Source organism: Miscanthus floridulus, chromosome 5 (genome assembly GCF_019320115.1).
Source record: "Miscanthus floridulus cultivar M001 chromosome 5, ASM1932011v1, whole genome shotgun sequence".
NCBI classification, from domain to species: Eukaryota; Viridiplantae; Streptophyta; class Magnoliopsida; order Poales; family Poaceae; genus Miscanthus; species Miscanthus floridulus.
Window position 1 is genome coordinate 100,744,485 of NC_089584.1, and position 60,766 is coordinate 100,805,250.

General features: G+C 45.0%; 2 protein-coding genes and 2 pseudogenes across 3 annotated transcripts; 2 read left to right on the plus strand and 2 right to left on the minus strand.

Moving 5' to 3' along the window:
* The first annotated feature begins 10,444 nt into the window (after positions 1-10,444).
* LOC136452777 (transcription factor MYB86-like) lies at positions 10,445-12,594 on the plus strand. Of its 2 annotated transcripts, none has more exons than XM_066453372.1 (4): positions 10,445-10,844; positions 11,026-11,155; positions 11,352-11,467; positions 11,766-12,594. In XM_066453372.1, the coding sequence occupies exons 1-4, from the start codon at positions 10,712-10,714 to the stop codon at positions 12,329-12,331; spliced, it is 945 nt and encodes a 314-aa protein (XP_066309469.1). In that variant the 5' UTR covers positions 10,445-10,711; the 3' UTR covers positions 12,332-12,594. The 2 variants fall into 2 exon arrangements, with proteins under 2 accessions (XP_066309469.1, XP_066309470.1); XM_066453373.1 differs by having other exon boundaries at positions 11,772-12,594.
* Positions 12,595-19,654: 7,060 nt separating this feature from the next.
* Positions 19,655-23,124, plus strand: LOC136452778 (uncharacterized). Its single transcript, XM_066453374.1, has 10 exons — positions 19,655-20,119; positions 20,306-20,400; positions 20,503-20,570; positions 20,677-20,720; positions 20,798-20,875; positions 20,979-21,132; positions 21,825-21,977; positions 22,063-22,173; positions 22,334-22,399; positions 22,481-23,124. The coding sequence occupies exons 1-10, from the start codon at positions 19,806-19,808 to the stop codon at positions 22,652-22,654; spliced, it is 1,257 nt and encodes a 418-aa protein (XP_066309471.1). The 5' UTR covers positions 19,655-19,805; the 3' UTR covers positions 22,655-23,124.
* A 341-nt stretch (positions 23,125-23,465) lies between these two features.
* LOC136455011 (receptor-like serine/threonine-protein kinase ALE2) lies at positions 23,466-57,640 on the minus strand (annotated as a pseudogene).
* A 299-nt stretch (positions 57,641-57,939) lies between these two features.
* LOC136455012 (protein ALP1-like) lies at positions 57,940-59,247 on the minus strand (annotated as a pseudogene).
* Positions 59,248-60,766: the final 1,519 nt, after the last annotated feature.

The following is a 60,766-nucleotide window of genomic DNA, read 5'->3' on the forward strand; positions in this document are numbered from 1 at the left end:
CACCCGGCCATGCTGACATGCACATAACAAACAGCTACGTTATGTTCATGTGCCCATGCGTATGTACACTTTTACTATTTTGTATTGGGCGTATATAGTAGCTATCAGCATTCATTTCGTAGCTTCGCTTACAAGTGCAGCAAAAACTCCGCGCCCTACGTTCGCCGGTACGGTACTTTCTCTGCACATGGAGCGGTTTCTACGTACTGCCGTTTCTGAGGACCGGACGTTTGTTTGTCACTCGATGCAGGAGCACTATGAGTACGTACCGGATATGCATGTATACCTAGCTAGCTGCTCTAGCCTCGATCGCCTACGTGGCTCGTATCAAACTTCATGTCTCACACGTACGTACAGTTATCGTCTCTCCCTCCTTTTGCATGCTAGCTTCCAACGCAAGTCACACGATAACAAAGCAGACTATTAGAGAGTCTATAAGTAACCACCAAATAAGAAGCATGCACAGTACCTTCTTGTGTGTGTGTGTGTGTGTGTGTGAGAGAGAGAGAGAGAGTGAGAGTGAGCAGCAGCGGAGTGTACATTCATGTACACACACGAGACACGGATGACATGCAAGAAGGATCGGTGCATGGGATGGGAGGCTTGCCCTTGAAACAATCGATCGATGGGCAGTTGGGGAATCACATCGCTTCGTCTTTGCCATTTAGCGCGTGTTTAGTTGCACCCCAACTTTCAAAAAAGTGCTACGGTACCTGTCACATCGAATGTTTACGGCCCGTGCATGGAGCATTAAATATAGACGAAAAAAACCAATTGCACAGTTTGGTGGGAAATTGCGAGACGAACGTTTTGAGCCTAATTAGTCCATGTTTGAACACTATTTGCCAAATAAAAACGAAAATACTACAGTAGCCCCAAATTCCAACTTCCTGCAACTAAACACAGCCTTAGTACGCACGGACGCGCGTTAGAGGAGAAAAGCAGAGAGGAGGAACAGCGCCAAGTAGAGAGTAGAGACTAGAGAGAGACGCAATGCATGATGAGGTGCTGCCGCTACCTCTGCCTGCGTGGCCACAGGCCACACACAGCTAGCGCTTATATTCGATGTACACAGGAGGAAAATCATCGCTAGCCAATGCAACTCGTGAATCGCCGGTGCCATGATCGATCGATGGCGTTTCGCGCTAAGCTCACTACACCACGAGCGAGGCTCCGTGGAAAGAGCCGGTACAGCTTTCTGTTTTGTCGTTACGCCTTTTGTTTTGTTTCTCTCTGGCACATATATTTTTGTAGGACATGGCACACGTGCACGTACGGGCCGGGCCAGCTGCAAGGACGTGTACTCGTACGTACGTACGCGGTACACAGGAGGATTGTTCTCCCGGCCCTTTTCGATGGCGGCATGCAGTGGAAGTGGAAGTGGAAGTGGAAGGAGCAGTGGTCGATGGTACGCGTACTTGCCATGACATGTCCGGATAGGAATGGGTTCGGACGTGTGGTGCACGCCTCGATGGGTTGATCTTGATCCGGGGAGATCAACGTACGGCAAATGCTACGTTCCGCGTGTTGTCGCGTTTCCTATACAGATACAGAGTCGATCTGCGTGGCCCACCATGCATGCATGCATGTGTGTGCGTCCGTCCGTTGTTGCAGGCCCGGCTATTACTCGGCCATATGGCCCGAGGCCCGTTGGCCCGGCCCACGGCCCGATGTTTCGGCCCGGCCTAGGCACGGCACGGCCCGGTGGTTGGCGGGCCCGGGCTGGCCCGGCCCGACCCTTGGCCCATGTCTGGGCCTCACTTTCGGCACGCCGGCCCGATATAACGGTCGGCACGAGGGGCCCGGCCATGGCCCGTTTGGCAACTGGCCAATATAAATCGCCCGATTCGCCCCTCTCCCAGTACCGGTCTCCCCCCGGCTCTCTCCATTGGTCCATCCCAAACCCTAATCCTCATTTCACTCCGTCGGCCGCCGCCTCGCTCGCTCGCCTAGCGCCAGAGCGGAGAAAGGGAGCGCCGCTGCCGCTCGCCTCCAACCATCACCGGGCGCCGGCGAGCTTCTCTCGGCTCGTTTGAGGTTGCTTCCTTGCCGGATCTACGACTGCGGCCATCGAAGGCGCATCGACGACTCCTCTCATTTGTCTGCACCGCGCATCCTTCCTGCTTCCTTCGTCTTCGTCTTCATCTCCGGTCACCGCTCGCCGGATCCGGTCCCGATTTGGCCATCTATAGCCTCTTCTCTCCCCTCTGACCATCTCTTCCCCGTCTCGCTCCCTCCACCATCCTTCTCTTCGTCAGATCTGTCCCCCAAAACCTAGTCTCTCCATCCTCTTCTCGTAGATCTATGGATCTCGGTCTTCAACGGCTACTTCGGTGCTCCGGTTGAGCAGGTAAGCCACACTCCTAACCCTAACCCTAACTTTGTGTAGCTTGTTCTAACTTCTATCGTTTTGCAGGCCGCAGGCTTCTTGCTAAGCTGCGGTAGCCGCCATTGAGGGACCGGAGTGCCCGCGATGGCCGATGGCGATGATCCCACCTCCACCAATTACGAGTTGAGGATGATGGGGCTTCGAGGTGATGACGAAGATGACTTGGAGGATGGGTGCGCGGAGCTGTTCGGCACTAAAGCCACTCCGATCGAGGTTGGCACAGACGAGCCGCCGCAGTTTGAGCACGGCGCTGCTCTTGGAGCTGCTCCTGAGCACGGCACTGCTCCTGGCGCTGCACCGTCCGGCTCTAGCGCCAGCAACAAACGCACCAGGTCTGAGGTATGGGAGGATTTTGAGGAGTTGTTTGAGCTCCACAATGGATCTCGAGTTAGAGTCAATGCTAAATGCAATTACTGCAAAAAAAACTTTGACTGCTCGTTCTAGTGCTAGTACTGGTCATTTGATTAGGCATATCAAATCATGCAAACCGAGAAAGCTTGGCAGTAATGCCATGTCTTAGTCCCTGCTTAGGTTTAATCCTGATGGTTCTGTCCATCACTGGGAATACAACCCTGAGGTTGCTAGAACACAGTTGTGCAGGTTGATTGCTAGAGAGAATCTTCCAGTTTGTTTTGGTGAATCTGCTGCTTTTGAGGAGTACATTAAACTTGCTCATAACCCTAGGTTTGTTCCTGTCTCTCGGCAAACCACCACCAGAGACTTTGTTAAGTACTTTAACGAACGTCATAGCAAACTCCTTGAATCTTTAAAGTATGTTAGTTCTGTTGCTTTGACATCTGATATATGGTCTGGTAATGCTAAAGAAGACTACTTAAGTATTGTTGCTCACTATGTTAACTCTGACCGGCAATTAGAGAAGAGGATTTTGGGTCTAAGGTTGATTGATGTGTCACACAATCATGAGAACATTGTTGAACGTGTGCTTACTTGTATTGATGAATATGGCTTAACTGATAAGGTTTTCTCCATTACATTATACAATGCTTCTGCAAACACTAAAGCAATCGAGATTCTTGCTCCTGCATTGTCTGGTAATGTTGGTGAAATGTTTTTGCATCAGCGTTGTGCTTGTCATATCATTAACTTAATTGTTAAAGCTGGGCTAGAAGTCTTCAAGCCCATGCCGCAGGCTTTTAGAACTGCAATTTTATTCATGAATTCCTCTAATCTGTGCATTGCATCATACAAAAATTTCTGCATTGCTAAAGGTGTCCGCCCTCGTAAGTTTGGCTTGGACATGGATGTTAGATGGAATGCAACCTATCTGATGCTAAAGCATCTGATAGGACACAGGGCCCCTTTTTCAGTGTGGATCACTGCAAACCATCCTTTGGTTGATGGCCAGCCGTTGTTAAAAGAGAATGACTGGAAAGCTGCTGAAAAACTTCTCCTATTCCTTGAACAGTTTTATGATTCTACTGTTGTGCTGTCTGATGTTTATTATCCAACATCTCCACTAATTATGCATCATGTTCTTGAGATTACTGGACATTTAAATACTACTTATGAAAGAGATAGGGACTTGAGAAATGTTGTTGCCCCTATGAAAGAGAAGTTTGAGGACTACTGGTCTACAATTCTAATGCTTTATTCCTTTGCTTTTATCTTGGATCCTAGAGCCAAGATAAGAGGATTCACTTATGTTCTCCAAATTATGTCTAACCTAACTGATGAGAACTATTCTGAATATTTAACCACTGTTAGGGCTAACCTATCTGATACTTTTGCTAAGTATGACAACAAGTTTGGTGCTGTGAGATTGCAAAGGGCCACAGTTCCAAGCCCTGCTTCAGGGAAGAGAAAGACTGCTTGGGGAAAAAATTTTGGTGGCACTCCAGGTGGTGGACTTGGTGCTGGTGCTAGCCTAGCTGGTGGACTTGGTACTAGTGCCAGTCTAGCTGCTGCTGGCCTTGGTGCTGGTGCTAGTCTACCTCCTAGACTTGGTACTGGTGCCAGTCTAGCTGCTGCTGGACTTGGTGCTGGTGCTAGTCTACCTCCTGGACTTGGTGGTGGTGCATCTTCATCCACTAGGAGGCCATCAGCATGTGCTTTGCTGCAGGCAGCATACTCTTGTGCTAACCTGAATGCTTCTGAGTTGGCTACATACCTTGATAGTGACACTGTCAACCAATATGACGACAACTTCAATATCCTCAACTGGTGGCATGAGCACAAACTGTCATATCCTGTTCTTTCCATCTTAGCCAGAGATGTTTTGATTGTGCCTGTTTCTACTATATCTTCAGAATCTGCATTTAGTCTAACTGGCAGGATCATCGAGGAACGGCGACGGCGTCTAACTTCAGACATGGTGGAGATGTTGTCGTTGGTGAAGGACTGGGAGCAAGCAGATACAAAGACTCAACATACCATGGAGAATGTGGAGCTAGTGGAGGCATTTGAGGACTTGTATCTTGACGATGAGAATGTGTAATGCTGTGGCCTATAGGCTTGTACTCTTTTTCTTTTCTTTCTGGATGACTGTAAGACTTAATGAACTTATGAACACTTATTAAAGATATGGGTTGTACTCTTTTCCTTTATGGGGTTTTCTCACGAGATGTGAGTTTTTACCCAGAAAGGTTTTTAATGAGGCAGTCATTGCACTAAGCAGCTAATATATTAGTTATTTATGTTTACATTCATGTTACTTGTGATCTGTGAAAGATGTTTACTTGTTGAAAGATAACTGAGAACTTGTTGAAAGATGTAACTGAGAACTTGTTGAAACCTGTTTTACTTGTAATCTGTGAAAAATTCTGAGCTGAACATGTTTTTCTGAGTCTGGGGGGTGTCGGGCCGTAGCCTGGCACGGGCACGCTGGGCCAGTCGGGCCATCGGGCCGACACGACACGGCACGAGACCTTTAGGGCCATGCTTGGGCCGTCAGTGCTGCCCGTGGGCCGGCATGGCACGGGCCGATGCATTTGGCGGGCCGTGCCGGCCCGATGACCTCTGGGTCGTGCCAGCACGGGCCCGGACCGGGCCGGGCCGGGCCGAGCGGCCCTAATGGCCATCTAGGCGCTCGGTACGGTGTGCTCCGGCCTGTCCCGTCCGGAAAACCACTCCCCTCCCCCGAGGCCCCGACCATGCATTTCCTCGATCTGCGTCAATCGTTTAATTTGGCTTGATCAGTCGTTGCGTTCAGCTAGCTAGCTTTCATCTTCGGTATGGATCGAGTGATCGAGTCAGTCAAGCGTGATGACACGCTGAGGGACGTGTGTGTCCTACAAAAGATTAATTAACAATCGTCATGAAGTTATACCACCAGATTTGCATATGTTTTTATATGTTGTGCTTGTGCAAACTCGCTCATACTTTGACTTTTGTTTCAGATACTAGCTAACTAAGGTACTAGATTTTTCGAACGAAACGGTGCATAGAAGAGCCACGCTGGGGGCCGATGCAAGAACTGGCTGCAAATAAACATGACATCATTAAGATCAACCACCACTACTGGAAACTCGAATTGTTTTGTGGATGTTTAATTTTTCTGTACGTTTTTTTCGGTACGCACAGAAAAATTACGATTTTTCTGTCGGTTTCAAAATACCCCGACAGAAAAATACGAAAACCCACAGAAAAATTATATGATTTTTCTGTGCGTGATAATAGGCACACGGAAAAAATCAGCACTCACAGAAAAATGCAACTTATTCTGTCGGTTCTTTAAAAACGCACAGAAAAAATATATACACGCACAGAAAAAATATTATTTTTCTGTCGGTTATTTTAAAACGCACAGAAAAAAACGTACACACGCACAGAAAAAAACCAAGAAGTCCTTAACCTAACCCGCCGCGGACTCGCCCGCTCGGCTCCTCACGCACGCACGCTCCCCTCCCCTCCCTAGCCCCCTACACTCCCCTACCCTCCTCCCGCACCCGCACCCGCCCATCCTCCGCCGGATCCCGCCCCTCCCCTCCCTCCCCTTCTTCCTCGGCGCAGCCAGTGCCGCCCCCTCCCTCTCCCCCCCATACCTTCTTCCCGAGATCCGGCGCGGCCGGCGTTCCCCGGCGCGGCCCCTCCCCTCCCGCTCCCCACTGGCGAGATCCGGCGGCCGGTGCCGCCCCCTCCCTCTCCCCCCCTCCCCTACCTTCTTCCCCGGCGCGGCCCCTCCCCTCCCGCTCCCCACTGACGAGATCCGGCGGCCGGTGCCACCCCCTCCCTTTGGTTTGGTGCGGGAGATCTTGTCGTCCTGGGGCTTGGGCTAGGGTTACCGCCCCCATTTCGCGCCTCTCCTTTCTCCTCTGGTTTGGTGCGCTCTCTCCTCTTCCTCCCCATCGAGCTCGCTTGACCTATACGGTCAACCTCCACCGACGGATTCGTGTTGGTCCTTCAGTGCTCCGACAGTATATCTCACCTGCCCCCATCTCCTACCCCTCTCTGTGCGGTGATTTCTGCTGAATTGTTTATGGATTTAGTTTGTCGTCCGCTGATATTAGGGTTCATGTTCTTAGATACTTAGATCTGGGCGACATTTTTGTTGATCTACATGTTTACATTTGCTTTCGTCTTGTTCGGCCCTCAGATCTGTGTGATGTGCACCTCTTAATTGTTGTACACATGTGTTGTCGTCTAGATTTTGCACATGATGATGCCTAGTCCGATTTACAAACTGAGCAAAGTGCCTTGGTCGATGATGTTTACTTAACCCTAGGCGCTGGAGGAGCACCCTATGGTGTGGCAGCCGCGTCTTGCTTAAGTCCATAGCTCTGATTCTAGTGAGGGTTCTTTATGCTGAAGCATCTAGAATTTATGACACTGATGTTCAATCTCTTGATATGACTGTGATGTTCAAACTCTTGATATCTATTTGGCCAATGATGCAACATAAAAAATAAACTCTGAGGTGGCTTCAATTTGTTTTTTGTGCATTCTGTATGATTCTTATGAATGTCATCAAACCATGGGACATGATCTTAGTTTTCTTCTATCTGTTTTTTTTTGCCTTGGCAGCCACCTATGATTGAGTATTTGGAAATTGTACCAACATATCATTAAGCTGAGGCCTCACTTACTTTGCCAATGACGATATCATATTAAGCATGCCAAGAACTGATGACCTTGAGTTTGTGTTGAGGTACTAGAACTTTGTTTCTTACTCTGTTTGTTTCTTATGCTCCAAGCTCAAGGTCAACCGAGGAGCAACTGATATCTGAGGCCAATGTGTTGAATACTACATCATTTGATCTACAGGAATTGCTCAATGGATGTTCTCAGCTAGAGGTAGGTTACAACTTACAAATGGAATTAGCGGCAGATTGGCACAGTCATTTGGTTTCTTTAGTACAGGTAAGCAGGCATCAATTGTTGTCCTCTAGGCTTGGTATAGTAGACTTGATATGTCTCTTTTCAAGACAAAAAATCTCCCCTAATACATGTTCCTGTTCATTAATGCTATCATATTCTTCTAAATGAGCAGGAATGGTGTCTCCTCCGCTTATTCCTGTAGCCGGCGACTCTAGGTATTCCTTTGTTATTTATTGCTCAAGTTGTGGCCCTTGCACGTTTCACTCCTTAAATTTCCTTATTACGCTTTTCTGACTCAAACCTCGCCTTTCTTGCAGGTGTAGCTCCGGCGTCCTATCCAGCATCATACTCTCAGGGATACACTACATTAGGCTCAGCTTCGATCGGTATTGACTTAGGTTTTCCTTCGCCTTCCTAGATTTTATGAGTTACCTAGTCCTAACCTAGAGAACTTAGTCCTAACACTTGCTTCTTTGTCGCTGCAGGAGTGTCGCCGACCATGCCTACCACTGCCACCTTCCGTCGCCATACTCCTCGCAGCAGCAGCAGGAGCAGCTACTGCCGCCACAGTAGTGAAGCTCATCATAGTGTCCTAGTCGTCCTCTCGTGATGGTTTAGAACTTTGATGTCGGTCATTTGAAGTTTGCTTGTCGCCCAGCCACATCGGGCGTGATACTTGTTTTGGTACTCTTGATACTTGATCGGTTGTGTGGTCACCCATCAAGGTCCCTTCGAGTACTGTATTTGTGTATTATTTGAATGAAACCTTGTTGTCATGCACAGAAATTACTGTATGAAAAATATATATTTTAATATGCTGTTGCTACTGTTTTAAAATAATTTTTTTTGTACGTTTAACTCTTTTTTCTGTGAGGCTGGCTACACAGAAATATTCTTTTTAATCTGGGCGAAATGAATTTTTCTGTGAGTTCACATGGACCGACAGAAAAAAAAAACATGTGTTTTTCTGTGCGTTTATTTCTTTTTTCTGTGTGGATTAACACACAGAAAAATTAGTTTTAATCTGGGCGAAAACAATTTTTCTGTGCGTGTGTGACCCACAGAAAAATTATTTCTGACGGTGAACTCACAGAAAAATTTTATTTTTCTGTCATTATATTTCTGTGGGTATTTTTCTGAGGATACACCGTCAGAAAAATATTTTTCTGACGGTATTCGTATTTTTCTGTGTGTTTTTGCACACACAGAAAAAAGCGAGATTCCAGTAGTGCACGCAGCAGCATTCTCGTCTTCCATATATATGTGTATATATATATAGCTCTGCGTTTATCCTTAATTATTTTCTACAAAACTTTGCTGAATACGTACGGAAGGCCACTCACTTACTCGACTTAATTGCTACACAGTCTTTTTAAGGAAGCTACCCGATTAGGTCCTCGGATACGTACGTCGGTACGTGCATATATGTATGACCTCTGCAGTTATTGTTTCTTGTTTTTGTCTCCGGCAATACTATAGCTAGTACGTCACCGGAAAACGTGGTCTCTTTTGTCAACAAAAGGGAACACGAGTGTGGAACGATTTTCATATGCCGTTTATGCTGAAATTTGGTTTATGCTAATATTTATGCTAAAATATTGTAAAAGGAAAAAATATTGTTCTATAGTTGAAAAGTAGCGTTGAATAAGCTCAAGCGAATAGGGCACTACGACATACTCATATATATGTAGGCACCAATATTCTACATACCTTATTCTCATAGTCATCTGTTCTTTGTGATGCAAATCACACATTGTGATCGAACGGCTGCGGTGGTGGACAGGGTGCTCCCGGTCCCGGCCCATAGAAAGTCCTCCTTCCTAGCTCGTTCGGGTTCATTCTTTTTGTAGGAATCGAGTAGATGGTATGCATGGTAAGTAAGAGCAATAAATGTGCTAAAGCATCTGCACTATCTAGGGCTCTCCACGGAATCCAATGCCATGTTTAGTTCACCCTAAATCCAAACTTTGGCATTATAAAAAAGAAGATTCTCCGTCACATCAAACTTGCGGCACATGCATGGAGTACTAAATGTTGACGAAATCAAAAACTAATTGCACAGTTTGGTTGTACTCTGCGAGACGAACGTTTTGAGCCTAATTAGTCAACGATTGAACAATTATTACCAAATAAAAACGAAATGATACCCTACAGTGCCGCTGGAAATCTGGCGACGCCAAATCCGTGGGCAACTAAACATGGCCCAAATACAGACGAGATAGATCAGAACACATACACATCGGTCACCATGCATTAGCTCTACGAATTGATAGTCTAAATGGTAGCTGCACTGCCATGTACTAGTACTAGTACTACTGGTGTGAAGAAAGTTGCATTGCAAGCAGCAGTTACGCGGCCGTGCTGGCAAATAAAGCAGTAGTAGTGAAATTTCTCGCACCCGCACACCGCGGCGCGCGCATGCATGCACATAGCAAGGCATCAGATGCGCGCGGCCTCTCTCTCTCTCACGCCCAGCACAGGAATACAGGATGGGCGGGTACGTTTCCTAAAACTAACCAGGCATCGGTGCTGAGCCGCGTCCCACAAGTCTTGTCCCAATAAACGCCGCGGCGCGAACTGAGATTAATTACCGGAGTGCCCTCCGGCCACCGGCCTCCCTCCTCCGTCCCTCCCTTACCCTTAGCCATGAAGCCCTCGGTTGAGCCACTCACATTTGAGGCAACCTAGAGCGTGTGCGTAACATGCCTGCTCACACGCCTAGGTTTATAGCTAGCTAGGCTTAGGGCTCCAACTGCATGCGCAGGTTTGGGCCGACTTTTCCTTCCCACGCTCTTACCCTGCCTGCCCCGGCCTGGTGGATGCATGCAGCCACTGCATGGATGCATTTGGCATGCTGCAGTACTGCTCGCCCCTTCCGGGCCCTCGTCTTCTTTATAACCATGCGCCACACTAAAAGCTCAAGCGGTTCTCGCACTCCAATTCGTTTTCGTTCCAGTGTGCAGTGCAGGGCGGTGAGAAGAGGTCGAGCTAGCTAGCTAGCCTTCAGTGCGAGCGAGGGCAGGGCCCGGACGGGTCAGGAGAGATACCATGGGGCACCACTCCTGCTGCAACAAGCAGAAGGTCCGGCGGGGCCTGTGGTCGCCGGAGGAGGACGAGAAGCTCATCAAGTACATCACCACGCACGGCCATGGCTGCTGGAGCTCAGTCCCGAGACAAGCAGGTAGTGTACATTACACACGCGCGTGTTCATGTATAGGATATGCTCATATGCATATGATACATTTGTGTGGTGGTTGTTTCACACGTACGGAGTACTCCGTAGCTAGCAGCGGAAGAAAAGCAGTTCACCGTGTGCCTCTCTTCTCACTTGATTCTGTGTAATTACGTGTGCTTTCATGCAGGGCTGCAGCGGTGCGGCAAGAGCTGCAGGCTGAGGTGGATCAACTACCTGAGGCCGGACCTGAAGAGGGGAAGCTTCTCGCAGCAGGAGGAGGCCCTCATCGTTGAGCTCCACAGGGTGCTTGGGAACAGGTAATCCTATCCTACAGGCTACACGCAGATCAGATACGCATACATGTGAACCTGCTGCTTACGCAGTTCCTTTATCCGTGCATGCAACTGCCCATATACGAGTAATGCACGCATTAACTTGCTTGGGACAAAGGAAAAGGGACGCAAATGGAAAATGTAGTAGATAGTTAAACGCATGTGTGCCACTGCACTGCAGGTGGGCCCAGATCGCCAAGCACCTGCCTGGTAGAACGGACAACGAGGTGAAGAACTTCTGGAACTCCACCATCAAGAAGAAGCTCATCTCCCAGGCTGTGGGCAGCCTCCACACCGGTAATAATAATAATAATAACACGTCCCTTCTTCACCCACACCGCAGGCAAATCCTGTGCGGTAGTACATTTTACAGTTCCGCCCACCCTCTTGCTTCGTCCCTTCGCTTTGTATGTGGACTGTGGTGTCAAATTCTTTGGCTTCTATTATTGTGTCAAAATACACGCCTTCCTCTTCGGACAGAACAAGTTAATCTGGGAAACCGACACCGATGTTTTTCTGAAGAAACACAGACTGACACAAATCGAGCATGTGGCGGATGGAGCACAATTCTAACATGGTTTCACTGCAATGCTAGCTGCAGACCTGTACTACAACATTCTGGATGGAGCAGGGCAGGGCCTCGCGGCCGCCGGATGCGCGCCGCTGAACGGGGCGGCGGACAGAGCGTCAGCTCAAGCAGCGGTGGGCGTCACGCAGTCTCCTCCTCCTCCCATGCTGCACAACAACCCCGCTGCGTGGGCGGATTTCGGCTCCCAGCCGCTCTTCCTCCCCGGCCACGACGGCGGCGGCGATCTCCAGTACGCCGCCGTCGACGGGGAGTTCGTCAAGCAGTGCGGCCGCGCGGCGGACGCCTACCCGTCGGAGGACGGCGGCGGCGGCGGCGCGAGTCAGTGCAAGCCGCCAGCTGCCGATCTCGTGCCACAACAGGAAGAAGGCGCCACGGCGCGGAGCCTGATCCCGGTGTTTCTTGAACCCAAGTGCGCCGCCGGCGATTTCATGCCCGAACCGGCTATGGCTCCAGTGATGGACTTCATGGAAGCCATCCTGGCGGGGTCGTCGTCGACGTCGGCTGCCAGCGCTTCATCTCTCAACAGCTTCTCGGCGAACGCCGGCATGCAGTCTCATTGTTGGATTCCCTGAATTCATCTTACCACCTTACTTCAATTCGATAGATGGATGATTCATCATCAAGCACCAAGTATTATATCAGATATAATTAAGTATAGAATTTATGAAATAATTAATATAGATTTAGGTTTCTCTCAGGGGTAGTAACAACATAAGTTACATGTAAATATGTTTACGTATATATAACGTTAATGTGTAGTGAAGGTAAGCATATATATAAGTGGGTGTCGATCACGTGCCAAGAAGGAATAGTACTTGAAACTCCTTTACAGCTATTTGTAGTGTGCAAGTTATTGAACATGGATGCGCGGCTAGAGATTCTTATATTATTCATGACAATGTACCTCTTTTTTACATGCATATGACCACACACTATATATATACATTCTTTTTAGAGAGCTGTTATATATTTCAGGTTCTTTAATTTTTCTAGGAACAATTTTATACGATCAACTTGTATAATTAAAAGGACAACTAACAAGAGACAATCCACAATTTTCTTCCATATATCTACATATATTAACTGAACAACAACAAAAAATCAGGCACCTAATATATAGGAGAAGTGTTATCTTTACTTGCCTAGTGGCATACTTCGGCTGAAATCTGAAAATTGTTGCAACTAGTTTGGATAGCGATGGCTAAATCGAAATTTACATCAGGCAATGAAATTTTTTTCGCAGCCATGCTGAGGCACGTTTTTCATTAAGCAGAAGTAGAGTTTAACAATACAAAGCTTGGACTATAATTGGTGATCATTACCTAGCCAAGACATCCCCTGTGATCCCTTGGTTGTGATTACAAATAAACTACTAGGCGATAACGTTAAGCTACTAGCACGACAGCAAACAACAAAGTAGGCCCTAAACCAAGCGAGCTAAAGGGCATTGTCCTCCAACCCAGTGAAATCTAGCTCCATAGCCACACGATCAGAAAATAGCGCTTGAAGGGCCTCATGCTTGGAGGCCCACAACGGAGCAACCAAGATGGCCTTAAACCTGTCAAAAGACTTTTGTGTCCAGTCTCTACGTGCGCATGCAAGAGGCCAAGAGTTAGAAAAAGCAGTTAGGACTAAATTTATCCGGGCATATCAAAAAAAGGGTGGATGCATTTTTTTTCTAGGAAATGGAAAACTAGAGGGTTTCTCTAACCCCTTCTTCCACGCAAGGTTTGCCAAGTCAAACTAATATCTCAACCTTTGTCGCCAAACTAGAGGGGCAATCGCATCTTTTCCACCGCCTACGTGCGTCTGTTTTAGGTAATACTAATAGCAAAGAGTCAACGAAACTTCTGCGTCTGTAGAAATTTCATCAATGGAGATGGGACAGCCGACAACATGTCTGTCCTTCACCCTGTTCGCTTGTTGGTTTCAGCCAGCCCAAACCAGCCAGCCAACAATATTTTTCTCTCACAACAAACCAGCACCAACCAGCCCAAACCAGCTCAGAAACCAACCAGCGAACGGGCCGCTCGAGAAAAGTGGGAGCCCACATGCACGCCACGAGTCTACGTGTCCAGCGACAGAGAGCAACAGGTCGATCACGAGATCAAATCACCCCTTGCACAGAAGCTCAGAGGCCGCCTCAAATCGTGAAGCTTGCACTGCTTGCGTTGCGAGCAGAAAGTATGCAGAAAACATAGCGCGTCATTGAGTTCGGCCTTCCTGTTTTCGTTACGCACGTCCGGGTCTCTCGCGTCACCATCACTGCACGAACGCAGCCGTTCGCCGTGGCGCGGCTACGGCGCTACGAGCCTCGTGTGCCCCCGTGACGCGCCCTGCGACCACACCCAGATAGGCGGACCGCGGACACCAGTGGGCAGGCCGCCACACCCGTGCGGCCGTGCGGCCGTGCCGTCCCGATTTCCCCAACAAACCTTTGTTCTCGGGACGGGACTGGCAAAGCCCGCCACGGCCCAGCCGCCGACGGGCTACCCGAACCAGATGCGATATGCACGCAAAGGGGGGAAAAGTTCAATTTACATCCTCAACTATCGTGGTCCTCCGATTTTTCCTCACTAATCTACCAAACCAGTTTTTTTTAATCTCCTCAACTTTTTAAAACCATTCGCTTTTGCACCTTAAGTGCTTTTGACGGTGGTTTTGCTGATGTGGTGTCACGTCAAATGAGGAAAATCGGACTAAATTGAATGTTGAAGGAGACAAATTGAACTAGAATTTTTTATAAAAAAATATCTAAAATTTTATTTTAAAAAATAGAAATTGTACCAATATATTTTTGCATGAAAATATAATGCAATTAAAAATCCTAAAATCTGGTTGAATGAATTTTTGAATTATTTATAAAAATATTTCTAGTCCAATTTACCTTCTTGAACTTTCAACTTCTGATTTACCTCTTCTAACGTGGCGCCACATCAGCAAAGCCGCCATCAAAATTGCCAAGGTACGTGCAAAAGTAAACGGTTTTCAAAAGTTGAGAAAAATAAAAAAAAAATAGTTGAGAAAAATTAAAAAATATATAATTTTTTTTAATTCAAGGTGCTCTTTATTACTCATTAGTGCCAGCCAAATCGCTGGTCACCATAGTCTCAATCTCATGAGGGAGATCAAGGATGAAAAGAAAACGACCACGATAGTTTTTAAATTGGACTTTTTTCCTTATCCAAATGACACGGCCGCCGCCCGGTGGTTGTGGTTTGGCCCCATGGGGCCGCGAGGGGGAGAGGCTGCTGGCAGCAAGAGGGCGACTCATTTTCTGAGCCGATTTTGCTTGGTTTTGATGTTATGGGTCCAAAAAACAGTTTTTCGGACATTGGGGCCTGGGCTATACTTGTTTGTTTTCATAATACGGCCAGGAGCACATGACAATTGACACACGTGACAGCAGCTTGCAGCTGAGAGCATGTGTGTGTTGGGGGCAACCGGGCCAACGAATGTCGGGAACATGGAGCGGTACAGAGCCATGCATATGCATTGAGAACGGGCGGGGCACGTACATACCACGTACCAAAGAAAACAGCGTGAAATTCATGCACAACGGCAGCACAGATCACGGCCGGGCCGACCGGTAAACAGTAGGCTCCGGTCGCATCGCTCGCACTACGGACACAAAATGATCGAAGAACAAGTGGTCAGTGGTGGCGCCGGCCGTGGTTCGTTCAGTGCAGCATGTGCACCTCGTCGGGGGTGAGCGGCTCCACCTCGCAGGCCGAAATGCCCTCGCTGGGCAGCTTGGGGAAGCCCTTGAGCGTGCAGGCCTCCTCGCAGCTCTTGGTGCAGGCGTTCTCCCGGCACTTGCCCGCGCACTGGCCCATGCTCGGGACCCGCGTCCGCATGCACAGCTTCATGCACTCGCAGATGCAGTTCTGCCCGGCCTCCGCGCGCGGCACCGCGGCCAGCGCCAGCGTCAGCGCCACCACGGCGAGCACCATCATCGCCGCCGCCGCCGCCGCCCTCGCCATGTCGGCCGCGCCCGCGCGCGTTTTTCCTCGGGCAATAATTTCCGACGACGTGCGTACGCAAACGCACGCGGCTCCCGGCCGGCCCCTGTAGGTCAGGTCTGGGCGTTGGCTTTCAAGGGTCGATGTGATGTGTGCATGCGAGATGTCTCGGATCCGTAGCCAGCTAGGTTCCACTGTTTAATTGGCTATAGTTGCACCGTTCGGCCTTGAAACCAGGCAACCCCGTTGGTTAATCACGGGATCACTAATAATAGCTTGTGTTTCTGGGGTAAAAATGATGAAATACCGTACGTACGGTGCGATCACTGTAGCAGCCTTCGTAATGCTCTTGCTAGAGCACAGTATTAATTCTCAGCTGTACGTACCATGCATGAGAGGAGTACAGACTGCAGTACGGACATAATAATAAGAGTTAAATGCATGTGCCCAACCTTTAAGCGTGTATACATTAACTTTGAAAATGCATTTCTAGACCTCCTAAATTTATTAAGTGGTACACCGTAGGCCCATGTCAGACATATGGACATTTTTACTGATGTGGCATTACTAGAGCGGCATGTATTTTTTATTTAACCCCTCAGTTTTATTTTTCTTTTAAAAAAGAGACGCCTTTCTCCTCTCTCACCTTCCATGTCCAGCGCCAGCTCCACGCACGTCGACGTGCACGTTCACAGCCCCCAGCCCGAGGTCGGCCATCAACCGCAGCGCCGCCTCGGGAACAACCTCTCGTCCAGGAAGTAGAGCACGCCAGCACCGTCGGCACCCTGTCGTGGTGAGCAGGGGGCGAGCTAGAGCGCATCGCCGCGGGCGTCACGCAGAGGCAGTATAGCGGAGCCGGATCTGCGTCGAGTCGCCGGCATATAGTTTTATTTATGGATCTGAGATCTGTCCGTATCTGAAAACGGCCGTATTTGAGATCTGTCCGTATCTGAAAACGGCCGTATTTGAGATCTGTCCGTATCCGAAAACGGGCGTCACGCAGAGGCAGTATCCGAAAACAATGGTACGCACAACGGCCGTGTATAGCGGGCGTCACGCTGCAGGCAAGGTTGAGGAATGGCAAGCCTTTCATGGGTTCCGGCTGACGGCGGCGGAGGTGTTGTCGGCCGTCCCGTCGTCGGCCCGTTAAGCTATTGCTGTTTGCGCCAGCTGCTCCTTCCCTACGGCGACACCAATCGCGGACGGAGAGGTACAGGTGCTTGCCTGCCGCCAGCATCTCCACCGTTTGCCGCGGCGTCAGGATCTCCGTCGTCAACGCCCACGTCGTCGCCATCCTCAGCTCGTCGGCCTCCACCAGCAGCCGCGACAGCGCGGCCTTGTAGCTGTCCAGCGCCGCGTCCACCTCGGCATCCGCGCCGGCGCAGGTTCCGCGAGCAGCGTCGAGCGGTGCCACCACAGCCGCTGCCGCCGTGGCAAGCTCGCCGCGCTGCCTCACGATGGGCAGGAGCGTGCGGTTGGCGATGTCCTCCTGCAGGGTGGCGAGCTGATCCGACAGGGCGCTCTCCGGTGCCCTGTCCTCCCGCAACAGCACGCGCCTGAGGGTGGCATAGTGCTGTTACGCGAGCATGCACCGCTCCACCACGGTCCGCAGCTCGGCCTTTGCTCGCTCGCAGTCACAGCGACGACGGCGGACGGCGCTCTACGCTTCCTCTGGTATGCCGTCTAGCGCAGGCAGCCAGTCGCCGCGCCGCGCTACGCCCACGCCCTCCCTCGACTCCGAGCGTGGGCGGCTAATGGACGACCTGGGGCTTGGGGCCGTGTACGTGCACGTTGACAACTCGACGTAGAGCTAGCGCTGGACCACATGGCGTTGGCCATGAGAGGTGGGAGAGGAGAAGGTAGTGTCTCTTATTTAGGAGAAAAATAAAACTAAGGGGTTAAATAAAAAAATACATGCCACTCTAGCATGCCACATCAGTAAAAAAAATATTCACATGGCTAGTATGAACCTGTAGTATATCACTTAACAAGTTTAAGGACCTAGAAATGTATTTTCAAAGCTCATATACCTGTATGACACACGTTTACAAAGTTCGAGGACCTCTGCTGCATTTAACTCTAATAATAATGCTGGCCAAGTCTCATTACTGAACGTGGCACCAGCAGGACGAGGGTGAAAAGAGAACACGAGGGCTGGACCATCCTGCAGGCTTCTGACACGATAGCTGCGAAAATAAAATGTACAGTAAGATGGTTCCAATGGAACGTTTGAATGTGGTAAAGTTTTGTCAAATTAATCTCATCCGATCAGCATGTAACTGTCATCAGCGCTAGTCTACGGCAGCTCGCTCTTTACGCGCGCGTTAACTCGACACCTTTTGATGCCATGTCAGCTTTTGAGCGCTAGTGATGTATGCTACAGTGCTACTACTGTACAAATCAACAGAACCGCGTGGGCGTGGATTAGGTCCGGGACCGGGCGTGCCCGGCCAAGGCCAAAAGCCGCCGACCGTGCATGCATGGTCCTGGTCTTGGTCCTACAGGCGTCGGCGGCGGGATCACATGGCGCTGCACTGGGCCGGCGCGACCACCGCCGTGCACATCGATCGGCTGGCCTCCGAATTCCAATTATAATTCCAATTATGCGATCCGCACGTACAACCGATCGGCACTACATACATGCGTTATGCGTGCGCCCCCACTCAGACCACTTACTGCTCCATTATTCTGCCATCGAGCGTACTAAACGATACCGTCCTCTTCGTGCCTGTCCTCGTCTCTCGCCTCATGGGCAATACTCCTATACTTGAATAAAAAAGGGTAACACTCCTATCCTATACTTTAATTAGTTTGACAAACGAATACACAAATCACAAATGTATTTTTTGGATGCTGCATCAACGTTGCCGTCCTGCCGACGAACTAACGTACGGTAGCCCCACTCGCGCGCAGAGTGTCGTAAATGCTGGAACGGGGACACTTTCTCTCCTTTTTTTTTAAAAAAAAAGTGGGACACTTCTTTTAACATATTTGTAAATGCAAGTTGAGTTTTGGTCTTAAGACTTTTGTGCATGCCCACAGCGCCATGTCCCTACCTACTATGTACATGTATATATTTTTAACTTTTTCCAAGCATTTTGAGCATTATGGATTTCACAGTTTGTAAAACACATTTTCGGTTTTGATATGACTTGTCCCAACCGTGATGTGCCGCAAGTTCTACCGCTCACTATGTTTCAAACTACAATTCACTAGGTCATACTATATTTCTCTCACAACAAATCAGCTTCAGCTTATCAACCGTAGAACAGTGTTTCTCTCTCACAACAAATCAGCTTCAACCGGCTTATCAGCCACAGAAAACATTAGCCGGTTATGTATACTAAGTCAAACTTTTCCAATCTAGATAAGTTTATAGAAATATTTACTACACGTTAATGAAACATACAAATATGTCTTGATACTATACTAATTTGAACTTGTAAATATTAATGTATTCTTCTATACACTTGGTTAAAGTCAAAGTAATCTAACTTAAAATAAATTGAAGTAAATTATAATTTGGATTGGAAAGAGTAGTATCATGGATGTGTGCTCCGTACTCTACATTGTTATTCGAACATAAGGTAGGACTCTTTCGTCAACCAAACCGACACATTGGCTGGTGGTAAAAAGTGTGTCCACATATAAAAAAGCGAAGACCCTGAGTCTACTGAACAGGCATCGGTCAAAGAAAGGCTCTCTCTCTCTAGTTTTAAAAAATTGCTCTCTAGCTAATCCCAAAGTTAACAAATCATTTGATGCATTCAGTGGTTTAGGTTTCAAGTTCCAAATGGACGATTTAATCATCAAATGACGACACAACCGCATTTGGCTCACCCTACACGTAAAGCGGGCCCGGCCTTGGAATCCATAAAGAACGCGCGCCCAGCCCATTTGGCTATTTCAGTCCATTTCCACCTCCCTCCCCAAGTCCCCATCCCCCTCCCCGTCACCACCGCCGCTTCCTTCCTTCCTTCGTCCGTACACCTCTCTCTCCCTCTTCCCCTCTTCGCCGCTCCTCCCGCACGCCATCCCCGGGACAAGGCGGCAGGCAAATAACCTCTCTCCGGCGACGAGGCCGATGGAGTCGACCTCCGGCGAGGACGCTCCGAAGCGCAACCCGCTCCCGGCCGCGCTCGTCTCCAACCTCCAGTCCGTGCTCGCCGCACGCCGCACGCCCGCGGCCGAGGTCAGCACCGCCGCCGCAGCCGGCGAGGCTGAGGCCTCGTCTCCGGAGGCGGAGGCTTCCGATGCCCCCGCGGGAGATGGTGCGCCGGCGAGGCCCATCGTGCTGCTGACCTGTGCCGGGGGGATCCGGTCGGCGGGTCTCGCAGCGCTCGTCGACGCCCTCGTTGCCGGCGGCCGCTGCGACGTCCACGTGTGTGTCCCCGAATCGTACGTGCTGCTATCCGAAAACCCAGGCGTCTTAATTTCCCCTTACATTGCTCTCATGATCACAAAATATTGTTTGCTTCCATTGGATTTGGGACGCCCTGTTTGCTGCCATTACATAGTGATTTTGTTGCCATTTGCCTGTGATTGTGTAGCTGAACTGATATGCGACCCTTTGTTTATTTGAAGGGACAAGCCAGCCTGCGGCCACTCAATTACCATCCGTGAAACCATCACCGCGACATCCGTGGATTTCACAGGTGCTAAAGCTTTTGAGATATCAGGTGAGGGCCGTTCATTTAATTGTGCGCAATTTGGGTCACGCATTCCTGAGCCCGGTGATCCCAATATTTTATCTTTGCTGACTTTGATCGTTGCAAACTTAGGCACGCCAGTTGACTGTGTCTCATTGGCCTTATCTGGGAGGCTGTTTCCATGGTCGTCTCCTGCTTTGGTACCGTGCTTGTTTATTCTTTCGGAATTGGATTTCCAAATGTTACTATCATGATGGTAATTTGATTTGTGGTTTTAAAAATAACAACTTAAATTTGTTTATACAGGTGATCAGCGGTATCAACACAGGACCAAATTGTGGATATGAGATGTATGCTCTTATTTCAGAAATGGTTTATTTACTGTCCATTTTCTATTTTATTATTGATTCATTTTAGAACTCTATAGGTTCCACTCTTCTGCCATTGCTGCTGCAAGGGAGGCCTTAGTGTATGGGGTGCCTTCAATTGCAATCTCATTGAATTGGTGAGATGCTCCTACCTGTATTGAGTTTATATTTCAAATTTTCTACATCATTAATGTGGCTGGTCCATGATAATAACAATACGTGATGGGTATATGTGACTAGGAAGAAGGATGAAACCAAAGACAGTGACTTCAAGGATGCAGCTCAGGCCTGTTTACCATTGATAAATGCTGCCTTGGATGACATTGTGAAAGGAACTTTCCTCAGAGGATGCCTACTGAATATTGGAGTTCCAAGTGCACCATCTGCAAATAAGGTCATTTTCTCAATGATACTCTGAATCTTAAACTCCACTTTTGAGGGAATGGTTACACCAAAGCTCTAGGATTACGTGAACTCATTTGGTTATTGTACTTTGGCACTTAGTTAAAATCATATCTTGGGCCCACCATTGTGACCGGCTAGAGCAAGAAGTTGCAATTATAAGATCGGCTAAGCATCATATACTGCTTCAATTTCCTCACTATTACTTAGGACTTACCTCACTTGTTATATCGACTTAAAACATTATAATAATCATGTGGATCTATCTGACATCTTGGCTCTGAACTTCCTTGAGTACCATGTTGCCATGTATGCTGTAGCCTAGTGCGGCACTGTCTCAATTTGTGTCCCAGTGGGTTAATTGCTGCTTTCATCCATTATAAGTTCATAGCTTGACTTTGACTGCTGAGCTGTGACAGAATGCTAAGCCTGTAGGCATTACCTTAGTGGTTCATCCACAAGCGCACCAATATTCCTCAAGCTTTCTTCATAAGAATATGCTAATCATATGATTTATTCAATTATCTGCAAAGCGTGTCAACCTTTTGCTAAGTAGAAGCCAATTATGATCTGTGGACATAATGATAATGGCGAAGCACATCACTTGAATTTATCTTGAGTTGATTTGCATTCTTCCCCTTTAAATCTAATTACTATTTAATTTTATATCTCTTCTGATGCCAGGGTTTCAAGTTGACCAAACAGAGTGGATACAGTCCTGCTCAAAGTTGGCAAGCTGTGTCAGCAAGCAGGCCCTCATCTGCTACTCACTTCATGGGCATGCATCAAAGCCTCGGTATTCAGCTGGCGCAGCTTGGGAAGGATGCATCTGCAGCAGTAAGATGATATCTCTTTATGGCACAGAAAATTTTTCATGTCCTGGCCAGCACATTATTGAACTGATTGTGGCCTTCATCTTTAGGGAGCTGCACGTAGAGTTAGTGCTCAACGAAAGACGGTCGAGGTTGAGTCTGTTGCAGCTGCTGGTAAACAAGAGATTCGAGAAGTAGTGAAGAAGTTATTCCGTGCTGAGGTGATTACACTTTCTAGTCAATTTGACATAGAAATTAATCACATTGTTGGTTGTTGTACAAACTGCTTCTTTGACTTGAGCTATTCTACTGTTATTTATATTTACGAGTCTAGAAGGCATAGTGAGAACTGTTTTCTTCTCTTGTTACATCAAAATGCAGTTTGTTGAGAAGCGACATGAAGATTTAGATGAGGATGTCGATTTGAGAGCTTTGGAGAATGGATTTGTGAGCTCCCATCTCCCTCCCTCCCTCCCTCTCTCTCCTCTTTCAAATGGCCAAGTATTCACCCCACTTTACAACCTACAGATATCTGTCACCCCTCTGAATGTTCATGGGCAAGTGGAGCCTGAAATGGGACCCCCAGCTTCAGATTGGCTCTCAGCAGCTGTATCTCTAGACAAAGAAAAGGACGCTGCTCCAGCTGCAGCTGACCAACAAGATGTTGCAGCTGAGGAAAAGGAAGCTCCTTTAGCAGTCTAACACGCAGACATGTACACACTTCCGTAGGTGTCTTAGTTCTTGCGGTGACGATGATCTTTTCTCTCCTGTTTACCAGTTTGGTTTGTTTAGTATTTTGCCCTCAATATTTGTTTGGTGCAATGTCTATTTTTTGTTCATCTTCTCTGCCGATTACCGGCTTCCTTGGCCGTGCAAATGATTTGATGCAGGTGGCCTACATTTTGGATGTAACGATGTAGGCTACGGCAACTACCAGATGAATACTTCCCAGCCCCCACTATTTTTTCAGTGTGGTTTGTTCTAGGAAGGTGTTGTATTCAGCATGGGATATGTGATTGATTTTGTCTTGCTCCAGTCTGAACTATGGCCACCAAATGTATTTTGACCGCTTGTAACCTGGAATGCAATTGCAGCCATTTAATTTTGACCGCTTGTAACCTGGAATGCAATTGCAGCCATTTAATGTGGTAGTGTCATCTTGACTTCTGTAATTTTTCTTTTGCTATCAGGTCGGGGTTTTTTATGCTTGTGTCTGGACATGCCTGAAATCACAAAATTTACCAGGCACAAGTTTTCGGGCCCATGTAAGCTCACTTCGTTTGTGACATTGCCTTGCCTGTACACCAAAACTATCCAGTTTTGTCACATTCGTAGTGACCAAAGAACCATCTTTCGTTGTCTGACATTAATTAACAAATAACAAGTCCAGCATCAGTGACAATATATGGGCAACAGATAAATGTGCAAAGGTTGCGTCCAATCAGGATGACTTTTCCCCCCATTGAACTAAAAAATGGTGACACTGCGTGCACGAGCATCCTTTAGTTGATTTTGCACGTGCTGCAACGGCGAAACCTGTTACGGTACATGGCGAATTACAGCTGAAAAACTCGCTTGCGTACACCTCTTTTTCCTAAAAGCATCTATACATCTCTAGAACTGTACAAAAATCTGTGTGAAGTCTTGTTTCAGCTTCCAAAGAAGTCGACGGGAGCAGTAGACAGCAGCAGTAACTGTTCAGTTCTGCACTGCCTCCATTGCCAAGCCACCCAGACCCAGGAGGTAACTCCCGGTCACAGGTGAAGCTGGCACACTGATGTTTACACCTTTCGCCATTTTTCACATATATTCACGATATATAAGTACGAAATCTGGCCTGGAAAAAATTGTCCAATGCGTATTTCTTCGATGCGCACATCATCTCATGAGCTGCTTGCAGGCTGACTATTCTGAATCAATCCTAAACCTTTGTAGCCCAACGTGTTCACTTGAGCTGCCTGTTGACAGGCCCCTCTCTTTGTTGAATCCAGCTCTCCCTACTCTTAGAGGACCTGAACTTGAGTATCTTCGGAAAGAACCAGACGCATCCGTAGCATCATAACGCGCTGATGAAGTGAACAGCTCGGCAGATAGCGTTGGGTCAATGTCTATATCCATACTTGCTCTACTCATAGCCTCAACATCTTGGATATGCAAATCTTGGCTAAAGCTTGTGGATTCATTGAACTCGCTGCCTTCATTGCATACCAACTTTAGAGCTTGAACTACTTCACCCATGAATGGGCGCTGATCCACCTCAGGTTGAACACACATAAAAGCAATGGCTACTACTTTTGCGATGCTGTCAAACGGAATGCTGCTCCCAAGTGAAGGATCTATGATTGATTCCAGACCATCCCTGCTTGTCAGAAGAGAACCAGCCCATGCGACTAAGTTTTCTTGTCCAGCAGGTCTTAACATATCTACCGGTTTCCTCCCTGTAAGGAGCTCAAGAAGAACAACACCGTAGCTGTAAACATCACTCTTTACAAGAAGATGCCCAGTCATTGCATATTCAGGAGCAATATACCTAAAAAGAAATTGACAATAAATTTGTAATATAAGTTGATGATATTGAATCAACTATAGTAAAGATAGTAAGTTCAGATTCAGCATACCCAAAAGTTCCCATAACACGAGTTGAAATATGCTCGTTTCCCTCACCCAAAGCTGTCCTTGCTAAGCCAAAGTCTGACACCTTTGGGGTGAAGTCATATTCCAATAAGATGTTACTGGACTTGAAATCACGGTGTATGACACGTGGACTTGAATCTTCATGCAAATATGCAAGTGCACGGGCTGCACCAAGTGCAATTTTGAGCCTAGCGTCCCAATCAAACCGAGCAGCTCCCTTATCTGATCCTGATTAGAATCATAATAATATTCGATTTCAGATGTCCAAGAAAATATAGTGTACAAGCAAGTTAACTAAGAGTAGATTGAAGTCTTGAAGATAGATACTACACAACCATGATTCCATGAACCATACCAAGAATTCTAATTCACTGGCTTGTATTTTGTTGGTATAAAGTATCAACAAATTGAAACAATGCAATTCAAACTAGCACTGATAGGTATCGTGTGAGTAACAGTCATAACAGCTCTATTCCATTCCACTATAGAATATAATCTGCCTTTTCTTGTGTTAAGTGTTTGGCTCATCTACTGCACCTCTAGCCAATAAAATGACTAAATTAAGTGATGAAAGAGAAGTTATATGATGAAATGAAGAAAGTCTTAGAAAGTGAAGTTACGGCAGAGAAGAAATTTTACCATGCAAGTGAGATTCCACACTGCCATTTGGAACAAGCTCATATACCAAACATCGGCTATGCCCCTCTGTGCATATACCTATCAGCTTAACCAAGTTCCTATGATGCAATCGGCTAAGCATCTCAACCTCAGCCAAAAACTCCCGGGTACCTTGCTGATCGTCCCGCTTTAAAACCTTGATAGCAATCCGTTCTCCATCTTCAAGAATACCTTCATAGACACGCCCAAAACCACCCTCACCAATAATTCTGGACTCATCAAATCCTCGTGTAGCTCTCTCCATCTCAACCAGGTTAAACGTTTTGGCAGATCCTTTATATGCCACCAAACTTGAGCTGAAGGATGGTGATGCCGAATAGGTCTGCTTTCTAGCCTGCTCCCCACCATTGCAGAACCAGGACCTGCATTTCCAATGCAATCATTGAGGGGGGGGGGGGGGGGGGGTACAACCAGCATCATGATTAATGATTTGATAAAATTGTAACTGTAAGTCTTAAAATTTCTCAAAGATGGTCCAAGTACTTTACCAATGAAGCATGAAATTGAGTACTTAATCGAATATGCAAACATTTGTTTTTGGCTATAAAAACAACATTTTTCGCTTTCTCAATGCCCTTGAAAGCTTAAAACAGGATAAGCATATTAGTGCACTAATTTTCCGCACCTAAGGTAAGGAAAGTATGACCATTGAAGTCTGGTTGTTCTGTATAATATACTACCTCTGGTCAACTTGTTATCTACGACATGATTTTATGAAACCATAAAAATTACAAACACAAATAATTATTACATTATTTAGTTTGGGAACGTGTAAGTTATATGTGTTGATTTGTGTTCAAAATACTTGCAGAATCTCTTATATTTGAAGAATTTTAAAACTATATTCTAGAAGAAAATAGTGGTCAAATATACACATCGAAACCGTGAAAGTCAAATGTGTCAAGTATTTGTGACCGGAGGGAATAACTATTAAAGATGTATTACTATCTGCTGCCACATGGACATGACTCATGTATTCATAGAAAAAAAAAGGGTGGCAACTTATGTTTTTAGAAAAAAAAAGGGGTGGCAACTAAGCTGCATTTTGCTGCCTTTTGAAGATGTCACACAAAGGCACGGACTAAAAAGTTAATGATAATCCACCGATAGAACTACCTGCAGGTTTTATTGGCACAAGTGATGCTTCAGTTAAATGGCTGCGGTTTCTAAGCTTGAAATAAACCACCAGTGCAGCTCCAGCACATAAAATAAAAGAAAAAACACTTGATAGAATAATTATTATAATTATGCCCCTGCCTTTTCTTTCTCTATGATTTCCCACACCAGCAGCAAGTGGATGTAACTTGGACCATTGTTCATGCTTGCTGCCGGTGGTGACGGAGGAAGACCTGCATGAGTAAATGATATCGTGCATATCACAACCATGCTTTGTAAGGGAGAAAAGAGCAAAAATGAACTAATGACCTGAATAATACAAAATGAATTGTGTTTCAAATCAAATACTGGAATATTAGCAAGAAAGGTTGAAGAGGCTAAAATAATTAGAAAATTGATATTCAGTGGAACAACGTGAAGTTGTGGAGAACTCTCACCTTGGTAAAGAACATACAATACGTCATACTTTCCAAAATGCGCAGGGTTTATGATGACCTGCTTATTACAAAACCTTTCAAATACTAAAAATGCTGTCGTGTTGTCAAATTTTGGTCCCAGTGGCACAAGATCAATAAAGACGATTGTCTTTTCAGGGTCATCAGGTGCAGCATTTGCTCCCATAACACGAACTTGACTTTGATTCATGAACACTCCAGATGCAATATCTTGTGCAAGTTCAGGGACAAGTGTAAAGAACGTGTACAATGCTATACCAAAGCGAAGCTCAACTTTTATTGGCAACACGCAGAGGCATGCCATTCCTGGAGGACTATTGGTCAGAGGATCTGAGCAGGTGCAGTCTAGCAAAATCAAAACGAAGATGAATGGACCAAAGCTAAGCAATCAGCAGCTGATTTTTTGAATTTATGAACGCAAATGGCACAAAAGTATACTCAGCATACATGAATTTGTCGGTGGAGGTAGCAGCGATTGACTAGGCGCTGGTGCCGAAGCCTTGGTAGAGCTGATCCTGCATAGGTGTAATGGTAGCAATGGAAGCCTAAATTACTTCTCGCAAAACAAGATGTAATCCATTTTGATATAGGTTGGAAACTTATTTGAGGCATGTGTGACCAATAATTCAAACACATTAAAAAGTGCATAGTAGTGCAAGACAAGAAGTCTTGATCAGTTTTGTGGATTAAATGTTGAATCTGAATCAAGTGCATGATTATTGTTGCAAACGTCTTTCGCTTATTCATATGCATGAGATGTCTCATAACTTTCATGTTTCAATTCAACGCTCAATGTTGGCAGCATGCATGCTCAAACATAACCAAACTTCAACATGTTAGTATGAGCACAAAATGGTGATGCTTGTTCAGTGCTGTTCCTAGGGGGCATGGCTGGAACATTTGTTGCAGCTAGAACAAATGGCAATGTAATGAGCAAGAGATAACCTGGAGAATATGGTGGTGAATGGTATTGATTGGGATGACGTGGAGCATGAGCAGAATTTCCTTGTCCCCTTCCTTTTGACGGAGGCAAACCGTACAGGTGCAGGTGCAGGTGCAGGCGCAGGTGCAGGACTACCAGGATATCCATGGCTTGGTGCAGAAGTATTGTTACTTTTACGCGGAGCAGGACGAGGAGAACCTGCATCAAACATCACTTTACTGAGCGCGTGTTTAGTTCGGGGAAAAGTTGGAATTTGACTACTATAGCACTTTCGTTTTTATTTGATAATTAGTGTTCAATCATGGATTAATTAGGCTCAAAATGTTCGTCTCGCGATTTTCCACCAAACTGTGCAATTAATTTTTTTTCGTCTACATTTAATACTCCATGCACGTATCGTAAGATTCGATGTGATAGATACTGTAGCACTTTTTGAGAAGTTTTTTTTTTGAACTAAACACGGGCTGAGATGAACATATAATTTTCATTAGTATTTTTAGTACGTACATACCTTTGTGGTGTCTATGATTTGCAGGCGGTAAATAGCTCGAATGTTCCTTTGGAGGTGCAGCAATGCCATGTCCTTTCCTGTGGATGATGGGAGACTTTGAGGGAGAAACAGCAGGTCCTGCACGACATTAAGGCCCCGTTTAGTTCTCAAAAAATTTTGCATAGTAATCGTCACATCAAATCTTACGACACATACATGGAGTACTAAATGTAGACGAAAAAAAAAACTAATTACACAGTTGGTCAAGAAATCGCGAGACGAAACTTTTGAACCTAATTAGTCTATAATTAGACACTAATTACCAAATACAAACGAAATGCTACCGTGAGCCAAAATCCAAAAATTTTTGGATCTAAACGCACCCTAATTTCGCTGGATGGTGCTGGTGCTGGTTTAGGCTGGCTGGTGCTGATTTTTCGTGAGAGAAAAATACTGTTGGCTGGTTGAATAAGTCTGGCTGAAACCAACAAGTGAACAGGGTAAATAGGTTCATAATAGGACTAGGTGTGGGTGGTGCCTGGTAGTATACCTTTCACATACGAATTATTTGCAGGCAAGTGGCGATGCCTTCTCTTTACTGGTGCCACAACTGGAGGTCCATGAGTTTTTCCATGTGTATTATTCGCAGGCATGGAATGGTGATGACTAACATTTGAAGGTGCTGTAACTGGAGCTCCATGATCCTTGCCATGTTTAGCTGGATGAACTGATGTTTCTAGAGAAGCTGCTGGACCTGCACAATGTAGCAGAATAAATAGTATGTTGTGTTAGCCCCTCGATCTCCGGTACGGAGATATCCGACTACTCTCTAGTGTTGCCGAGCACATACTAACGATGTCGACCACGAACTGTCGTTGCCGACCACACACTATGGCTAGAGGTAGAAGAAGGGAGGGAGAACAGTTCGTGGTCGGCACCGCTAGTGTGTGCTCGGCAACACTAGAGAGTGGTCGGATATCTCCGTACCGGAGATCGATGGGCTAACAAGTGGTATCGGAGCCGTACAAGCGCCGTCGCCGGACTAACCGCTGACGATGACGGGCGGTTCGGAGATGGACGACAGCAGTGGCACTGCTATGGCTGCCTAGCCACAACAGGAGGTCGTTGTTCGTACGGTGCGGAAGGTCAGCGGCACTAGTTGGCCGACGCTGACTCGCACCAACTATGGAGAGTGGTCGATGACCATGAAGGTCAAGCTCAGAGCCCGACGGCTCTGGAATGCTGTTGACAAAGACACCGAAAATGAAGAAGATGACATGTCAGCGTTGAAGGCCATCCTCGCTGCTGTACCGATAGAGTACAGAGAGCCGTTGGGGGCGAAAAGCTCTGCTAAGGAGGCGTGGGAGGCTATTGCGGCGATGCGCGTCGGTTTCGACCGCACAAAGAAGGCGACGGCCCGACTTCTGAAGCAGGAGTATGCCAACCTTAAACTTAAGGATGGTGAATCGGTGGAGGACTTCTCCCTCTGCCTGTAGACGCTCATCAGCAAGCTGAAGAGCCACGGCGTCACCATCGACGAAGAGGAGGCGGTCTCCAAGTACCTCCACTCCGTGTCGGTAAAGTACATCTAGATCGCTCTCTCCATAGAGACGATGTAGGACTTGTCCACCCTCACCATTGAGGATGTGACAGGCCGTCTGCGGACGGTGGACAAGCGCCTAGAGCAGGCGACGGCAACGAAGGATAGCGGCAAACTACTTCTGACAGAGGAGGAGTGGGCTGCTCGGAGGAACTCCGGGGTAGCCTCCTCCAGCTGCGGTGGTGATGGCAAGCGCCGCCGCAAGGCTTCTTCTCACGTCTGCCGGCGCTGCGGGAAGACGGGCCATTGGGCACGGGAGTGCCCAAATCGCAAGCAGGAGAAGAAGGCTGAGGCTCATCTGGCGCAAGCTGATGATGGTGATGAGGCCACTATCCTGATGGCGACGTTCTGTGCATTGCACGACGTCGAGGCCGAGGAGAAGAGAGAGAGAACAGAGCATACACACACAACAGAGACACTAGCGTTGGCCGGAGCTCTGTATAGGAGATGACAAATCTGAACTCTCTCTTTACTGAGTTGCAGTGATAAACTATATATACAACTCTATCCATCTAGTCCTAGTACAGCTGCCATGCTGCTATAGTTACTAGATGTGATAGTAGGGCTAACTGTGGCGCCTGCCCCTGCTGTGGCTACAGTGCGGCAGATGAGCCGTTCAGCGCCTACTCCTGCAATTGCTACAGTGCAGCAGCAGGGTGCCCTTTTCGACGCCGCCTTCCCCTATTGCGCATTCATATAAGGGATGCAGAGAAGATTATCTAACATGTTGATCATACTCTGGAAGATAAAATACACTTGTACGAGTACTGCTTGAGAAACATACTTTGCATTCGTCGGCCAATTGCAGGCAATGGCGGTGAAGTCACTGATACTGGGGGAACAGCAGGTCAGACATCAGCACATTGTTGGAACTGACTCAGAAATGAGCCGATATAATTTTCATGGACTCTCAAACACATATGGTACACTTTTGCTATGTGGAAAATTTAAAAACACTAAATGCTTTGGGGGCCAGCAATCTGAACATCATGCACCTTATATGATCTGTGGGTAGAGCACTTTGTGATCGTGAAGTGAGCCTGACTATCATATTGTTTTCAAGTCTTGAGTTTTAGGAGAAGGCGGCCTTCTATATGTGCATAATGTGAAGAGGACGAAGGGACAGAGGATTTCCCTGGAGTGACGAGGTGCAGCAACATGTGTACCATACTATGGATGGCAGGAGAAGTGATCGGTGATGAAGAGAGCAGATATTTGTACATCATCTGGATATTAGTATTCCATTATCTAAAAAGATATTGTATATCGTACGGTCGGAATGTGTAAATGCAAATGATAAAATCACAGCATGGCCTAGTTGAGTCCAGTACAATTTGAATGTGAAGTTGAACTCTGTTGTGGGGGGTGCGGGCGGAATAGCACGATGTATAGGTGGTGGAGCAACAGGAACCTTGTATCTGTTCACATCAATTGGTGTAAAGATAGCTGGGTTTGAAGGGAATAACTCTCTTGAGGCTATTCCCAAACAGATACACCTCTTTTAAAAAAAACATAGATTCTTTACACACTGCATTAAGTTGACTCTACCTTTTGGAGGTGATATGCTGTGCACTAGTAAAGTTATTTGGAGGTCTGGCAACTGATACACCATCCTTATCTTGACTACAAGGGGGACTAATGGATGGAATAATTTCTTCCCTGCTATTCCAATTTTCAACAATTCCTTATTTGCTGTAGTCAGTGACAAGTATAATTGGCCAGCTCCAGCCAGACACCAAGCGATCAATACCTCCTAGTGGTGGCTTTCTTTGATTCGAAAATTCTGCAGGTGGTGAAGCAACAGATACTTTAGATGTCTTCTGGCTTGTTGGAGTAGGAGATGGTTGAGGATCTGCTTCCATGCAAATGATAGGTTGTGACAGATTCAGGTTAGCAAGTATGAGAAACGCTGCCATTTCATTAGCTTACAGAGTCTTACCGCATGTGACAGGAAGGTCTCGGGTTCGAGTTGCGGTCTTCTCGCATTGCACAGACGAGGGTAAGGCTTGCCACTAACACCCTTTCTCAGACCTCGCACAGAGCGGGAGCTCTTTGCACTAGGTACGTCCTTTTTTTTATAGTTTATGGCATGGTATATCCTTAGATCAAACAATCTTACAGTGTTCAATAAGGAGTGAAGGAGCTGGTGGTGTTGATTGACTTCTGATAGAAGGAAGATATGGATAAGGTTGAGATGCTGGTCCCAGATAAAATTTTAAAAAAGAAATTAGAGAATGTAAAGACTGATCGACTGTGATGAACAGTTACGAGTTACAACATGTGCCATAACTTATATAGTACTTACACCAGGGCATCTTTTGAAAAGAAGGTGCAGCAGTTGGAGTGTGTTGACGTCGAGGATGACCCCAAACTAACACACCAGCAGGGCCTTGGATGTCTAAAGAGGTTGCACACAACCTGCAACACAGCAAGAACGCGGCGTAATCGATCAAACCAATCTAAAGACCAATGAGACTGATGTAGAGCCTGTTCTTGGCTGGAAAGCTCCCGAACTTCTCCCGGGAAGACCTGTCAGGGAGGAGCACGTGGAGGATCTCCTAGGACTAGTAAGGCCACCTAGGATGCCGCTGAATCTCGCCGGGAAACTCAACGAACATCAAGAGGGATTGAGAGAGGGGAATTAGGGCGTAAGGAGTTGATAGATTGGTTTGTATGACGATTCGATAGATGAGAACTCAATCGGCCATGATCCTCTCATATATATAGAGGGGGTGGTCTTATCCCAGTAGGAAACCTCTCCAAACCTTATTTTCCAAGTTTCCCACGAATTTGGAACAACTCGGATCGGAATCCAAAAGGTCAGATCCGAACAGAATTTTCTGTCAGGTATGTCGGAAGTCCCGACTTGTGTCGGAACTCCCGACAGTTGGAACATCCGACTTTTATCGGAACTCCCGACGTAGGGATAACCCCAGACACCTGAAAGGTCCTAATGGCTAGAGGAGGGTGAATAGCCTAATAAAAATTTCTACAACAACACTTAACAAACTGGTTAGACAATTATGAAGCGAAGCGAGTGTTGCGCTAGCCTACTAAAAATGCAAGCCACCTACCACAATTCTAGTTTATATAGTTTTTATCCACACAATAGCTATGTCACTACACTAAGTTAGTGTACTTTCAAAAGCTAACTAAAGAGCCACACTAACCAAACTAACAAGCTCTCACAACTAGCTACACTAAAGAGCTTGTCAACTAGTTTGCGGTAATGTAAAGAGAGTGAGCAAGAAGGTTATACCGCTGTGTCGAGGAAGGAGCCAATCAATCACAAGAATGAATAACAATGAAGACCAATCACCTCGGAATCAAATGATGAACACAATGATTTTTACCGAGGTTCACTTGCTTGCCGGCAAGCTACTCCTCGTTGTGGCGATTCACTCACTTGGAGGTTCACGCGCTAATTGGCATCACACGCCAAACCCTCAATAGGGTGCCGCACAACCAACACAAGATGAGGATCACACAAGCCACGAGCAATCCACTAGAGTACCTTTTGGCTCTCCGCCGGAGAAAGGTCAAGAACTCACAATCACCACGATCGGAGCCGGAGACAATCACCACCCTCCGCTCGACGATCCACACTGCTCCAAGCCGTCTAGGTGGCGGCAACCACCAAGAGTAACAAGCGAATCCCATAGCGAAACACGAACACCAAGTGCCTCTAGATGCAAACACTCAAGCAATGCACTTAGATTCTCTCCCAATCTCACAAAGATGATGAATCAATGATGGAGATGAGTGGGAGGGCTTTGGCTACGCTCACAAGGTTGCTATGTCAATGCAAATGGCCAAGAGTATGAGCTTCAACTGGCCATGGGGCTTAAATAGAAGCCCCCACGAAATAGAGTCATTGTACTCCTTCACTGGGCTGAACACGGGTCGACCGGACGCACCGATCAGATCGACCGGACGCTGGACCTCAGCGTCCGGTCACACGATGCACGCCACGTGTCTCTCTCTTCAAATGTTATGCGCCCGATCTCAACGGTCAGAAGACCACCGGATGCAGCAGCTAACAGTGACCGAACGCTGAGCCCCCAGCGTCCGGTCATTTCCAGTAAGCTTCCAGAAATGATTTTCCCCGACCGAATGCGTCCGGTCATGCTTGACCGGACACAGCCAGCGTCCGATCACACGGTGTCTTCCTCTGTGCTACCACGTCAGCATGACCGGACGCAACCTTCCAGCGTCCGGTCGCTGAGCGACCCAGCGTCCGGTCATGAGACTGAAACGCATGCCGTCTACTACCACTAACCGGATGCGCCGGTCCAACCGAGACCAGCGTTCGGTCACTTACAGTGACCTCCGTCTTTTCTGTCTAGAGCGCCGATGGCACCGTCGGACTGTCCGCACTCTACGGGCAGACACTCCGCCAGTGAAGTTCCTTACCCTTGCTCAAATGTGCCAACGACAGTGTATCACCTTGTGCACATATGTTAGCATATTTTCACAAACATTTTTAAGGGAGTTAGCACTCCACTAGATCCTAAATGCATGTGCAATGAGTTAGAACATCTAGTGGCACTTTGGTAACCGCATTCTGATACGAGTTTCACCCCTCTTAATAGTACGGCTATCAAACCTAAATGTGATCACACTCTCTAAGTGTCTTGATCACCAAAACAAAATAGCTCCTACCATTTGTACCTTTGCCTTGAGCCTTTTGATTTTCTCTTTCTTCTTTTCAAGTCCAAGCACTTGATCATCACCATGGCATCACTATCATCATGTCATGATCTTCATTTACTTCACCACTTGGAATGTGCTACCTATTTCATGATCACTTGATAAACTAGGTTAGCACTTAGGGTTTTATCAATTCACCAAAACCAAACTAGAGCATTCAATCTCTCTCTTTTTGGTAATTGATGACAACCCTCTCACAAAGATATGAATTAAAATTCAATTGAATTCATGTTACTTGCCCAAGCATATTTACCATGTGTAAAAGGATATGGATAAGTTTCATGAACCCCAAATGGTAGCAATTGCTCCTCCTACATATGTGCTAAGAGTTTATATTGTAGCTTGCACATATGCTTAGATAGGAAATATAGCAGACAATGTCTACCAAATGATGCTAAGGTGTAAAAGATAGACCTTTGAAGCGTGATACCAATCGGAGTGCACCATTATACTATCCTTAGCACCATGGTTAGCTTGATACCACTTGGAAATACTTGGAAATGAAATCATTAGATATCCTATGCATGCTAGTTTTTCATTTTATCATTCAAACCTACAACTAGCATACACCACACAAGCATGGATATTGAAATTTAAAACTTGTGCCATGCAAGCAAACATATGAAATGCACATTCAAATGCACCATACAAGTTCATGAGCTTGCTCCCCCTACTTGTGTGCTCTAAATTTTAATTGATCCCTTTCCTTTGTCATATTTCTTCATATTTCTCCCCCTATGTCAAATTCTCCTCCTTTGTTGTCTTTTCACTATCTTAGTACACAAATATCTTTGTTTTTCTCCCCATGTACTAATATCTTTGTTTTTCTCCCCCTTTGTCATCAATGACCACAAAGGTTCAAAATATAGATAGGTAGAGATTATCAATGTCAATCAATGGTGTGAGGATCATATTTCCAAATTTTGTCCAATCTAGATCATTTACCAAAGATATTTAACTCGGTTTGATCCAAGGACAAGCTTCTTCACACCTTTAAATAAGGGTTATCTTGTACCATGTTGAGTTAAACACTTAGAGCTCATTTTCTAGATCAAACACTAGGTTTATAAGCCCACAAACATGTCATATGCTACCACTAGATCAAAATAAGCATAGAAGCAATAGTGGTACCATACAATCATCAAATTCATTTGATTTTCACGAATGAGCCTATTAAATGTGAAAGATGTCTAGATGCACTAAACAAGTCCTTAGCAAGGATGTATGCCATGCCAATCAACTTTTACCTTAGATTGCTCGAAGGAGAGGCATGTTATATGAGTGGGGGGTGCATCAATACATATTTGAGAAATCTAATATGTTCAACTCATTCCTTAGCTTGCAAAACATTTTCTCATCCAATGGCTTGGTGAATATATCGGCAAGTTGATCTTCGGTGTCTACACTCTCACTACAAATGTCCCCTTTTTGTTGGTGATCTCTTATAAAATGGTGACAGACATCAATGTGCTTTGTTCTTGCATGTTGAACCGGATTGTTGGTCAACTTGATTGCACTCTCATTGTCACATAGCAATGGCACTTTCTTGAACTTGATTCCAAAATCACTCAAAGTGGCCTTCATCCAAAGTATTTGTGCACAACAACTACCAGCGGATATGTATTCAGCTTCGGCGGTTGATAATGCAACACTATTTTGCTTCTTTAATGACCATGAAACAAGTGATCTTCCCAACAATTGACATGTGCCCGAGGTGCTCTTCCTTTCAACCTTGCATCCCGCATAATCCGAGTCGGAGTAACCAACTAGCTCAAACTTTGCTCCTTTGGGATACCACAAACCAATATTTTATGTATGCTTCAAGTACCTCAATATTCTCTTAGTAGCCTTCAAATGACTTTCTCTTGGTGAGGCTTGAAATCTTGCACACATGCATACACTAAACATGACATCCGACCTTGATACGGTCACATAGAGTAGGCTTTCAATCATAGACCGATACAATTTTTGATCCACCATATTTCCACTTGCATCACTATCCAACTTGCCATTGGTTCCCATTGGTGTACTAATGACTTTACTATCACTCATGCCAAACTTCTTGATCATGTTCTTGATATACTTGCCTTGACTCACAAAAGTACCATTCGTCAATTGCTTGATTTGAAGACCAAGGAAGTAACTTAACTCTCCAATCATGGACATCTCAAACTTATTAGCCATCATCTTTCCAAACTCATCACAAAAGTCTTGATTTATTGATCCAAATATGATGTCATCAACATAGATTTGTAATACAAATAAATCTTTTCCAATCTTCTTGATGAAAAGAGTGGTGTCAACCTTGCCCATCATGAACCCTTTAGAGAGTAGGAAGTCTCTCAATCTCTCATACCATGCTCTAGGTGCTTGCTTTAAGCCATACAATGCCTTCTTCAACTTGTACACATGGTTGGGCTTCTTGTCATCTTCAAAACCAGGAGGTTGCTCAACATATACTTCTTCATTGATGTAACCATTGAGAAATGCACTCTTAACATCCATTTGATAGAGCTTGATGTTGTGGGCATAAGCATAGGCTAGCAAGATTCTTATTGCTTCCAATCTAACAACCGGGGCATATGTTTCTCCAAAGTCAAGACCTTCAACTTGTGTATAGCCTTGTGCTACCAATCTTGCTTTGTTCCTTACCACTATCCTATCTTGATCTTGCTTGTTTCTAAAGACCCATTTAGTTCCAATCATATTGTGTCCCTCTGGTCTCTCTACTAATTCCCATACTTGATTTCTTGTGAAGTTATTCAATTCTTCATGCATAGCATTCACCCAATCAACATCCTTCAATGCTTCATCTATCTTCTTTGGTTCAATGAATGACACAAATGAGAAATGCTCACAAAATGAAGCCAATCTTGATCTAGTTTGCACACCTCTTGAAATATTACCAATAATAGTGTCCAATGGATGATTCCTTACAATATTGGTTGGTTGAAGGATTGAAACTTGATTGCTTACACTTGCTTGATCATTGGGTTGAGATGGTGTACTAGCCACTTGATCTTGTTCATTATCATGAGAACCACTTGTACTAGCTTGAGTTGTATCATCTTATACATTTGAGTTAGAGAGCACTTGCACTTGATCATCTTCATCATCATTCACTTGCCTAGGCCTCAATTCACCAACATCCATGTTCTTCATGGCATTTGAAAGTTGAATGCCTCTAACATCTTCCAAGTTCTCATTCTCTACTTGTGAACCCTTGGTTTCATCAAATTCAACATCATGAACTTCCTCAAGAGTACCACTATCTAAATTCCAAACTCTATATGCTTTGCTTGTAGTGGAATAACCAAGTAGGAATCCTTCATCACATTTCTTATCAAACTTGCCCAATCTAGTGCCTTTCTTCAAGATATAGCATTTGCAAACAAAGACCCGAAAATATGCAATGTTGGGCTTTCTACCATTTAAGAGCTCATATGGTGTCTTCTCTTTCAATAGGTGACAATAGAGGCGGTTGCTACAATAACAAGTCGTGTTGATAGCTTCGGCCCAAAAAGATTGACTCACATTGTACTCACTAAGCATAGATCTTGCCATATCAATGAGTGTTCTATTATTTCTCTCAACAAGGCCATTTGATTGTTGAGTGTACTTGGCCGAGAATTGATGTCTAATTCTAAATTCATCACATAACTCATCAATTCTAGTGTTCTTGAACTCACTACTATTGTCACTTCTCACTCTCTTGATGGTTGTTTCAAACTCATTGTGAATGCCCTTGACAAATGATTTGAATGTTGCAAACACATCACTTTTATCCACTAGAAAGAATACCCAAGTGTATCTAGTATAATCATCCATAATCATAAAGCCATATTTGTTTCCACCAATGCTAGTGTATTGTGTTGGCCCAAACAAGTCCATATGCAATAACTCAAATGCTCTACTAGTGCTCATCATGCTTTTCTTAGGATGGGTGTTTCCAACTTGTTTGTCGGCTTGACAAGAGCTACAAAGTTTATCCTTCTCAAACACAATATCTTTCAAGCCTCTAACCAAGTCATGCTTAACCAATCTATTCAATTGTTTCATTCCAACATGACCAAGCCTTCTATGCCATAACCAACCTATGCTAGACTTAATGAACAAGCATGTAGATAATCTAGCTTCACTATCATTGAAATCAACCAAGTATAGATTCTCATATCTAAAGCCTTTGAAGATCAAGTTAGAGCCATCTACACTTATGATCTCTACATCATCTACCATAAATATGCATTTGAATCCAAGATCACACAATTGAGCCACGGATAGCAAATTGAAGTTTAAGCTTTCTACTAGCAACACATTGGATATGCTCATGTCATTGGATATTGCAATTTTACTAAGTCCTTTGACATTGCCTTTGCCATTGTCACCAAATGTGATACTATTATAACCATCATTGCCATTGGTGTTGATTGAGTTGAACATTCTTGCATCACCGGTCATGTGTTGAGTGCACCCACTATCAAGAACCCAATGCTTTCCTCTGGCTTTGTAATTGACCTACAAAAGAAGATCAATTCCTTTTAGGTACCTAAACTTGTTTGGGTCCTTGAAAGTTAGTTACTAAGCTCTTTGGTACCCAAATAGCTTTCTTCTTTGAGCCCATCTATGGTTTACCAATGAACTTAGCCTTCACACCATTTTTACCCTTAGTAAGCACATAGAAAGAATTAATCTTAATTGAGGATACATTAGCATTTTTGCTTTTGTTCTTGCATTCATGCTCTTTATGACCAACTTGCTTGCAACTAGTGCAAAACCGATCATTGTTCTTCACAAAACTAGTCTTGTGAGGAGCAAAGGCCACCTTGCCTTTCTTGGGGGTATAGCCCAATCCCTCTTTGTAGAGAGAAGCTCTTTGGCTACCCAAGCACATAAGCAAGCTATCCTCACCATCATAGGCTTTAGCTAAGGTCTAAGTGAGCTTATTGATCTCCTTCTTGAGGTTCTCATTCTCAATCATTAGTGAGGCATCACAAGTAAAACCATCACTACTAGATGAGGTGGAAGTTGAAATACTACAAGAAGGGTTAGTGGGAGGAACAATGATAGGGAAAGATAGTGATTCATCAATTATATCATAAGTTAAACCTACATTGTAAGTTTCAACATGCTTCTTTTTATCTTGCTCATTAAGCAAAGAGGAATGAGCCTTTTCAAGCTTTTTGTGAGCCTTGCCAAGCTTCTCATGGGCTTCCTCTAGCCTCTCATGAGTTGCTTTGAGCTCATCAAGGGCTTGCTTAAGGGCTTTTACCTCCTTATTCAAGCTCTTGCATTCCCTTCTCTTAATATCAAAATGTTCTTTAGCATCTTCTAGCATGTCAAATAATTCATCTTTAGTAGGTTCATCATCATCACTATCACTATCATTTTCACTATCATGTTCATTTTCACTTCCATCATCACAAGTTTGTACCTTAGTGGCCTTAGCCATGAAGCATGATGGAGTGTCAAAGAGAGAAGGCTTTTCATTGATTGCAATGCTAGCAAGTGCCTTCTTCTTGGTGGTCTTGTCATCATCACTATCATCATCATCACTTGAAGAAGCATCACTATCCCAAGTGACCACATATGAACCACCCTTCTTCTTCTTGAAGGTCATCTTATCCTTCTTCTCTTTTTTTCCTTCTTGTCTTTCTTCTTATTCTTCTTGTTGTCATCATCATTGTCACTATTGTATGGGCATTGAGCAACAAGATGATCTTTGCTTCCACATTTGAAGCACCTTCTTAACTCTTCCTTTTTCTTGGATGAAGATTTCTTCCTTCTAGCACGGTATCCCTTCTTCACCATGAACTTGCTAAATCTCTTGACAAAGAGAGCTATCTTCTCATCATCATCATCATCCCATGAACCATCATCTTCACTTGATGTTTCTTGCTTTGCCTTGCTCTTGGATGATGTGGCCTTGAATGCCACACTCTTCTTCTTTTCATCTTTCTTCTCATCTTTATTCTCCTTCTTTTCTTCCTTTTCATCATCATCTCTATATGTATCATCGATCATTATATCTCCCAATACTTGGTTTGGTGTCATGGTGTCTAAACCACTCCTTATAAGAATAGTGACCAATGTGCCAAATCTTGAGGGTAAGCATCTCAAGAACTTGTGGGAAAAGTCCTTGTCCTTCACCTCTTCTCCAAGTGCTTTTAGATCATTGACAAGCACTTGAAGCCTATGAAACATCTCCGACACACTCTCATCCTCCTTCATCTTGAAGCTTGCAAACTTCTCTTTGAGAATGTATGCCTTTGCACCCTTCACGGCTTGAGTGCCCTCAAATGATTCTTCCAACTTCTTTCAAGCCTCATGAGCTATCTCAATATTCTTGATTTGCTCAAATGTTCTCTCATGAATTGCATCATGAATGGCACTTAGAGCAATATCATTATTTTGGAGAAGCACTTCTTCGGCCACGGTGGGATTCTCCGGATCATCAATCTCAATTTTGGTTTCTACCACCTTCCAAACCTTCCTATTGATTGATTTGATATAAGTTGTCATCTTAGCTTTCCAATAGGGATAATTTGAGCCATCAAATTGGGGTGGCTTCTTGGTGTTGTTGATTTGAGCTATTTTTACACCGAAGGTTGTTAAGCCTCAAATCACGGTGACCTCGGCTCTGATACCACTTGAAAGGTCCTAATGGCTAGAGGGGGTGAATAGCCTAATAAAAATTTCTACAACAACACTTAACAAACTGGTTAGACAATTATGAGGTGAAGTAAGTGTTGCGCTAGCCTACTAAAAATGCAAGCCACCTACCACAATTCTAGTTTATATAGTTTTTATCTACACAATAGCTATGTCACTACACTAAGTTAGTGTACTTTCAAAAGCTAACTAAAGAGCCACACTAACCAAACTAACAAGCTCTCATAACTAGCTACACTAAAGAGCTTGTCAACTAATTTGCGGTAATGTAAAGAGAGTGAGCAAGAAGGTTATACCGCCATGTCGAGGAAGGAGCCAATCAATCACAAGAATGAATAACAATGAAGACCAATCACCTCGGAATCAAATGATGAACGCAATGATTTTTACCGAGGTTCACTTGCTTGCCGGCAAGCTACTCCTCGTTGTGGCGATTCACTCACTTGGAGGTTCACGCGCTAATTGGCATCACACGCCAAGCCCTCAATAGGGTGCCACACAACCAACACAAGATGAGGATCACACAAGCCATGAACAATCACCATGATCGGAGCCAGAAACAATCACCACCCTCCGCTCGACGATCCTCGCTACTCCAAGCACGAACACCAAGTGCCTCTAGATGCAAACACTCAAGCAATGCACTTGGATTCTCTCCTAATCTCACAAAGATGATGAATCAATGATAGAGATGAGTGGGAGGGCTTTGGCTAAGCTCACAAGGTTGCTATGTCAATGCAAATGGCCAAGAGTATGAGCTTCAACTGGCCATGGGGCTTAAATAGAAGCCCCCACAAAATAGAGCCGTTGTACCCCTTCACTGGGCTGAACACGAGCCGACCGGACGCACCGGTCAGATCGACCGGACGCTGGACCTCAGCGTCCGGTCACGCGATGCACGCCACGTGTCCCTCTCTTCAAATGCTGTGCGCCCGATCTCAACGGTCAGAAGACCACCGGACGCAGCAGCTAACAGTGACCGGACGCTGAACCCCCAGCGTCCGGTCGTTTCTAGTAAGCTTCTAGAAACGATTTTTCCTGATCGGACGCATCCGGTCATGCTTGACCGGACACAGCCAGCGTTCGGTCACACGATGTCTTCCTCTGTGCTACCACGTCAGCATGACTGGACGTAGCCTTCTAGTGTTCGGTCGCTGAGCGACCCAGCGTCCGATCATGAGACTGAAACGCATGCCCTCTGCTGCCACTAACCGGACGCGTCAGTCCAATTGAGACCAGCATCCAATCACTTACAGTGACCTCCATCTTTTCTATCTAGGGCACCGATGGCACCATCGGACTGTCCGCACTCTACGGGCGGACACTCCATCGGTGAAGTTCCTTACCCTTGCTCAAATGTGCCAACCACCAAGTGTATCACCTTGTGCACATATGTTAGCATATTTTCACAAACATTTTCAAGGGTGTTAGCACTCCACTAGATCCTAAATGCATGTGCAACGAGTTAGAGCATCTAGTGGCACTTTGGTAACCGCATTCTGATATGAGTTTCACCCATCTTAATAGTACAGCTATCAAACTTAAATATGATCACACTCTCTAAGTGTCTTGATCACCAAAACAAAATAGCTCCTACCATTTGTACCTTTGCCTTGAGCCTTTTGTTTTTCTCTTTCTTCTTTTCAAGTCCAAGCACTTGATCATCACCATGGCATCACTATCATCATGTCATGATCTTCATTTGCTTCACCACTTGGAATGTGCTACCTATTTCATGATCACTTGATAAACTAGGTTAACACTTAGGGTTTCATCAATTCACCAAAACTAAACTAGAGCTTTGAACACCCAAGCAGATTTCTTTAGGCTTCTCGGAAGTCTCGACACCCGTCGGAACTTTCGACAGTCGGAAGTCCCGACTTGGGTCAGAACTCCCGACAATGAGGCATCTTTCCGAGGGTATAACTTCTTCATCCGGACTTCAAATTAGACGTTCCATATATGTTTTTTTGACCATCTCAATGAGAGGAATGCAATGGTGAAGTCTATTTCACATTTTGACAACTTTACAAAATGAACATTTTTGGTTGTCGACATATGCCCCCTATTTTCAGGTGAATGATGCATGAACCTGAAAAGACTTATTCAAAACCAAACAACGATGATACCCATCTCATCGGCTGCTTAGTAACTAAGGGCTATGTATACATCGGCCATTTTTTCTAAGGGCGATACATGTATCGACCATTGTTTGGAGAGCACTTAGGCTTCTTGCCAAACACTTGGAAAGTACCCTTTCAAGTACCTCCTGTTGAATGCTCTCGTGAGACGTTCACCTTGCAATGTCTCTAGCATATATGAATTTCCGAATATAACTTTGACCACTTTGTAAGGACCTTCCCAATTCGGTGACCACTTGCCAAACTGATTGCTCTTTGATCCAATTGGTAGTATGGTTTTCCACACCAATTCTTCCACTTGAAAGGATTTGCTCCTGACTTTCTTGTTGTATGCTTTGGCAACTCGAACTTTATCTTTCTTTATTTCCTTGAGAGCTTTTAATCTCACATCAGTCACCTCATCGATATTATCCATCATCAAATCATGATACACAACAACTGATAAATCATTTTGTTTAGTAAGCCTATATGCATCCAAATTCACTTCGACAGGCAACACGGTCTCTTGGCCATATACTAACTCAAAAGGAGTAACCTTTGTAGCACAATGCCTTGAAATGCGATGTGCCCATAGAGCCCTAGACAAAACTTCATGCCATCTCCTTGGATTCTCCTCAATTTTCTTTTTGATGAGCTTGATCAAAGTCTTATTACTAGACTCAGCTTGACCATTGGCTTGAGCATAGTATGGAGATGAATTGAGCAACTTGATCTTATATAATTCGGCAAATTCCCTTACCTCTTTAGACACAAACGATGTCCCTTGATCTGTAGTTAATGTTTGAGGGATGCCGAATCTATGAATAATATGCTCAGTAATGAACTCAATTACTTCCTTATATGTCATATTCTTCAAAGGAACTCCCTCGGTCCACTTAGTAAAGTAATCCATAGCAACTAACACAAATTGGTGTCCCTTCGAAGATGGGGGATATATTTGGCCAATGAAGTCTAACCCCCAACCATGAAAAGGCCATGGTTTGATGATAGGATGAAGCACAGCAGCAGGCACAAGCTGAATATTTCTAAACTTCTGGCACTCTTCGCAACCTTTGTAGTAGCGAAAACAATCGGCCATCATAGTAGGCCAATAGAAACCGGCTCTACGTAATAACCACTTCATCTTTGGGGCCGATTGATGCGTACCATAGATGCCTTCATAGACTTCTCCCATAGCCACTCTTGTCTGATCTGATCCCAAGCACTTAAGCAGTAAATCTTCGGCAGTTCTTCGATAGAGCTCATCATTATACAATACATATTTGAAAGCGCTCCGTCGAACACTTGTATCTATTTTGGCACTTGGATCACGTAGATATCTCAACAAGGGAGTCCTCCAATCTTCTAAATCAGCCCCAACATCACTGGATGTTATATCGGGCCGATTTGATAGCTTCTCGGGAGAATTGACCAGGCTGGTCACAGGGGAGTCGGCTGAGCCAACAGGGCCGGTAGGCTTAGCCGATTTTGATGTGTCGGCTTAGACGACTAGGGTAGTCGGCTTAGCCGACTTGGCCACAGCACCTTAGCCGACTGGTAATCTTCATGCATCGGCTGTTCTTGAATATGGAAATTATATCCACTAACATCATAGCCAGATGCTTGTTGAGATAACATGTTGGCCTTTTGATTTTCATGCCTCGGAATATGCCGAATTTGAAATTTAGCAAAATAATCAATAACATCAAGGCAAGCACCAAGACAAGCTCTTAGTGATCCTTCTAAACATTGAAATTCACCAGCATCTTGTTGTACTACCAGCAAAGAATCACCATAAGCTTCAACATGTTTTACTTCCATAGACCGCAACATGATCAACCCGAATAATAGAGCTTCATATTCGGTTTGATTGTTGGTACAAGAGAAATCTAATCGGCTTGACATTCCAATTTCAGCACCATTAGGAGAAATAAGAATAATACCAACACCTTGGTCATCTTTACAAACCGATCCATCAAAGTATAATTTCCATGGAGTAAAAGTAAGGTAATTGACTTCATCATCTAAATCAATACCATGCTCAACAATAAAATCAACAAGAACTTGACCTCTTAATGTTTTCAATGGTTCAAAAGTCAAGTCATATTCTATTAGTGCGTATGCCCATTTGCCTATCCTTCCACGAAGAATTGGCTGATATAACATGTGCTTTATCACATCGGCCTAGCAAGCAACAACACATATACTAGACAAAAGATAATGTCTCATCTTAGCACAAGCATAGTACAGTGATAAGCATAATTTTTCTATATGGGCATACCTTGTCTCGGGATCAAAAAGACGGTGACCAAGATAAGCAATCACATATTCTTTACCTTCATCTTCTTGAGTCAAAATAGCCCTGATTACCTTCTCTTCTACAGCAATATATAACTTGAAAGGAACTCCTCTCCTAGGTGCACGAAGAACCGGTGGTGGTGACAAATATTCCTTTATCTTTTCGAATGCCTCTTGTTGTTTTGCCCCCCAAGTGAACTCAGATTCATCCTTCAGCTTCAATATAGGGGTGAAAGGAATAATTTTCTCGAACAAGTTAGCAATAAATCTCCTCAAGTAGTTCACTTTTTCCAAGAACTTTTGCAAGTCCTTGCACGTAGGTGCCTGAACTTTCTTGATCTTCTCTATCCTCTTGTGATCAACCTCTATGCCCTTATCATGAATTATGAAGCCTAAAAACTTTCCAGTCGATACTCTAAAAGCACATTTGAGTGGGTTCATCTTCAATCCATAGCGGCGCATCCTCTCAAAAGCAAGACGCAAATCGGCCAAATGAGATTTATGGGTGACCGATTTGATCACAATATCATCAATGTACACCTCCATAATCACCCCAATTAAATCATGGAAAATCAAATTCATAGCTCTTTGATAAGTAGCACCTGCATTCTTCAGCCCAAATGTCATCACAACCCACTCAAAAAGACCAACAAACCCAGTACATATGAAGGTCGTCTTAGACATATCTTCCTCGGCCCTAAAAATCTGATTATAACCAGCATTACCATCAAGAAAGCTAATAACCCGGTGTCCTGAAGCATCATTGATAAGCATATCGGCTATAGGCATAGGATACTCATCTTTTGGAGTAGCTCTATTCAGATCTCTAAAATCAATACATACTCTGATCTTCCCAGAATCCTTCTTCTCAACAGGCACAATATTAGAGACCCACTCCGCATACCTGCATGGCTGAATAAACCCTGCTTGCAACAGTCGATTAATCTCTTCTTTAATCCTATCATAAATTGTAGAATTAAATCGATGGGGTTTTTGCTTGAAAGGCCTGAATCCTTTCTTAATAGGGAGCCGATGCTCAACAAGCTCTCGGCTCAATCTAGGCATCTCTGTATAATCCCATGCAAAATAATCAACATATTCCTTGAGAAGCGCGATTAACTTAACTTTGTAATCGGCTTCCAAATTTTAATTAATAAACGTCGGTCGGGGCACAGAGCCATCCCCAATATCAACTTGTTCCAAAGGGTCGGCCGACATAAAACCTTGGCCCAACTTATCAAGCTCATCAAAATCATCAATAGCCTCACAGGCATCAGTCTTATTAGTCCGATACTATTCAACACGATGTTTTAACCATTCAACGTTAGCATCCATTATAATAATGATTACATGATGATATTGAGCCGATTATCAATTGGCTTCAAGGACACAGGAACAAAACCTTGCCTGGTAACACTAATAAATTCAAAACTAGAAAGATCTCTACCAGATAAGCAAGCAATAGCATCATGCCCCCCGAGTGTAGGAGCATCGGCTGCAGCAACATTAGCCGATGAATCTAAATGCATGACCTCAACAGCATCTCCCACCCATTGGATGAGAAATTGGTGCAAGCTAGATGGCACGCAACGATTGACATGGATCCAATCACGCCCAAGTATCAAGTTATATCTAGCTTGCACGTCGGCGATGAAGAACGTCGTGGCCAAAGTCTTGCTTCCAATGGTGAGCTCTAGGTTAGCAAATCCTCTGGATGGAATAGGAGCACCTCCTCCGACACCACTGATCATCATGTTGGTCTTGATCAGACCGAGCTTCTTGTAAAGCGGATATGGCATCAAGTTCACTATCACCCCACTGTCCACTAACATGCTATGGACCGGTGTGCCATTGATATGGCCCTTCACATGTAAAGGCTTGAGATGGTTGATGGAGTCATCTAGTTTCTGAAATACAGAGCTTTCCATTGCAAAATTAAATTCTGTCGCCATGGAGTCATCTGCCACGATGTACTAATCAGCAGATAAAACAACTACATTGACCTCCACTCTCTCTGGAGTAGGCTCATAGTCAACCATCTCCTCGTCGGGAACCTCAGGAACCTCCATGCCAACCAGAGCAGCAATGGTAGTAGCGAAATCATCAGAGGACACCTCAAAGGCACCCAGGACAGCAGGAGTCAGCTCAACTGACTCAGAAGTCGACTTAGCTGACTCTGGAGCTTCCAAAGCAGTAAGGGCGAGCAAAGTCGGCTCAACCGAATCAGGAGTTGACTTAGCTGACTGGCTCAACACAGGAGTCTGCTTAGCGGACTCTAGAGTTGACTTAGCCGACTAGCCAGCAGCAGTAGCGGCGTTTCGACCTTCCAGAGGGATTTTGACCTGTACGGGGTCGAGGATTTCATTCTCCATCTTGGCAAGCTTCTCCCTCTTCTATTGCTTATGTCGGGCATGCTGCAATTTGCGTTGTTGAGTTTTATTCAATCCACGAGGACACCATACGGGTTGCCAGTACTTGGAATCTCCTTCGACGCGTTTCTTCTCTTCAATTCCAAAAACATCTTTGGGAGCTTCATCTTGCTTAGATGTCGGAATTTCTTCGATTACAATCGGCTCAACATGATTAGTGACGGGAGCTTCCATGGAGCCGATTGTGATAACCGATTGAGGCCTAGCTCTTGGTGGGGGAACGACGGGAATCTCAACCTTCTTAGGCACATAAACTTGCTGCATTAGTGCCTTTCCCGACTCTTGTGGAGTCAAAGTCCTAGAGGTAATCACATGATCTTGACTTGTACCGCTAGAGCTCGATTGACAATTGTTCAATTGGCTAAAGACGGAGGGGCTTGGAATTGAACCAGCAGGATCTCCCCACCTTTGTTGGCTATGCATGAGCGCTGCCGGAGGATACGGCACCCAAACTCCATAAGGACCCCATTGCGGTGTAACCGGAGGCAGAATCGGGGAACCCCAGTGAGAAACACGAGGAACAACTCTCTGAGACGGAGTTGTTGGTTGCACCACTGCCAATTGCTTGATCTTGTCGTCTTCCTGCTTAGGCGGAGTAGACTCTCTTTTTTTAAACGACCGATTCTAGAAATCGGCCTTTTGTTGCTTATACTTGGCCATGAGCCTGTCAAAGGTGCATTGCTTCTTCATGAATTCTCCCTGATTCTTCTTCTCATTTGTCTTCCAGGTGCCAATCTCCGGTCGCTGTGGAACAAATGTACGCAAAACACGAACACCGGAGACGCGCGGAGCTATTGGAACCAGGAGAGTTGGCTAAGCCGACTGGCACAGTCGGCTTAGCTGACTTAGCTGAGGTGGTGGCAGAGTTAGCTAAGCTGACTCCTTGAGTCGGCTGAGCCAACTGACCCTGCTGTGTACTAGAGTCGGCTTGGCCAACTGGTGGAGTCGGCCTAGCCGACCTCTGCTGTGCCACTGTCGTTTCATACCACCGCTGCCTTTTCAAATATTGCATTGATCCAGCGGTGATCTTCAACTTGTTCTTGCCTTCATCATCCTTCTCAAGCACCACTTTGCGCCCCGAATTCATTTCAACATTCGGTGCTACACGTGGTTCGCCGATAATCATGTTCTTGCCTTGGGCTTTATCGGCTTGCTCTGGACGAATCAAAACAGCGGGCGCCCCTGCTTCAACCATGTGCATGGAAAAAGGGGTCTTGTCAACTTGCATTTCAGTAAAACTCAATCATCCCTCATTAAGGGCCGATTGGACCTGACAACGAAAAACATTGCAATCATTAGTGGCATAAGAAAAAGAATTATGATATTTGCAATAAACCCTTCTCTTTAACTCATCAACTCAAGGTAATGTATAATTGATTCTAATATAACCGAATTTCAATAATTCATCAAAGATTCGGTCACATTTAGAGAGATCAAAAGTAAATTTCATTTCCTCATTCCGATTTTTATGAATTGACTTGAGAGAAGGACAAGTAACCAATTTATTCTCTGCTCGCCATTTAATTTCAGCAACTAGACATTCTTTATTATCATCATCTGAATCATCTGAACAATCACCAACAAAATGCATATTCTGACGATGAGATTTATAAGCATCACGAGACTCTTTAAAGCGCGATTCAATTGAAACGGCCTTTTGCATAAGTTGATTAACATTGTGAAACTCATAATGCTCAAGCTTTTCTCTAATACTAGAACATAAACCAGCAAAGCATAAATCAGTTAAATCTCTTTCAGAAATATTTAAATGGAAACATCGGTTCTTAATCTCTCTAAATTGTTTTAAAAAATCATGGACGGACTCATCACGCCCTTGATGAACCGATGCAAAATGAGACAATCTTGTTTCATGAGCACCGCTATAAAAGTGATTATGAAATTTCTCTTCTAATTCAGCCCATGAACCAATAGAACAAGATGGTAATGAAGTAAACCATGCAAAAGCTGTGCCAGTAAGAGATAAAGGAAAATTACGAACTTTCATAAAATCATAAGCACTAGCTTCACCCAATTGTACAAGAAACATGCTAATATGCTCCATGGTTGATTTACTATCACCACCACTAAATTTCTGAAAGTTAGGTACCCTCCACCCATCAGGTGCTTTCATGAAATCATAAGTAGAAGGGTACGTCTTTTTATAAGTATTCCTACTAGATTTAAGTTGCACTCCTAAAGTACTCTCAAGAGATTTAGCCAATTCATCCTTAAACCGATTCAAAGCATCATCAAAATCGGTAGTAGGAGCATTAGGAGTAACATTAAATGTAGGAATTTGACTAGGTGACTTTGGTGGGTTTGGTAAAACATTATGCCCCGCTGAAGCTCTATTTGTTGATGCTCCATAATCGGTTCGGAGAGCTCGACCTGAACTTTGTGCACCAACACATGTACGTGTAGATGTGCTAGCACCAGGTTGACTGGCCTTATCGGTTTCAGATGCCGAAGGGGCCGATTGAAATTGGCTAGCGAAAGCATGAGAGGTTTGATTTTCATAAAAAAATCAAAGGCATACCGAATTGAGGTTGCTGCACGGCACCCGATTGATCACAATCGGTTGTCTTGCCCTCTAACTTATCCATAAGTAGATTAGAAAGATGCCGAAGGTTATTACTATGCAATTTTCTTTCATCTATCAACATCTGAGAAAAATTAGCATGAGTAGGATAAGCATCGGTATTTACCTCCTCGTCATACTTAGCTTTTCCGTTGCCCTTCTCCTTGGCGCCTAAAGATTCAAAAACGGTAGCATCGTCGTAGGAGGGTTCACGGAACTGAGTGACCTTGTCGTGCCGATTCTTGGTGCAGCTCTCCAAGAAAGCCTTGACATCGGCATCGAGCTTGGCCTGAAGCTTCTGGCGCAACTCATCTGGAAGCTCGTCCATGGATTAAGGAAAGATCATGTTAGCCTCATTGAAGGGGCTGGTCTTGTCACCCTTGTCGGTGGCAGCACCATCGTTGCCTCCCATGTTGCTAGTAGATTGATTCTTGATTCGCTTCGCTGTCCCCAGCGGAGTCGCCAAAAAGTATGTTGACATTGAGGATGACCATAAACCAACACACCAACAAGGTCTTGGATGCCCAAAGAGGTTGCACACAACCTGCAACGTAGCAAGAACGCGGCGTAATCGATCAAACCAATCTAAAGACCGATGAGACCGATGTAGAGCCTGTTCTTGGCTGGAAAGCTCCCGAACTTCTCCCGAGAAGACCCGTCAGGGAGGAGCACATGGAGGATCTCCTAGGACCAGCAAGGCCGCCTAGGATGCCGCTGAATCTCGTCGGGAAACTCAACGAACAGCAAAAGGGGTTGAGAGAGGGAAATTAGGGGGGGCGTAAGGAGTTGATAGATTGGTTTGTATGACGATTGGATAGATGAGAACTCAATCGGCCATGATCCTCTCATATATATAGAGGGGGTGGTCTTATTCTAGTAAGAAGCCTCTCCAAACCTTATTTTCCAAGTTTTCCACGAGTTTGGAACAGTTCGGATCGGAAACCAAAAGGCCAGATCCGAACAGGATTTTCTGTCAGGTATGTCAGAAGTCCCAACTTGTGTCGGAACTCCCGACAGTCGAAACTTCCGACTTTTATCGGAACTCCCGACATAGGGATAACCCCAGACATCCGAGCAGATTTCTTCAGGCTTCCCGAAAGTCCCGACACCCGTCGGAACTTCCGACAGTCGGAAGTCCCGACTTGGGTCGGAACTCCCGACAACGAGGCATCTTTTCGAGGGCATAACTTCTTCATCCGGACTTCGAATTAGACGTTCCATATATGTTTTTTGACCGTCTCGACGAGAGGAACGCAATGGCGAAGTCCATTTTACATTTTGTCAACTTCACAAAATGAACATTTTTTGTTGTCAACAGTGTCAGTAGAAATTTTAGGATGAGGCGCATGTGGTTGAACTGGAAGAGATGGCAAAGCAGCAGGCACTTGATGGAGATGAGGATTTGGAAGTTCATTGCCAGTTTGAAATGATGGGACATCTTGGCCTGTGAATAATGTAAAAATAAGAAACCATCAGACCAACTGATTCTAAAGGTTAAGATGCAGATAGAGTTCAACAAACTCCTCAACAATTGGCTCTGGGCTCTGCATAGATGGGGACGTTTTTCTCTTTGGTTAGTGATAAAAATGGTCAAGAGCACTAGGTTCCACTGCAGTCAGTACTGATTGTTTCGGTGGTGAAACAGTTTCACCTGTGGAAGGCAACTTATTAGAAGTGTGCAACCATTTCCAAGCAGATAAAAAAGAGGAAAAACCATCCGTTTTTCAGTCACAAAGTAGAACTTCATGGTCGTCTGGTTGATTGATGGGTTGCATATTGATCCTACCATTTATTAACATGTACAACAAATAGTAGTTCTTGCGGGTGGTTTTGCGGTTAATCCTAACAAAATGGTGCGTGAGGAGGGAAAAGATTCGGGTCGGGGAGTGGACCCAGTAAACAAAATGGGGCGGCCGGGTGGGCGCCTTGGCGGGGTAGCAGGCAGCAGAGCACGCGCGCACAAAGCCGACTAGTAACGGCGCAGCCCAGCCTCCTCTCTGGAGCTCTGCTGCGCGCTGGCCGCTGGCGCACGGCGATTTGCCGTCGCCTTCATTGATCGGGCGCCAGTTTTTTTTATAGTTTTTTCGATGAGATTTGCGGCGGCAAACGGCAGGCTGGACTGGACGGGCAGCGTTCGCCGTTCGGGGGACGTCGGGGAGTGGTGGCTACAGCTACAGCGGAGAGGGGTCAGGGGGAGGGGAGGTTTCTGGTTGTTTGGTTTGGGTTTGCATGGCGTGCTGGGTTTTTGCTGTTAGGTAGGGTCGCAGTTAGCTAGGTGGGCGTGGAGACGGACGGGCAGCAGTGGCACTGCGCTGGACCGACAGGACTGATCCTGAGCCGGTTCAATTTTATAATAAAAAAGAGCGTATGATTCACCAATTTCCCGTATTTTAAAGAGGACGTAGACTTGTTTGAACGGTGGCCTCACTTGACAGAGACTTCAGGTTAGAGGCGACGAGGTTCATATGAGGATTTAAATTTCTCATGAGCGAGCTAAACTCCAATACAATAAGGAGGAAGCTTAATCTAAACAACAGTACCTAAACATTCATAACAAGGTACTTTCTCGTATCGAAGTGTATGACGGCATTGCCTAGTAAAAATGTCTTAGAGCATCTCTCCGTGAGTCTTTTTGAAATTCACTCTTCGATTCATCGTCTGGATAGTTATTTGAAAGTTGATATTTATATTCGTCTTCCAACAACTTCTCAATATCTTATGTGCATTTTAGAAAAACAGACTTGCTCTCCATCTTCGGCTAGCGTGAAATCTCGAATGTATAATGACTATATTTAGATATCTAATTAAAGAATTTGTTGGAGGTTATTTTTTCATAAAAAACTCTATTTCTATCAATTAACAAGAATACAAAGAGGATCTTTGAGTTACTCTTAGAGCTAAGAGGTTTTCTATAGCAGCTTCGTATGCGTACTAAAATTTCTTAGGATATACTTTGTATACAATATGATCTGGTATCCATCCAATAGAAGCCAATATTTTAACAAGCTTAAAAAAGTCATCTTGGGGGATATAGCAATTGTTGTGCAAAAAATAATCAAGCTCCCAGGAGCAACTCCACCTTAAAAAAAGTCCTTATGTTTAATTTGGGGCTCCACCAATCTTTAGGACCTACATCCTCTATTCCAAATTAGATCGTTTTGACTTTTCCAGGTACTAGCTTTTGCTATACACTGAGATATACTATATGTCTAAATATGTAATAAAGTTGTGTATCTAGAAATGCCAAAACGACCGGATGGAGTATTTTGTAGACTTAACTCCAACAATAATTCCCAAATCAAGAACCATACTTTCTACCTTCCTCGGCCCAAGCAAAGCCAAGAAGTTATCAAGGAGGCTAAGCTCGGGCGAAGGCGCATCATTGAGGCCGAGCTTGGGCAAGAGCTCGACCTCAGGCAAGAGGGCGCCAGGATGGAAGCCCAAGTGTTGAAGGCAGGGTGGCGACAAGGGACGGCAAGCTCGAGTGGACCGAAACTACGAAGGTTTAGCCTCTAGTGAGCTGGCACTGGGATCAACATGTAGGGGTTGTTGGGCTTGCCAACCAAAGTTGGGTTCCGCCTAGCCTCTTCAATCTACCAAGACAAAGTGGGGAAGAATTTATGAGGAAGGGGCAGGCGACAAAGGCTAGATTTGAGGCCTGCGGCAGTAGAGGCAACACATGGTTGAGAGGAAGAATGGGCATTATTATGAGCGCTAGTGGGAAAATAGAACAAAGAAAAGTCAGTGTGTGAGTTGACCCCCGAGAATGAGGCGTGAAGGGGGGAAAGTAAGCGGGCTCTGAATTTTGGGTGCGATGGATTTGCTGGGCTCTCCCAACGGCTGTGATTTATTATTAGAGACAGGTGTTGCTACGTATCTATGAAAATTTTGATTAACAGAGACCATGTATTAGAGGCAGAGGTGCTACCCGTCGTTGTCTCTTGTTTCACAAACAAGTCTCCTCTCGAGCCCATCGATCAAGTACATATGCACTCGCGCTGTCGTATTCAACTTTTGCCCAACAAAATGAACACGCAAAATTAAAAGCTACCCCATCTGTTCTTTTTACATGTCATATTAGTTTTATCTTAAGTTAAACATCACTAACTTTGACAATCACTTTCAGAAAAAATATACATATCAACAACATGATATTTATGTTTTAGATTCACTGTAACAAATACTTTCATACTAGGATATCTCAAAATTGATGGTTAAAATACAAATTTTTGATGTAGGGTAAACCTAATACGACATATAAAAAATCATGGAGGGAGTACTGGCTAATTAACTAAGCATCATGATGGCGAGTGGCATGGTCTGATGTGTTGGATCAGTCAGGGTTGGCAACAACTAACCAAATCAAATACACTCACTACTCGTACACAGCTTGATGTCATGCTACATCTCGCCGAGATCATGTGTGCTCTACACTGTTATATGCTCAAAGCAAAACGGGGGACACATAAAAAGGCACCCATAATGCGGTCCGTTGCGTTGAGCATTCTCGAAAGCACAACGACCCATCAGTTGATCCAATGATAAAGCGCCCCACAACACAAGTTGTCTATTCTTAAGTTTCCGTGCTGTTCTTAAAGGGCAAACAAGCAAAATAATTGAAGATAGCAAAGCAAGCCGGCTGTGGTCGAAGGAATGAGTGTATGGCGATCCATTTAGTGGTGATATGATAGGCAAAGCAACTGCCAACCAAGCATCAGAAAGAGTAAGCAGAGCTTTATAGAGCTTTAGTATACTTTATTTATGGCACGCGTGATACATGTTTTGTTTGTAAGTAATTAATAGCATGTGCTCGTGTCCATGGACCAAATAAAGTAGACTGTGCTCCAGATAAAGTAGACTGCATGGCCAACACGACACAGCTAAAACTAATATTTCTTAGGAGTTAAACAATTTTAAATTTAATTAATTGCTACATCTATCTCTATCCAGAAAAGGACACGGTTCTACGTGCATTCTGGGTTAAAGTGTCGAATATTTGACCAAATAAATAGATAAAAATATTAATATTTATGAAGTCAAATAAATATATTATAAAAATATATCTGATGTCAAATCCAATGATACTTATTTGATATCATAAATATTTTTATTTTTTATATATAGTTAGTCAAATTTAAGATACTTTAACTTCGGTACTATGTTATAATTGCATTTATTTGTGGAGGAGGGAGTGTATAAAACTACTAATATTTAGATGCATAGAAAATACCACTAAATTAAGTAGAGTACAAAAGAAAGTGGTAACTTGTTGCAGTTGCAACCACCACATTTACCAAGTTCAGCACAACAAATCAGCAATGGTCCAGGCTCAAAAAAAACAACAATGGTCCGACAAGTTGACGCAGCACCCGCATGCTGCATTCAGCTTCTGCAGCATAGCCAGTGCAAGCAGTGGTAGCAGTACCAGGCTAGGGCTAGGGTGCCGCCCTCCTGACAGCGCTTTCGGCAGCAAAGCAGAGCGGCGTGGCTCTGCCAGCAGCATGTTGGTTTCGGCTTAGGGGGTGTTTGGTTCTTTAGTTGCTCCTAAAATTCATGTCACATCGAATGTTTAGATACTAATAAAGAGCATTAAATATAGACTAATTACAAAACCAATTACATAGATAGGAGACTAATTTACGAGACGATTTTTTAAAGCATAATTAATCTATCATCAGCACATGTTTACTATAGCACCACATTGTCAAATCATGGACTAATTAGGCTTAAAAATTCGTCTCAGTAAATTAGTCGCCAAGTTATGGAACCCTAAACCGAAATGGCCTCAAGTGTGGAAGGAGCGGACGACGTCGCTGCTGTTCCCCGTGGCCTGTGGGGCCAAGAGAACGTGACGCTGCAGGCCCCACTGGCTTCCGATCTACTGCGTGCTGTGCCTGCCTGCCTGGTGTATACGTCGGTCCGTCTCGATGGAGCCATGCGTGCGGTCCGGGGCCGCATCCTAGGATAGACCATTGATTCCGCGGTTCAATGCGACCCTGGCCTAGGCTACCCCATACGGGTCAGGGATTCAGATCAGGCAGGGCCGGCCGCTATGCTCCCATCGCTCGCCCCCGGTGCAACAGTGCCAAGCAGCAGCCTTCCTTGGAGGGATGAAAACGGTACGGATATTTTCCGACCGTATTCGAAACCGAATCCGTTTAGAGGGGTTGATATATGTCCGTATCCGAGTCCGGATATCCAACATCCGATACCGTATCCGTATCCGAATACTCAAATCGCATATTTATGATATCGATATCCAATCGTATCCTATCCGACATAGTTGACACTATCCGTATTCGAATCCGAGTCTGGACAAAAATATGAAAACAAATATAATATTGGTGATATCCGTCCGTATCCGATCCGTTTTCATCCCTACTTCCTTGTTTCTCTTGCTGATCTTAGAGCAACAACAATGTATATGGGTGAACCAGTCCATAGGACTAGGTCCCACAGCAGGTGGCAATAGCTATTTCACAAGGCACAATGTATCCGACTCATCTGTCCATAGGAGTGGGGCCCACGATCAAATAAAATTCTCGGTCCTCAACCTCCCGTTTCCTTCGCGCGAGTTGCTGGAGAGCTTCGTCCGCCGCCGCCGCCGCCTCCGTCACCTCCATCCCCGATCTCACTCCTTCCACCAAATCCGACCATGCCCTTCCGTATCTACCTCCTCAAGTACTGCATCAACTAGGATGTGCAACTTCCCTGCCCTGATGAAGCCTACACAGTCAGATCGGGTGGCTTTGTATGGTGACCTAGGGCGCGCCCCCTCGCGGATGGCCGGCAACCTGGGGCACCAGCACCTCGCGGACGGCCCGCGCGTCCACCTCGCAGACGGCCGGCGTGGCCAGCTCACGGACGGGCGACGCGGCCAGATCGCGGACGGGCGGCACGACCACCTCCCATGGCGCGTGGATGGGCGAAAATCTTGGGCGCGTCCACCTCGCGGAAGGCCACCTCATAGACGGCCAGCGCGGCAACAAGCCTCCGCCTCATCAGGTATCTCTACCACCAATCTCTGCTATATTTAGTTTATGTTTGCATGGACTTACAGTTGGTACGATTGCTATATTTAGTTTATGTTTGCAAACTGAGAACAATGAAAGGAAGAAAGTACAAGTGCCTAAATATTGATACGATTACAAAGCATCTGGAGGGGAACACATAATCCTTAATTAATTGGATAAGCCGTAATCTAGCTGAGGCAATACTGTAAAATTACATTGCATAAAAAAACTATAAAATTTCACTCCTTGAGACTCTACTCTTGGTGTGCTTGATGCTGCTGTGTACTGAATTTTTGCCATATGTGCTCTATTAAATCTTCCTTGAGACGCATGTGACTTGATCGATCGCGAATTTCCATGTCTTTGTCAAGTACATCTGTGAATCCATAAATTGGTCCATGTGCTAGCCCGGTTAAATTTGGGGATGATTGTGCTTGCTCATATGTGTTATCATCTGGTGTGTCATAGATGCCTCTCTCATCCTCTATTATCATGTTGTGCAAAATAATACATGCATACATAATATTGGCTAGCTCTTCCCGTTCCTAGAGTCTAGCTGGGTGACGTATGATAGCCCAACGCTTTTGGAACACCCCAAAGGCTCGTTCCATAGCTTTTCTTTCTCCTTCTTGAAAGCTTGCAAACAATTTATGCTTTGCACTAAGTGGCCTGAGGATTGTCTTGACAAATGTGGCCCATTCTGGATAGATACCGTCAGCTAGATAGTAACCCATGTTGTATTGTGACCCATTAACAGTGAACTGAACCTCTGGTGCTTTGCCTTGTAGTTGTTCTGTGAATAACGGTGACTGGTCAAGCACATTAATATCATTGTTCGAACCAGCAGCTCCAAAAAATGCATGCCAAATCCATAGGTCATAAGACGCAACAACCTCTAGCATTATGGTAGGTACCTTATAATCACCTCGAGTGAATTGCCCTTTCCAAGCAACCGGGCAATTCTGCCACTCCCAATGCATACAATCAAGACTACCCAACATCCCAGGGAAACCACGCTGTTCTGCTACTTGCAGTAAGCGTTGGATGTCTTCACTAGTAGGCTTGCGTAGATACTGCACACCGAATAGGCTTCTAACACCAGTAACAAAATGAATCAAACACTCCATTGCTGTACTCTCAGCAACCCCGAATGTTTCATCCATAAGATCTGCTGGTGAACCATAAGCCATCATTCTAATGGCAGCAGTACATTTCTGTAATGGTGATAGACCCACTTTGCTAAATGCATCTCGACGTAGACGAAAATATGGAGACCAAACACCTAGAGCTTGGACTATGCGTAGAAATAAATGCTTCCTCATGCGAAATCTTCTACGAAACTGATCATCATTGTACAAGGGATTATCTAAAAAATATTTAGCAACTAGTCTATTGTGATCACCTTCATGATCTCTGTTGATGTACCTCCTTGTATAACCCCCACGTCGAATAGAGGACCTAGCTGATTCTGCTTCAATCTCAGCTTCAATCTCCTGCTCAAGCTCAGACTCAGTCTGTGCTTCAAGGTCAGACTCAGTAGAATCACTTGAGTCAGTTGACATTATTTGTACTGGCTGTGGACTAGTGTCTAGTGAATGAGGGAGTGCAGTGAGTGTGAATGAGGGAGTGGCTGTGGACTGGTGTCTAGTGAATGAGGGAGTGTAGTATTTGTAGCTGATATCCACTTGTATGCAACAGCCATCTGCTGCTTTTGTTTGTCTTTTTCTCAACATCTATATTCTTGTTTGTCTTTTTCTTAACAGCTATATTCTTGTTTGTTTTGTTCTCAACAGCTATATTCATGTTTGTCTTTTCTTAACAGCTACATTTACCCACAACAACAAGTTTTTTTGTCAACATCCATCTGCTGGTTTCATTAATAATGGGGTACAACCATCAATAGCTTACAAATACACTGCCAATACTAACAATTACACTAATATTAGGAGTACAGCCATGCAACCTAATACATAAACTAATTAACTTAAAGCTTACATACATAGGTTTACAGATACACTGACCAAACTTGAAAACAACTACACTAAATATTAGGGATACATGCATCTCGTGCTGCTTTTCTACTCCTCAGCCAAGTCTTTTGCAATCTGATCCAGTATGCTCTCATGCCTGTTTTTTTCTTTTTCACTGAAGTTTGAGGTATCTATTTCCAGCAGTTTCAAATAGGTGTTATACTTTTTAGCCCTTGCTGATTTTGCTTTCATTGACATTGCTTCATGATACATAACCATATGTTGACTTGGTTGGCTGCTCAAAGGAGATGGCGCAGCAGATTTTCCTATCCCTTTCAGCCTTGCCTTCGCTTTCTTCTGCCCCTCGGGACGTACCTCTCTACTCATGGTTTCCCCCTCTATGTCTTGGTTGGATGAAGAAGTGTATGCTCCTGAGTTAGATAGCTTGGTCCTTTTTGGTGTGCTCTCCTCTTGGATGATTCTACGCCATTTGGGCATCTCCTTGACCACATCACATAGGTACTCATATATAAAAGACCTACCCTTGTTGCCATTCTTGAAAAACTCATGGGCTGCTTTCTTCACCATGTCATCAGATTGCCCACTGCTACGTGCATTCATAGCTTTAGCATAGGCTCCACTGAACTTTGTGATATCCCTCTTGACATCACCCAATGTGTCTTCAATTGTTTGATTGACCTCTTGTGGCTATTATTTGGCGCGTTGTCATTGAACTCAGCGGCTATAGCTTTCCAATAGTACTCAAATTTCCTGTCATTGCCGATTACGGGGTCAGTGGAGTGTTTTGTCCATGCACTGAATAGCCTATCATTTTCTTCTTCACTCCAATTGATGCGTTGATGCCTCTTTGGTTCTTCTTCGCTGCTATCACCTAACTCTTCAATGTTGACTGATTGCTTCTCTTGTTGTGTAGAGCATCGAGAACTTGACTCGGATCCATGAGAAGAAGTGTTGGCTGCAGCTCCACCAAGATGGGTGAATTGCAGCACTGATGGTGGCCTATTGCCTACAGTTGCATCCAAAGGACCAACACTTTCATGCAGATGAAATCCTTGAAAGCCTGGTGGAGGTGCTTGAAGCCAACTCCCTT

Coding starts and splice junctions, on each gene's coding strand:
- LOC136452777 (XM_066453372.1), top strand. CDS start 10,712: ATGGGGCACCACTCCTGCTGCAACAAGCAGAAGGTCCGGCGGGGCCTG. Junction 11,156..11,351: donor CACAGGGTGCTTGGGAACAG/GTAATCCTATCC, acceptor ACTGCACTGCAG/GTGGGCCCAGATCGCCAAGC. Junction 11,468..11,765: donor TGTGGGCAGCCTCCACACCG/GTAATAATAATA, acceptor CTGCAATGCTAG/CTGCAGACCTGTACTACAAC.
- LOC136452778 (XM_066453374.1), top strand. CDS start 19,806: ATGGAGTCGACCTCCGGCGAGGACGCTCCGAAGCGCAACCCGCTCCCG. Junction 20,721..20,797: donor CCAAATTGTGGATATGAGAT/GTATGCTCTTAT, acceptor AGAACTCTATAG/GTTCCACTCTTCTGCCATTG. Junction 21,978..22,062: donor GGAAGGATGCATCTGCAGCA/GTAAGATGATAT, acceptor CTTCATCTTTAG/GGAGCTGCACGTAGAGTTAG.